Source organism: Symphalangus syndactylus, chromosome 21 (assembly GCF_028878055.3).
Source record: "Symphalangus syndactylus isolate Jambi chromosome 21, NHGRI_mSymSyn1-v2.1_pri, whole genome shotgun sequence".
NCBI classification, from domain to species: Eukaryota; Metazoa; Chordata; class Mammalia; order Primates; family Hylobatidae; genus Symphalangus; species Symphalangus syndactylus.
The window spans coordinates 64386820-64458908 of record NC_072443.2 but is presented as its reverse complement, the minus strand read 5'-3'; the positions used below and the strand labels follow the sequence as shown (position 1 = coordinate 64458908).

General features: G+C 40.0%; 1 long non-coding RNA gene across 1 annotated transcript; it reads left to right on the top strand.

Moving 5' to 3' along the window:
• The first annotated feature begins 34530 nt into the window (after positions 1-34530).
• LOC134735485 (uncharacterized) lies at positions 34531-39536 on the top strand. The gene is made up of 2 exons (XR_010118658.1): positions 34531-34646; positions 38428-39536. It is a non-coding gene; the product is annotated as an uncharacterized lncRNA (long non-coding RNA).
• Positions 39537-72089: the final 32553 nt, after the last annotated feature.

Here is a 72089-nt window from a genome sequence, read left to right as displayed (position 1 = left end):
TGGGGGATTATTTGGACATAGGTGCTATTGCCAAAAGAGATTAATCCATACTATGCCCACCTCCCACAGGCTCTACAACCATTCCAAAGAAAAACAGGTGAGGAGCTAAATGATTTTGCAAAAATCAGTGAATTTGGAATAAAAACAAATATTGTCTCTGTGGTAGGTAAGACTGGAGGATCAGACAGGAGGGCAAATATGTTGAATCTTTACTTAAAGGCCAACTACCTTGCTGCCTACTTTTTTTTTTTTAAGAGACAGATTTTGCTGTGTTTCCCAAGCTGGAGTGCAGTGGCTATTCACAAATGCAGTCATAGCACACTACAGCCTTGAAATCCTGGGATCAGTCCTCCTTCCTCAGCCCCCTGAATAGCTGGGACTACACCTACCTATTTTTGTGCTCTACACTTATCTATTTCCCTTAAGAGGTAAGGGTTAGTATTTAAGACTTGTCCCTTGAAGCAGGCCTCCCAGGAAACAAGTGGGCTTTCTGCAAAGTACCAATGAAACTGGCAATGGCCTAAATCTTAAGGACATTAATCCTGGTCAATGATGGCAAGTCTTGGATCCCGGTCCCCCAGTTATGCCAGATTCTCTAGCTATGAATGCTGATGTGGCAAATCCAGCTGACAGCTTGCTAGACTATACAGCTGCAACCACAAGAGTTGGACTCCAGCCTGCTAATTACTCCAGGGGAGAGGCTGGTGCTACCCCAAACATAAATGCTGAGTTAGCAGCGTGGAGCTAGAGCCAACTCATATTGCTGTTGTATCCTGGCTGATCTCTGAATATAGCAAGGAGGAGCTGATGCTTCCCTAATAATTCAACCTGAAAGCCCCAAAGCCCAAGGATGGGGATCTCTCTCAGAAATGTGACTTGCAGCCATGCCGAATTGCTGTGTACTACCCTAGAATGCGACGAACAAAAGAAAATCACACATCTGCTACTGCGTACGTTTGTAAGTTTGCCTCTAGGGCTGATATACATTCTGGCTGTATACATTCTGCCTATTTGTATATCAGCCCTCTAGGGCTGAGATAAATTCTGGCTCTACACATTCTGGCTATTTGCCCTGGTCCCCACAATACCTCATTGATAATATTTATGAAGGGAAGAATACTACTTCTTGATAACTTTTTGGAAGTTGACAAAATAGAAAAAGAAGTTTCAAATGTCTATATTTTTATGTACACATTTATGTATATTTACAACTTCTGATATTTCTTCTTTTTTCTCAGATTATATGAACCTCTGGACTCTGGAGTAAGCACGTAAATATATACATATATGTCTGTGTGTGTGTGTGTTTCTGTGTCTGTGTGTATTACTTATATTTACATTTCTAGGCATTTTGAGGTCCTGTAGTAAAGGCCTTGGTCATGTCTGCATAAAAGTCAGCATGGGATATCCTCAAAGCTACAAGGCTCCACCTATGTAGACACTACTGGGAGCAGGATGCCTGGGAGATGAAGCAGGGCAGCATAGATTTTTGTAGCAGTGGCAGCATCTACAAGGGGTGTCTTTGTGTCTCAGCGGATTGTTGCAAAAGAGTTCATAAATGTGCAGTTCCCTATCTTCCCCAACCCTTCAAAGATGGGAAAGATCTTCATTTAGATGTTCCATCCTACCCAGTTTTTTTACTGATCTGGGCAATACCAGGTCCCCTTAACACACGCGCGCACACACACACACACACACACACTTCCTGCAATATATTGTGCTGAAAATCAGCCTTGCTGTCATAGTTCCATTATCAGGAGAGTCTGGAGTAATGCCCAGCCTAGTCCATAATGAAAAATTCTGGCTCAGTGTCCTGATTAAAACCACATCATCCTTTCTTGTCTATAGCTCCGTTCTAAATTTCAGTCTAACCCAAGATGCTATCTAAGGTGGCTTGGAATGCAGGCCCACATGTTCCTTTCTGCTGTGAGTACAAGTACAACTGGCAGAGCTGGGATTCAAATTGAGCTCTCTCTGATTCTGAACCCCATGCTCTTTCCCATGAAGAGGTCTAGTTTTTTGTTTGTTTGTTTGTTTCTGTTTCTTTTTCACCTGTTAGGGGCTGTTATGGGTTGACTTGTGTTTCCTCCATCCTTCCTGAAAAATATATTTTGTAGCCCTAACCACTAGTACCCCAGAATGTGACCCTATTTGGAGATACAGTCTTTATAGAAGTAATAAAGTTAAAACAGGGTCGTTTGATGTGAGCTGTAATCCCATATGACTGGTGTCCTTATACAAAGAGGAAATATGAATACCAAGAAAGAGACACAGAGGAATCAGAGAAAAGATAGACACCTACGAGCCAAGGAGAAAGGCCTAGAACAGATCCTTCCCTCACAATCCTCAGAAGGAACCAAGCCTACCAACACCACCTTGATCTCGGACATTCAGCCTCCAAAACCGTGATGAAATCAGTGGTGCTTTGTTACGCCACTCCCAACAAACTAATACAGGAGAAATTCAGAGTTTTCAAACTGGAAGTGCATGTCCATGAACATTAGATTGCTGCAGCCATCCAACTGTACCGTGTACAGCTCCAGAGGGCAGCATTCCCAGGGTCATGTCATGGTGCATTCCTGTACTAGACGTCAGACACCACACAGCCTCACACAGTGTCCCTAACCAAGGTGACATAGATAGAGTCTCCTTCTGTGAGACATCTGTTACATATGTTACATATGTTAAACCTGTTGTAAATTGAGCTAAATTGCCCTCAAAGTAAAGATTATAAAAGAAGGATGTTAAGGGAGATACTGTTGGATTTGTTGCAGTCCATTTAAAAATAGATAACTTAAAGGCCATGGAATATGAGACTGTTTTCTAACACAAAATTATAAAAGTGGAGAACTAATATATGTTAACCTATCAGGAAACTCATCTGAGTATGAGCTGGGCAGATGTTTTGATTGTCTACGGAGGGCTGGACTTGCCACTTTTCTCCCACTCATCTGACAGGATCAGTTTTTCAGGTGATAAATTAGGAACAAGGTGAGAAGGAGGTGGCTCTAGACACCCTGGATTAGCACTGTTTTCTGTTCATGAGATTCAGATGGCCTGATAATTAAAGCTGTCTCCACAACAGAATGGCTTTCCTCATCTAGCATCCCTGGCACAGGGTAACTCAACTGAAGACTGGGTTCATTTATCCATTCAACTCCATAATAAATACTTATTGAGTATTAGGCAATGTCCTGGATATTGGAGGAATACAAAGAATAGTGCCAGTCATATCAATCTTGCTCTCAAAGAGTTTAGGTCCTAAAGAGAAATAAGGTAGATGCGTAGAAAATTCCAATATAGAATATAAAACTATGTGTCATAGAAAAAGTGCAGTTAAAATGCCACGGGAGTTCAGAGTAGTTTAGGAAGGAAGATATCGGGAGAGTGATGGCATTTAAGCTATATGAATGACATTAACAGATAGAGAAAATGGCATAAGCTAAGACAGAGAGCAGAAGTTGAGGGCTGACTGGAGTACAGGGCATGTTTTTGGGAGCTAGAAAATACAATTGGAAAGGTCTTCTATATCTTCTTTGGAGATGGTTTTAACCACTAGACCAGGAATGTAAGTTTTATTCTGAGGACCAATAGGAGCCACTCAAAGAAGATGACCTTACAGTGATGTTGACAGAGAAATTCCAAAGATAAGAAGTTACCCGGCAGGCAAGGTGGCTCACGCCTGTAATCCCAGCACTTTGGGAGGCTGACGCAGGCAGATCACAAGGTCAGGAGATTGAGACCATCCTGGCCAACATGGTGAAACCCCGTCTGTACTAAAAATACAAAAATTAGCCGGGCATGGTGGCGCATGCCTGTGGTCCCACCTACTCAGGAAGCTGAGGCAGGAGAATTGCTTGAATCCAGGAGGCGGAGGCTGCAGTGAGCCGAGATCACACCACTGCTCTCCAGCCTGGGTGACAGAGCAAGACTCTGTCTCAAAAAAAAAAAAAAAAAAAAAAAAAGAAGTTACCCTACCACCTACCAAGTGACTTCTGAAATCTCCCTCTCAGATCACTGAGTCTCTGGATTCATGCTGAAGAAGAAACAATAATCCCTTATCATAGATATGGACTACATCAGTTGAGATAGGGCTTGGAGGGTGGGGAAGCTATGAAATCTTTCTGAAAGAATGGCTATATTTTAGGGGATCACAGAGAATGCAAAGTTCAAGCAACAAAAGGGAATAGAAAATCCAAGCTATGTGGGGGGCTCTTCCCTTTCTCATGATCCCCCTGGGCAAGAAGCCAGTTCAGAGACATCATCAGCTTATTTTCTCATAAGCAACAATTTATCAGTAAGAAAGTGATATTTTTCCTCTTTGCCTGACTCCTTAACACATAATTGGTAGTACCTCCCATACCTGATTAACTCAGAACAAAACTGAAGAGAAAATAACTATTGTGAGCTGGAAGAAATAAACTAAACTCTAGGCATCTTTTACCTCATTGGATCCATTTACAGTGAACTTTAGCCAAGGGAAGCAATGATTTAGAGAGCAGCTAGAAAGGATTTGTAGAATCCACTGAACTGGAATTCAGCACACTGAGCTAATCCTGCAAAACTGTGATTATAAAATTACAAAGCTTGACCAAAGAAAGCTTCGTGCATTCTGTGGACTTGTACCTAAAATCACCCTTGGCCTGAAATATCCTTTTTCTCTTCTACAGGAATTGGCTAACTGTATTGCTCTATTTATGCCATCTTTGCAACTAAATACTATGATTAACTTGAAGTGTGGTTTCCAGAAATTTCTTATGAAGAAACAGATAAATATGGAAAGATGTATGCCGAAAGATGTTTACTGCAGCAATGCCTAAGATAAAGACTGAAAACAATATAAATATCCATCAGGAGACGATTGCTTAATTATTACACTAACACACTGGACTATCATCCAGCCAATAAGCAGAGTAAGTTAGATACTAACAAGATACTAACAATAAACACAGTAAGTTAGTACTAACAAGAAAAGATGTCCATCTGTTGCCCATGTGTCCATTAAATATTGCTAAGAAAAAGAAGTAGGATGCAAATAGTATGTATAATATGAACTAATTTTTAACTTTGTATGTACGTTTGAGAAAGAGAAAAGCGTAAAAATGGTGAATCAAATTAACAGTGATTTTCTATGGAAGACTGGGATTGTAGTGAATCTTTCATTTTCTCCCTATGCACTTCTGAATGGCTTGGATTTTGTTACAATGAGTATGTACTGTTTTTATCATTAGAAAAATGATATTCCTATTAAAAAAGGAAGATAAAGAGACTAATTCTTCATTATGTTTTCCAAGTTTTAATATTACTTGTATCAGAGATTATTTTAAGATCTTTTTAAACTACTCAGTGTAGTAGAAACAATACTGGACCTATAAGCCATCTTCAGTTGTGAGTTCCAGCTCTCTGTTTTTCCTATCTGAGCCTCAGCTGTCTTCATACATAAAATAAGTGGCTGTATTTACTGACTCACAAAGTCTCTACTAGTACTCACATTTCATAATTCTAACTGGAAATAAATACACCAGGCATTCAATCCTGTCTTATGCGATATGGCCTAAAATAAGGCCCACAAACTGCCATAATCCAAAGACAAGTGGACTCTTGGAAGAGCTGAATTACATAATAAAGTAAGTTTCTATCATAGATCCCCAAGTCACTAGCACATTCTAGTTCACTAAGCAAAGAATGTGAGGGAAAAGGGAATGAGTCTTTTTTATACACTTACTGTCAGAAGTTCTGTCAAAAATTCTACAATCATCTCCCGCCCAAACATACACAATTTACTAGACAGGAAACTGAGGCCACAGAGGCAAAGGAACTTGTACAAAATCTCACAGCTAATGAGTAGAAAATTCAGGATTACAAATATTTAATCATTTCTGGGCTGAGTGTAATGCTTCTTAGATCTTAGAGTTCAGGCTAAACATATGATAAGTTAAAAACAATGCTTTGACCATCCCCCACAGCCCTACACCCAATGAATTTCTTTATGATATCCTCCACAGCCCAATCCACACCTCTGAAACTGAAACACATTAAAAGGAAAAGATTTTTGAAGAAGGATAATTTCCATTTCCTTTTTCCACCCACATATATGCAGACACACTGATATAAAAAGGGACTTTAAAAAATTTGTGGAATCTTAAGCAAAATGAACAAAGTCAGAGGTGTCACATTACCCAACTTCAAACTATACCATAAGGCTACAATAACCAAAATGGCACAGTACTGGTACAAAAACAGACACATAGACCAATGGAACAGATAAGATAACCCAGAAATAATACTGCACACCTACAGCCATCTAATCTTTGACAAAGGCAACAAAAAAAAGCAATAGGGAAAGGACCCCCTATTCAATAAAAGGTGCTGGAATAAATGGCTAGCCATATGCAGAAGAATGAAACTGGACCCCTACCTTTCACCATATATAAAAATCAACTCAAGATGGATTAAAGATTTAAATGTAAGACCTAAAGATTTAAATAAAATAATCCTAGAGGAAAACCTAGGAAATACAATTTTGGACATCAGCTTTGGGAAAGAATTTGACTAAGTCCTCAAAGCAATTGTAATAAAAATGAAAATTAACAAGTGGGACCTAATTAAACTAAAGGGCTTCTACACAGCCAAAGAAACTATCAGAGTAAATAGACAACCTACAGAATGGGAGAAAACATTTCCATAATATGTATCTGACAAAGATCTAATATCCAGACTCTACAAGTAACTTAATTCAACAAGCAAAAAAATAATAATAATAACATCATTAAAAAGTGGGAAAAGGACATGAACAGACACATCTCAAAAGAAGACATACAAGTGGCCAAAAAACATATGAAAAAACGCTCAACATCACCAATTATCAAGAAATGCAAACTGAAACCACAAAGAGACACCATCTCACACCAGTCAGAATGGCTATTATTAAAAAATCATAAAACAACAGATGCTGGTGAGGCTGTGGAGAAAAGAGAATGCTTATACATTGTTGGTGGGAATGTAAATTACTTCAGCCACTGTGAAAAGCAGTTTGGAGGTTTATCAGAGAACTTAGAACAGAACTTAAAATTTAACACATTCAAACCAGCAATCCAATTACTGGCTACATATCCAAAAGAAAATAAATTGTTCTACCAAAAAGACACATGCATTTATATGTTCATCACAGCCCTATTCACAATAGCAAAGACATGGAATCAACCTAGGTTCCCATCAACAGTGGATCAGATAAAGCAATGGTCTCCAACCTTTTTGACACCAGGGACTAGTTTTGTGGAAGACAATTTTTCCCCAGATGGAGGTGGGGAGGGGAGGTGGGGAAATGGTTTCAGAATGAAACTGTTTTACCTCAGATCATCAGGCATTAGATTCTCATAAGGAACATGCAACCTAGGTCCTTCTCATGTGCAGTTCACAATCGGGTTTGCACTACTATGAGAATCTAATGCCATGGCTGATCTGACAGGAGGCAGAGCTCAGGTGGTAACGCTCACCTGCCCACCACTCACCTCATGCTGTGTGGCCCAGTTCCTAACAGCACATGGACTGGTACCAGTCTGTGGCCCAGGGGCTGGGGACCCCTTGGATACAGAAAACGTAGTACATATATATCATGAAATACTACACAGCCATGGCAAAGAATGAAATCATGTCCTCTGTAGCAACATGGATGCAGCTGGAGGCCATTATCCTAAGTGAATTAACAGAGGAACATAAAACCAAATACTGCATGTTCTCACTTATAAGTGGGAGCTAAACACTGGGTACTCATGGACATAAAAATGGCAACAATAGAAACTGGGAACTACTACATGGGGAAAGGAGGAAAGTGAGGAAAGGGGCAAAAAATTATGGGGTGCTATGGTCACTACCTGGGTGATGGGATCATTCAGACCTCAAACCTCAGCATCACATAATAAACCCATGTAACGAATCTAAAACCATTTTTCTGGAAAAATGGAATTAAAAGATAAATCATGCTGCTATAAAGACACATGCACACATATGTTTATTGCAGCACTATTCACAATAGCAAAGACTTGGAACCAACCCAAATGTCCAACAATGGTAGACTGGATTAAGAAAATGTGGCACATATACACCATGGAATACTATGCAGCCATAAAAAATGATGAGTTCATGTCCTTTGTAGGGACATGGATGAAAGTGGAAACCATCATTCTCAGCAAACTATCGCAAGGACAAAAAACCAAACACCGCTGTTCTCACTCATAGGTGGGAACTGAACAATGAGAACACATGGACACAGGAAGGGGAACATCACACTCCGGGGACTGTCATGGGGTGGGGGGAGGGGAGAGGGATAGCATTAGGAGATATACCTAATGCTAAATGATGAGTTAATGGGTGCAGCACACCAACACGGCACATGTATACATATGCAACAAACCTGCACATTATGCACATGTACCATAAAACTTAAAGTATAATAATAAAATTTAAAAAATAAAAATATAAACTTTATTTCTCTATACCATCACCATCAAATTCATGATATTTTTGTAAGTAATGATACTAGCCATTTAGCCATCCCTAAAGGACTGAGGGTCCTGGTAAGTTAACCACGTCTACACAGTCTTTCTACTTGTTAATAAAATGAATGTCTTTTAAAGGTTTCTTAAGATTAGAAAACAAAAAGAAGTCAGAAGAAGCCAAATCAGGACTGTAAGGTGGATACCTAATGAGTTCCCATCGAAACTCTTGCAAAATTGCCCTAGCTTGTTGAGAAGTATGAGCAGGAGTGTTGTTGTGGTGGAGAAGGTCTCTCTGGTGATGTTTTCCAAGGTGTTGTTGTGCTAAAACTTTGGCTAACTTTCTCAAAACACTCATAAGAAGAAGATGTTATCATTCTTTGGTCCTCCAGAAAGTCAACAAGCAAAATGCCTTGAACATCCAAAGAAACTATTGCCATGACCTCTGCTCTTGACAGTTCTGATTTTGCTTTGACTGGACCACTTCTACCTCTTTGTAGCCATTGTTTTGAATGTGCTTTATCTTCAGCATTGTTTCAGGAAAACCATGTTCCATTTTCTGTTATAATTCTTCAAATAAATGCTCCAGGATCTTGATCAAACTTGTTTGAAATTTCCATTGAAAGCTCTGCTCTTGTCTGCAGCTGATCTGAGCACAAAAGTTTGGCACCCATCCAGTAGAAAGCTTGTTCAACTTTAATTTTTCAATCAGAATGTGATTGAAACCACTATCTATGGTGTATACTACTGTTTGTGTTGTTAATCCTTGGTCCTCTTCAATGAGGGCATGAACAAGATGAATTTTTTTCTTGCAAGTTGATCGGGATGGCCTGCCACTGCAGGCTTCATCTTCAAAATCATCTTGTCTCTTCTTAAAACAAGTCATCCATTTGTGAACTGCTGATTTCTTTGGGGCACCATCCCCATAACCTTTTGGTAAAGCATCAATGATTTCACCCAAGCTTCATTATAAATTTGATGTTCGTGTTGCTCTGATAGGGCTCATTTCAAACTGATGTCTTATCTTTCTTATTGTCTCAAAGTAGGTTCTGTTCAGACATGTTATAATAAGTTAGTACAAATTTATTTTGATGCAAAAAAATTTTAAATCTATGCATAGTTTTTTCATAACACACATTTTCTATGAACTTGTGAAGAGCCCTCGTACACCTCTCACTTACTTCGTATAATTTACTTTAAAGCTGCAACCACACTCAAGGTGTGGATCACAGTTATCCTGGTCACCTGCAAGGAACAAAACAAAAAACGACTTTAAGATGGAAGATATACTAAAAATTAGGGCTGACTTAGAAGTGTAGAGCAGCTGTGTTTAATAAAAAATGATGAAACTAGGAAATAAAAGACCTAGGTTCAAGTTCTACCTCTGCTACTCAGTTGTGGTAGGACCTTGGTCAAGCTATTTAAGATTTCTAAGCCTAGTTTCCATATGTATAATTTAAGAACCATTCACTCATTCTCATGGTTTTTATGGTATAGAGGGAGAGTTAAGTATTAAATAATCATACAATAAATGAATGAGGATTTGAAGACAACTAATATGGTCCTTTCAGAGAATATAACAAAAGTACCTGATCTTCTTCATAGCAGGTGATGCTTCAACTTGGATTTGACAGATGAATAGTCATTAATTCACTGAAAGGAGGAAGGAGTTAAGAGGAAGTATATTTGAGGAAAAGGTACCACCATGTTCAAAGGCTCTGTAGTGGCAGGAAGCATAGCTGGTTTGACGAAATGAAAAGAAGGCCAGTAAAAATGGCCATTGAAAAGTTTAAAATATGGGAGTGAATGTTACAGGGTAGCTGTGAGATGATATGAAACAGGGCACAGAACATTTCTTTAAGTATTAAAGCACAAAATATATTAGGTGTTGATAGGATAAAAGTATACAAATCATCTAAAATAACTCTTCCCCAACACAAAGGCACTGTCAAAATATTAGCTGGTGTTGTTCAATGACTAGGGTACTCGGCTAATAAAGGCAGGAATGGAATAAAATAGCACCACAGTGACTTTTTTCAAGTTGAAAATCTTGCAGCAGAAAGAACAAAAGATACAGGTTCACCATGCATAAAAGAACCTGACTGTAGGGCAAACAAATGACAGAATTTGTCAGAAATCTCCACTGCAGAGCCACCAATGAATACAAACCCAGTTTGACACAGTACAGGTGAAATGCCAGAACAGAAGCCCCCAGGTTGTGATCAAATGCAGCTGCTTGGAAACAATTCAAAATACAAACAACGGACTTCCTGAGCTCCTGGGTCAACTTTCAACCACAGAAATTATAAGCTGACTTTGTCACAACAAAAATTTGTCCCACAAAATGGATATTTTCTTTTGAGCTTGCATGAAACTCAAAAAAAAGGTATCAATAGAATTGATAGGTCATTTGTCTCTCAAGAACACTGCTGGGGAAATTACTTATAAGACTTATAAATGAGGGTGATATAATGTCAGCTGTGATAAGGATATTAATTAAAAGAAAATTGACTGTTGACATTTCTGCAAGTTCAGACTATCAGATCAAACACAAACCCAAAGGAAGGGAGAAGGTCAAGGTGATATTCTATAAGCCAGAAAGTAGATTAAAAGTTTCTGGACAAGCTAAGATATATGAAATTACAGACCTGTGGGCTTTTATGCTTATAGAAAATCTAAACTAGAACCATCTACAACTTAAATGGAAAGGAATTTGTAGAAACAACGTACTAGATAGCAATCAGCATGATAATACAGAGCAGATCAATGTAAATTTCCTTTTTTGACAAAGTGAAAGACCACATAAACAAAGGAGAAAAGGGGTATGTAATCTATTGCAACCTTAGCAATCTTTTCAATTCTACCATGCAATACATAGTACCATATAAGATAAAAATCTAGATTTTTATAGTAATGAGATGACTGGAAAGTTATATGCAAAAAGTGGTTAACTAAACAGGATAATGTATACTACAATTTTAAATATATACAAAGCTATTTAAAAAATAATTGAATACTAATCAAAGATTTGGAAAGAGGAACTAGAAGCAATTTGAAAAACCAGAATGAAAAAGATGGACATACTATGTCACCTATAAATGAACACATTTCTGAATATCAAAAGTGTAACCCCAAATAGAGATAAATTATAGATTGGGGAAAACATTTTCGAATAATATGGTAGACATCATATTACTATCTTAAATATACAACAAGGTCACTAAGATACCAATGAGAACAGGGGTAAAGAATGATAAAGACGACAGAATTAAGGCCTGTTTTTTGTTTGTTTGTTTGTTGGGTTTTTGATACTTTAAATTCTAGGGTACATGTGCACAACGTGTAGGTTTGTTACATATGTATACATGTGCCATGTTGGTGTGCTGCACCCATTAACTCGTCATTTACATTAGGTATATCTCCTAATACTATCCCTCTCCCCTCCCCCCACCCCACGACAGTCCCCAGTGTGTGATGTTCTCCTTCCTTTGTCTAAGTGTTCTCATTGTTTAATTCCCACCTATGAGTGAGAACATGCGGTGTTTGGTTTTTTGTCCTTGCGATAGGACATGATAGTTTCCAGCTTCATCCATGTCCCTACAAAGGACAAGAATTCATCCTTTTTTATGGCTGTATAGTATTCCATGGTGTATATGTGCCACATTTTCTTAATCCAGTCTATCACTGATGGACATTTAGGTTGGTTCCAAGTGGACTTCATGTCTAAAACACCAAAAGCAATGTCAACAAAAGCCAAACTTGACAAATGGGATCTAATTAAACTAATGAGCTGCTTCTTCACAGCAAAAGAAACTACCATCGGAGTAAACAAGCAACCTACGGAATGGGAGAATATTTTTGAATCTACTTATCTGACAAAGGCTAATATCCAGAATCTACAAAGAACTTAAACAAATTTACAAGAAAAAAACAAACAACCCCATCAAAAAGTGGGCGAAGGATATGAACAGACACTTCTCAAAAGAAGACATTTATGCAGCCAACAGACACATGAAAAAATGCTCATCATCACTGGTCATCAGAGAAATGCAAATCAAAACCACAATGAGATACCATCTCACACCAGTTAGAATGGTGATCATTAAAAAGTCAAGAAACAACCGGTGCTGGAGAGGATGTGGAGAAATAGGAACACTTTTACACTGTTGGTTGGACTGTAAACTAGTTCAACCATTGTAGAAGACAGTGTGGTGATTCCTCAATGATCTAGAACTAGAAATACCATTTCACCCAGCCATCCCATACCCAAAAGATTATAAATCATGCTGCTATAAAGACACATGCACACATATGTTTATTGTGGCACTATTCACAATAGCAAAGACTTGGAAAGCCTGGTTTCTAATGAGATTTTGTTCAGGGTCATTGCTTTGATTCCTCTGTGTATTTGTTATCTCTTGTCATATGAAAAATACCTGAAAACTAAGTAGCTTAAAACATTAAACATTTATTATCTTACAGCTTAGCAGCTTAGTTGGCTGGGGCAGCAGTCATCTGAAGGCTTCACTGGGGGTGGAAGATCAGTTTCCATATGGTTCACATACATGGTTGTGGGCAGGAGGCTTCAGTCTCACCACATAAACCTCCCCATAGGCTGCCAGAACATCCTTACAACATGGAAGCTGATTTCCCCCAGGGTGAATGATCCAAGAAAGAGCAAGAGAAAGTCACACTATATTTTGTGACCTAGCCTCAGCAGTCACACTGCCATTTCCACAATATCCTACTGATTACACAAATTAGCCCCATCCAATGTGGGAAAGGACTAAACTAGGGCTTGAATGTCATAAGTCTAGCTACTGATTAATAATAGAAAATATAAATCTTTCTTTTTTCACTAAATATTTATTGAATATCTACAATGTGCCATTGGGAGTTCTACCCCAGTAAAAACCAATTCAAAATGGTAAACCTCACAGTCACAGAAATCTCAAGTAATAATATCATATTTCAACACTGGGCAACAGTGAGATCTAAGAAATGCAGCATTCAGGCTGCAGTCTTAACTCTTTATCCCTGAAACATCTATGGATCATTATGCCAATGGGAAGTTCATAACTTTATTTAATGGCCAGAAAACTGTTCATCTACGTCACAATACCTCAGCCCAACATCAGATCTTTCCCAAGCATGTCAACACAAATTTCCAAACAGAGATTGCAGCTCTCTAGCTAGGACCAACACAAGAATCATCAACCAATGCTTGAAAAGCTCAGATGTGAAGACTGTAGACATTTTCTAGATTGTTCCAAATTCATTTTATGTGCAAAAGATGATCGTCCTAGCCCACCACCCCTAGAGTGTGCATTTCACTTTGTCTACTACCCAATCAACACATAATTGATGGAATGCCTGTTAGATGTTAGGCAGTAGACTAGTTGTTGGGAAACATATTTTGTCTTCATGGGAGAAATAGACAGGGAAGCAAAAATAAATAAACTGAATAATATGGCTCATCATAAATGCCATAAAGCCAATAAGCAGAGGACTTGATAGTGAATGCTCAGAGAAGGGTGGCAGAAGTGGCCTGGGATGATTTTCTGAGATAATACTATAAGCTGAGACCTTGGGGAGCTAGTTATTTTATTTTATTTTATTTTATTTTATTTTTTTTGAGACGGAGTCTCGCGCTCTCACCCAGGCTGGAGTGCAGTGGCGCGATCTCGGCTCACTGCAAGCTCCGCCTCCCGGGTTCCCGCCATTCTCCCGCCTCAGCCTCTCCCGAGTAGCTGGGACTACAGGCGCCCACCAACACGCCCGGCTAATTTTTTTTGTATTTTTAGTAGAGACGGGGTTTCACCGTGGTCTCGATCTCCTGAGCTCGTGATCCGCCCGCCTCGGCCTCCCAAAGTGCTGGGATTACAAGTGTGAGCCACCGCGCCCAGCCTAGTTATTTTTAAAAGGCCAGAAAAAAGCACTCCAGGTCCAGCATTTCAGAGTGATAAGTGCCAAGGTATAAAAATGCCTGGTAAGAGCTGGGTCTGTTGGATGACAGTTTGGCTGAAACAGGAAGCAAGGAGAGCATCCCCCAAACTGAGGTAATAGAAATAAGAGGCAGAAGACAAACTGTTCAGGGACTTAAGACCTGTGGTAAGGAGTCTGGGTTTTATGCTGAGTGTGATAGGCAACCAGCAAATGTTTTTCATCAGGCAAGTGGCAAGATCAGATTTAAATTTGTAGTTTGTGGCATAGTCCATTAGACCTGTGGTTTGTGTGATAGCTGCCAGAGAGTACCAAGGGCAGTCAGGGCAAAGGAACCAAGCAGCTGATTTGGCCCATAGAAAGATAAGACCCTTGGCCTTATCTTCATTTGAAAAGTGCCATTTATATTGGGCACTGAAACTAATGCAGTTATTGCTACTGATGGTTAGTTTGTCCTCATTTGCTGAAAGGGAAAGGTCTTCTCTTCATGACTCATCCACAAATCCTGCTGATCCTCCTAATTAAAAAGTTTTCAAACAAGTTGATACATTAGTTATTAAGAGCCCAGACACACCAGGCATAAATCCTTCCCGCCATCCATATGTATGCCAGGACTTCACTGTTGCATCTTTCACCATTAAGAGGGATATCCTTCAATATAATTTTCATGACACCATCTGCCATGTTCTTCTCTCAATTTTCTTTGGTGGGGTGACTACTCAGTGATTATGAATGTCCTATCTGGCATCTTTTAAAAATAAAACTCTATCAGAGATCTCAAGGGGGAAAACAAGTAATAAAAACATATCCGGCCAGGAACAGTAGCTCACGCCTGTAATCCCAGCACTTTGGCAGGTCAAGGTAGGCAGATCACCTGAGGTCGGGAGTTCAAGGCCAGCCTGGCCAACACCGTGAAACCCTGTCTCTACTAAAAATACAAAAAAATTGGCCGGGCCTGGTGGTGGGCTCCTGTAATCCCAGCTACTTGGTAAGCTGAAGCAGGAGAACAGCTTGAACCCTGGAGGCGGAGGTTGCAGTGAGCTGAGATTGCGTGACTGCACTCCAGCCTGGGCGACAGAGTGAGACTCTGTCTCACAAAACAAACAAACAAATATCCAATGGCAAGTGCTGTGGACCACAGACCTAGGAATGCATTGCAGTTTAGCCTTTTTTACACCAAAAACAATGCAACTAAGAATGAAGGTAAAATGAATTTATAGCCATCTTAGTTTTCAGCAAATTAATTCTTGCATTCTTTTAAAACATTGCACCTTTTCATCAGTATAATTGGTTATGTGTTGTAAACTATTAAAGGTGGAAAGAGCAATTCTTAAAATTAAACTGTCTCTCCATTCACCTTAACCTTATGTATCCAAGACCTTTAAAGTTCCACCTCCTCTGAGATGACTTCTCTAATGAATCCAACCACATGGTTTATTCACATTATGTGACATTATATGTGGCCTCTGGCATGAAGCCATTAGCAAATAAGCATGTATCTAATTTGTTTTTTTATATATCTCCACCAAAAATAAGTAAATAAATAAACAGAGACAAGGACTTAGGTGCAAGGAGTTTATTTTGGAGATACCCCCAGGAAGCAGCAGTTAGGGAATGCGGAGATTGAAACAAAGAGGTAGGAAGAAACCGTAAGAGATGCTGGTAACCACCATGGGCAAGTGGTGCTCAATGCAGCTGGGGACTAATTCTTGTGACAGGTAGGATGTACCTAAGAATTTCCTTCTAAGGGACAGGAGGTTAAGGAATCTATCCTATTTTCTACTGGTTGAAGTTTGCCTCTGGAGCATTAATTTTCCAAAGTTCTGTGCTACCCAAAATGCAGATCAAGCCAGCTCCTGGGCCTTTGGAAAAAGCCTTGAGGCAGAAGTGCAGAGGGGTGGGAAGTGCTTAAAGTGGGATGAGGTCATTTTGCATGGGAACTGTCCAGCACAGCTATAGTGGAAATTAGTGGTGGATCAAGAGATTGTAGCAGAGGGCACAAAAAGTATCTATTTCAGCATAAAAATTATGTTGTTAATTAAAAATAAAATTTTGTTTAAAATGATATTTTTAACAATATCACTGAAGATATAAACGCTCATTTCTCTTAGTGTCATAGAGACTCACTGATCAGCTGACTCAGTCTGAGAATGCCCAAGTATTAAATGAGCACTTGTTGAACACTAGCTGAGGAGTATGAAGCAACGCACAAGTTAAAGCTAAGATGCCCAACTCTCAAGGAGCTTGCAATCTTACAGGGATTATCAACATTCACAAACAAACTAACACATAACTGGTAGTTCTGACTATAAAGGCAGAAAAAGTGAGAGATAGCATCATGTAGCAGTTAAAAGCTTCCACTCTGGAGTCAGAGAGACCTAGGTTTAAAATTAATCTAGGATTTGCAGTGTGATCTTGGACAAGGGTCTTAATCTCTGTGTCATAATTTCTTCATCTGATGGTTAGAAAAATAACAGTATCTGCTTCATGGAGTTGTCGTGAGATGTAAATGCATGTAAAGCACTAATCACAGCACCTGGCACATAAATATTCATTAAATGTCGGTTGTTTTGTGAAAATTAAAGAGAAACATAATAGTAGAATGGGACTTAAAGAAGAGAAGTACCTCCTTGTCAGACTCTTTCTCTTTCTTAAATATGAATTTTCTATAGCCTCTGGCCCCTGTTCTAGTACCATTTTACCTTTTTTAAAAGTTTCATTTTCTAAAAATGAACTACTTATATTAAGATTGGGAAGCAAGTATTAAAAGATGTGGAAATATAGCACAAAATGAATGAGCTTTGGAGCAACACCAACCAATTTTAAATCCATGTATCTTGCCACTGAATGACCTTGGGTAAATCTCTTAAGCACACTGCCATTTAGTTTTCTCATCTACAAAATGGGAGGAATATAACCTGTCACCGTGAAGAGTAAAGGAATGTCTCTGGAGGATTTCCAACACATTTTAAATCCTCAAAAGTATTGATTGCTATTACTCACTATTCATTCAGTAGACACTTACTAGGCACCTACTATGTAAAAGCACTGTACTAGGTTCTACAGAATAAAAAGACAGACATAAATAAGACATGGTTCCAACAGTCAAAAGTGTTACAGGTTAAACTTATTAATACATAAAAAAACCTAGACGTTTGAAATGACTTAAATAAGTTACCTGAATATCAAATGTTACTATCCTAATTTCAAAGACAGGAAAGGAGACAGGGAGGAAGAGAGGAGGGGGAGGGAGGTGGGGAAGGAGTAAACTAAGCTGGTTATCTCTGAGACAGAGTTTGCAGAAATACAAGATAATGAGATCTATTTAAACTCACATCTGCTACAGGATACTCAGAAGTCTACAATGTGGACTGAACTGAGAGAAGATTTCTCCCATGAGGCTAAGAACGTATAAGGCCAACTCTACCCACCCTGAACCTGCAACATATAACAATGCTGCTCTATCCCAAACTTTTAATCCATGTGAAACCAGGATGAAATGACCGTCAATGATAGCCTGGAAGGGAAATGAGTTTGAGTAGAGACCAGAAAAATTAATACGGTGATGGTGAGATCATTCCACTGGCTGGAATGCATGGAAGGCCTCATCTCTTTCCTAAGTCACTGTCTTACCAAACAAGAACGGGGGGATTCCAAAAAGAGCAGGATCTAAGCTAGCAACCCAAGTTTATTAAATTCAAGAATGGCTCTCAAGATGAGCATGGTCTTCACAAGTATATACTTCTCCTTGGCTCAACAAGCATCCTTTCCTCACACTTGCAGGATACTTTATAGTTCACAAAGCACTTTAATGACATTTAATGTCCATCATCTCACTTAACTCTCAGGACAGCCCTTTGTGTTTAGTTTCCACTTTGTAGATGAACAAACTGAAACTTGGGAAGCTTAAGCAACCAGTTTGAGGTCCCATACCAAGATGCAGAGGAGCCTGGACTGAAACTCAAGTCCTCTGGTTCCATTTCCAGGGCATTTTCCACACTTGTGTACAGCCTCTGAGAAAAGGGAAGGTTGCATCAATGAAATTGGAAGGCAGTGATTGGAAGCCATTTTCCTCTGACTCAGAGACCTGAGGCATCTCTGTCAAATAAAAACTCCCAACTAAAAAACTGGTGGTAAGCCGGGCATAGTGGCACAAGCCTGTAGTCCCAGCCACTCAGGAAGCTGAGGGAGGAGGATCATTTGAGACCAGGAGTTCAAGGCCAGCCTAGGCAACCTAGCGAGATGCCATTTCTAAAGAAACACACACACACACACACACACACACGAAAAAATTGGTGTCTCTGAATCTGTGCTATCCCTCCAGATCCTCAGATGTGAAATCCTTAAATCCTTTATGAACATGGAGCCTACTCCATGAAGAGCACCATTAGATTGAAGATAGTAAAATTCATTCGAAACTAATTGGTGAGTAATGAAGTTGCTAAGGTTTATGAGCCTTGCACCAACACTAATAGAGGTACAGTGTCAACAATAAAATTGTAATCACTGACAAAACTAGCCTTCGTGCAGAAAAAGGAAGCCTTTTCCCTTGGCCTGTAGGCAATAGCATTAGACAATTTTTGGAGTGACAACATCACTTCCTCCTGCATAGTTTTTAAAGAGTGACCACAAGGAACAGCTTCACCCTTAGAAATAACTTTTGATTATTTGATAATGGAAAGGAAAAAAAGTGTACAACTCTCCTCTAGTTAAATTTCAAGCATTTAGAGAAGTGGATATGTCTATATCACAACATATCCTCAAAAACAGCCATGGCCATACACAAGAGAATAATACAGTGCCCCTCTGTATTCCTGTCTTCACAGGCAGTTGTTTGCTACCAAAGAGGGGTTCCAGAAGAAAATGTGATTTGCGGCAGAAAAGACTGGCCCCCCACCCCCCAACACGTCTATAAGAATATGTTAACCTCCTGAGCAACTCCCAGAGAGCTGAATGGATAAATCCATTGAGTACTCAGTAAAATCTACCTCAAAACAATTATTCTGGTTTTTGCTTAGTTAGTATTTGTTCTTCCTAATTGTATTAAGAGAACAGTTGTTTCCGGAGGTCAGTCCTGGAGAATGCCAGCAAGCCCTGGGATCTCTATTGGCTGGGATCTTCATGTTGGCTCTGATGCTACACTGAGCAACAAAGTTACCATAGGTCACACACAGCTATTGAGCACTGAAATAGGGCCAGTCCAAGTGGCACAGACTGTGCGCAGACAAAGTGACTCCATATTACATGTTAATAGCTATGTTGACTTATTAACCTCAGTCCCAGGAATGCTTTCTGATTCCCACTCTATTTACTGTCCTCAATGTGAGAACATGTACTTGCTGTAAATCCCGCCTTTACATCAAAGCAACCTTGATGTTATTGCACAAATTATAGGCTATGACGCACATGGCATTCTTGCCTTTTCTGGAGGGCTGTCTTTAATTGGCTATGGAGCACATATGCCCTTTCTATGTGGTATATAAGCTCCTGGTCTGAGGAGTAATGGTGTGGAGATCTACCTGTCTTGCTGCCACCCAAGACCATGTGGCAAGTTCCCCAGTAAATCACCCTTTACTAGCAAACTGGATTTGTCTGCCTCATTCTTTGGTTTCTCAGTTCCTTCTTTGCTTCGGGGTCACTTTGCATATGTGGCCTTTTCACAGAACAGACTGTACATGTCAAATACACATCAGATTTTGAAGACTTAGAATAAAAATAATAACATTGGTAATTTCTATATTGATTCCATGTAAAAATGATAGTAGTTTGGAGGGATTGTTTTAGTAAAATAGATTACTAAATATATATTGTTAAAAATAATTTCACCTGTTTTTTTACCCTAAATAACATATGTACTAGAAAATGTAAAATTACAAATGTAGTTCACATGTTTGAATTACATTATATTTTTATAGGGCTCTAATGCTCTGGAGGACACATCCTTATTCTCCAAGATCTCTATCAAGCCATTTAGGTAGGTTTAATAGAAGAGGTATAAACGCCATGTTTTAATGACCCTGAATTTGGGTAAGTTAGAAAGTGCTTACTTGCTGCCCAAGGTTCTTTGAAAGTAGAAAGATGCAAAACAGCGTGTTTGTTTGCCTAGTTGCTTTGGGCAGTTTGATCTTTCATTGTCTCTGGCAGGAGCAGTGTCTGTTTAACTGATCTATAGGGATTCAGCGTTGCGTGATGGGGCATGTGGGTGTTTAACTGTAACACTTGAGAAGAATGCTTACAGCTCAGCTGTTAGAATCTCGTGCTAAGGAATCTAAGGTTAAGGGTTGAATCCCCAGCCAGACACACTTAGCTCAGCCTTTTTTGTGGACCAGGCATGCACTCCCCACCTGGGCTTGCTTTCTTGCAAATGTTCATTCTTGGTTACAATAGGGGCCAGTGAAATAATGGTGCTGTACACTTATCAAATCCATCATCACCACTACAAAAAGCAGCTCAGCTTCATCCTTTAGGGGAACAGCATCACCTGTACCACCTTTTCATATAAAGGAAAGCATATTATTTTCCTGTGTTAAAAAAGGTTTTTTTTTAAAGCTACACCTGTTACAAGTTTCAAAACCCAAGCGAAGGCAAAAACATAAAAGGTATTGTATTTGTTCCCTCATTTGCTTCCAGAAAAACCATTCTCAAGCTATGAAGGTCCAGATTTGGGTAAGCTAAATCCTGCCCATCTAGGAGATTTAGAAGATCATAGAGAAACACATGTATGCTTCTTATTTTTCATAAACTTACTATTAAGAAACTCAGGATATTAGATTCTTGCATGACTTGTATCCCTCAAATTTCCAAGAGGCATTGGCTAGCAGTGCTGTGTAACAGAAGCCAGAGTCCAGAGATTCAGGCCACAGGCTGACTCTGCACCAATGGCTGTGTGGAATGGGACAATTCATCTCCCTCTCTGGTTCTGTGTGTCCCCCTCTGTAAGAGTTTGTACTTACATTTAGTCTAATTCTATAATTTCAAAGCACCCTAGTTGACCACCTTGAAAGGCCAAATCAGACATTCCTGTTTCTCAAATCTACTTTTTTTGTTGGTTTGTTGCTCTTCAAGAGCAATAGAGGTGATGCCTCAGAATTTGGCCGACCTTCATTTTAAACAGCTGTGCCAGGCAGCTTTGGAATGGGCTCCTGTCTCCAGTGGCTTTTGCACCTGCAATCTGGCTGGCTCGAGCTTTCTGTTTCCCGCCTGCCCTGGCAGCAGGCTAGGAGCAAGAGCAGTTGCCTATGATGTTCTCTGAGCCTCCTGTCCCAGGCGACTGAGCCAGGAGATACCTAAGGGGCTTGTCAACACATAATGCTGTCTCTCCTTCTCCTTGGCTCCAAACACTGTTCTGGGTATTGCCTCGCTGGGCCTGGCTAAAGCTCTGCCTTCTGAAGTGAAGGTTGACCTTTTATTAAATACTAACCCTACAAGAAAAGTAGAAAAAACTAGTCGCATTGTAACTTGCCAAGATTAACACATCCATAGAATTGGGACAGGAGATAACACCGAATGTGTACTACAGACTAGATATTGTTAAGTAGTATATTTCTAATTTAATTTTTAATCTTTATAATAAGCCTATGTAATAATAGGCCCTATGATTATTGCCAATTTACAGATGTGGAAACTGAGGGTTAGAGAAATAAGGTAACTTTCCCATAGACTCATAGCTATTAAGCGACAGAGGTAGGATTTAGAGATAGGTAGATCCACTTGAGTCCAGAGCTTACAGAGGTACCTACCTTACCATCAGGATGGCTTTTTGGAATTCATTTCGATAAAAAAAAAATCAAGTTGGATATGACGTACTTGATCATTTCTTCTGCCTGAGATGACTTACACATCTAAAAGAGCTGTACATTAGTTCATGTTATTGAAAAGCAGCTATCAAGACAGGCTAGATGTCACTATTTCTGAGCCTCCTTCTACTCCTCTTGTTTTTTTCCTTTTTTAGGAGGGAAAGACTGGCAGAAAGAGAAATATACACACCTCAGAGGGGAGCAGACAATTCACATATTTCTACAGTTTAACTTTCAGTGCCAGTAAGTGTCAGGTAGTAGAGCTTCAGGTATGCCCCAAAAGTCTCCTTGCAAGGGACTGAGAAACCTGGGACATTTCTGCATTTATGCTCATCCACCTATTTTTATCCTCTAAATTCATTTGATATCTGCTCTTCCTTTCAAAGGTAATTCAGATCACACCATAGCACCACGGACCATAAATCATTCTGAACAGAACTCTGTTTCTGGGGCACATCAATGTTTATTGAAGGGATCATGCTTTAGAAACTAACCACCAATGTATATTTCAGTAATCTACTCCAATACTTACAATGTGACATAAAGAACAATCTTCAGCCTTCACCAGTTCCTCAACACCACCACATTTTGCTCAGCTTTCCAGAACTGCCTTTGGAATCTCATCTTATAGGAGGGAGCTTATATGCAGCAGAAAAGATAATGAGCAATCATGTTTAACAGAAACTCATCTAGGAAAACAGCTAAAGAAAGAGGATGAAGCTTATTAATAAGCCCCAATTCTCAGCTTTGATTGCGTTAGATATATCAAGTTCACTGGAACCTTACTAGGTATCCTAGTCTCAGCCACTGTATTTCTCAGGTCTGGGACATACCTCTGAGCCTCTCCCCTATGCTGATGTTGATTTATCAGGTAGTGCCTGCCAACAGCCTACGGCTCATGCTAAAAATAATTGAGGGTTGCTCAATTATTTCTAGAGAGGCAGCTGGTGTAGTGGAAAGAGCACTGACTGATAATAATAGCTATTGTTTACTCACTGCATGCAAGACATTTTACATGCATTATCTCCATTCTGCTGATAACCTAAGGAAATAGGTATGATTACCCCCACTTTTTACCTGAGTCAACTAAAGATTAGAGAATATCCATGATTTACTCAAGGTCACACATTTATTGTCCAACAGAGCCATGATGTGAACTGAACTCTCTCTCTGATTCCATATAATTCTGATGTATCATTACTGCCTCCAAATAGAAGGCAGAAAACTTGGTCAGAGTCCTAGAATTACCACCTGGGTGGCCTATAACAAACCTTAATTTCACTCTGGATCTTAATTAGCTCAGCTACAGAATGGAAATAATGCTATTGAGTCTTCGGTGAGGATGCCGTCCTAAGAGTCAAATAGCCTGGGTTAAAACCTAGTCCCATGCTTACTAGATGCATGACCTTGAAGAAGTAAATTAGCTTTACCTTTAACATGGAAATAATAGCAATACCTACCCCAATAGATATTGAGTAGATTAAACAAATTAAAACATGCAGAATGTATTAGTCAGGGTTCTCTAGAGGGACAGAGCTAATGGAATATATATATATATATATATATATATACACACACACATATATACACACACATATATGTACATATATACACATATATATACATATATACACATATATACACATATACACATATATATACACATATATATACATATATACACATATATATACTTATATATATACACATATATATAGAGAGAGAGAGAGGAGTGTGTATGTGTATATGTATACATACACACATACATACACACACACACATACACTCCCATATATATATATATAGAGAGAGAGAGAGAGAGACAGAGAGAGAGAGAGAGGAGTTTATTATTAACTGACATGATCACAAGGTCCCACAATAGGCCGTCTGCACACTGAGGAGCAAGGAGAGCCAGTCCAACCTCCAAAACTGAAGAGTTTGGAGTCCAATGTTCGAGGGCAGGAAGCCTCCAACAAGAGAGAAAGATGTAGGCTGAGAGGCTAGGCCAGTCTATCTTTTCACATTTTTCTGCCTGTTCATATTCTAGCTGTACTGGCAGCTGATTAGATTGTGCCCACCCAAATTAAGGATAGTTCTGCCTTCCCCAGCCCAGTGACGACTCAAATGTTAATCTCCTTTGGCAACACCCTTACAGACACACCCAGTATCAATACTTTGTATCCTTCAATTCAATCGAGTTGACACTCAGTATTAACCATCACAAGAGTATATGACATTGGCACATGGTAAGTATTCTTCTTCATCTTCATCATCACCATCTAATTATAATCATGTGATTTTTTTTTCCTGTCTTATTTCACAAGATGTTTTTGAGGATTGAACAAAAAAACTTTAAAACTATACACACTTATAGAGACATAAGGAAATAATATTATCCAAAAGGCCCATGCTATGAGACTAATAATAACTGTTGGGACAAAGTTCTAGGCTCCCACTTAAACCTGAGGAGTCAGAAGATTTATCTACTTCAGGTTAAATAATATAAAAGTTCTCTGCACTAATATATGAATATACCTTGCTTTTATATATGAAAAAAACAGAGTGTATTAGCCTGTTTTCACGCTACTGATAAAGACATACCCAAGACTGGGTAATTTATAAAGAAAAAGAGGTTTAATGGACTCACAGTTCCACATGTCTGGGAGGCCTCACAATCATGGCAAAAGAGCAAGGAAGAACAAAGGGACATCTTACATGGAGGCCAGCAAAGACAGAATGAAAGCCAAGCGAAAAGGGTTTCCCCCTATAAAACCATCAGACCTCATGAGACTTATTCACCACCACAAGAACAGTGTGGGGGAACTCACCCCCCATGATTCAATTACCTCCCACCGGGTCCCTCCCACAACATGTGGGGATTATGGGAGCTACAATTCAAGACGAGATTTGGGTAGGGACACAGAGAAACCAAATCACAGAGCCACCAGGTGATAGTCTGCAAACTCCTTGTTTTAAAATGATTTTCTCCTTTGCCTGGCCTAGAGGTATGGTGGCTCTATTATCATAGCATCCAGCTGGACATAGGAGAGCAGCCTGAATGCCAAGATGTCTGGTATCAGATACTTCAGTTAAAGGCAAAGTATGGAAATTACTAAGAGCAGGAAAAAAAAGATACAAATATTTTCATCTGATAAGAGATTACAGTGATCACAGAGTGTAGTGGTTTGGCATCAGGCTGCCAAGAGTGAAATCCCAACAAGTTTGCTTATCGGTGTCTCAGTTTCCTTGTCTGTAAGGTCCGCCTGTTAATAGTGTCTACCTACAGGGTCACTAAGTAAGGTATTTATAACAGGGTAAGTATTAAATAGGTAGTAGATGTGACCCTACGAGGTATTCTATATATTTGCTGAGACAAATTCTTTTTCCCAATAATGTTTCCTCCAACTTCCTGTGAAAGTTTCGGCGGTCAGAAAGTTAGAATGAGAAAGGTCTGAAATTGAGAGAAAGTTGCAAAATGAGCAATAAGATGGTGTTCATGCCCTACGTCAAAAAGACTTGGTCAGAAACATACATCTTTGAGACAGACTTGAGAGCTCTTGTTTGGCTCTCTGACTTTCTGTGGAAAATTAAATCTCCCAAGTTGTTAAATCCAAGCCAGTCTTTTTCTCCTTTTTAGTTTTCCAAGGTCATAAACACAGAAAAGGGGTTCCTGGCCCTGGTACTAGAGCTCATCTTACAAGCCCAATGTAGTATAGTACTAAACTAAGCATATTCTATAAGCAAAGTCCCTAGATTTGTTTCCTGGCTTCACCACTTACCATCAGTTGGACCCTAGGCAAGTTATTTAACCTCACTAGGACTCTCTTTTATCATCTGTAAAATGGGAACAATGAAATAGAGACAATGAGAAAATTCAGTGAGACAATGAATATGTGATAGGCAGAACAATGTCCCCTTCCCCCAAAAAAGTCCACGTCCTAATTCCCAGAACCTGTAAACACGTCATATTACATAGCAAAAGGGATGCTGAAAGTGAAATTAAGGTTTCAGATCTTTAAATAGGGAGATTGTCCTGGATTATCTGGGTAGACACAATCTAACCACATGGGCCCTTAAAAGTGGAAAAAGCAGCAGAAAAGTCAGAGAAGTGGCCAGAGAGTTCCAAAGCATGAGAGAAGGATTCAACCCACACTTGTTGGCTCTGAAGATTGAGGAAGGAGGCCACAGGTCAAGGAAAGTGGGTGGCCTCTAGAAGCTAGAAACAGTACTCAGTTGACAGTCAGCAAGGAAACAGGGACTTCAGACCTGTAACAGCAAATAACTGAATTCTGCCAACAACTTGAATTAGCAGGAGTCAGATTCTCCCCTAGAGCCTCCAGAAAGGAATGCAGTCCTCATAACACCTGGGTTTAATCCAACAAGACCTGTGTTGGACTTCTGACCTACTGAACTATGAGGTAGATTTTTGTTGTGTTAAGCTCTAAGGTTGTGGTAATTTGTTATGGCAGCAAAGGAATTGTGGTACAGAATGTCAAGTACTTAGAATGTCCCCAGCACACAGAGTAAAATCTAATTCAAATCCAGCAATTTGATGATGGCAATGTTGATGAGGAAGAGGGGAATGACAATGAATTTTTAGGTTACCTCTGAAATTATGAATATTAAGCCTGCCTATAAACACAATATTAAGATTTTTAGGTCCTCCTGTGGATCCGATAGCCTATTAAATGTTTTCTATTTAGTAAATTATTTTATCTAAGCCTCAAAACTATTCTGTGAAATGGGTACAATTATACCTATTTTCATGAGGAATTGGAGCTCAGAAAAGTTCATTTATCTTATGCTGAGTTTTGCTCTGAGTGATTTTGTGTTGTGCAGAAGCTACCAAGGACATAAGACAATCCTAAGTGGAGGGAAATTTCATAATGTCCCCAAAGACAAAAATACAGCACAACGAGTTATTTCTTTAATGAGCATAGATACTTGGGCAACACTTTCTTTCCATCAATGCCTAAAGCGATGGTTGGAGCTCTTTGAAATAAAGTTAAACGGGGAGAGGTGCACAGAAGCACAAGAACTTGCAATTGTTTAAGGGACAGAAAAGAATTGTGCTGTCTGAGCAAGACAATCCTAGCCATGTGCCTGCTAAGAGCTCACAGCATGTGAGCTTTAAATAAGGAAACCAACTCCAAATCCTCAGCAGCCCCAGAAATATGAAATGGATTTCAGGTGGACGGAGACAGAGTTTAGAAATGGGATCAAATGTGCAGTCTCTTTTGACCAAAGTCTTAAAGGATGATTTGATTCTTTTCCCAAGCAGAATGCAATTTTAGGTCACTCGTTACATCCCAAAAGAAATCCATAAAAGTATTACTCAACAGGTGAATACCACAGGAATTTCTAGTTCAAATTTTAGACCACTCCAAGTATAGTCAGGCAACCACGGCCTCAAAATTACTTGTGTTGCCTGAAAGAAATACAGCTTCCTGTCCCTCTCCCAAAAGCAAAGAATTTGCAATAGCCCAGAATCTGCATTTCTAACAGTTCCTTTGGTGATTCTCTTGCAAATTCAAGTTTGAGAAACCCTTTGTAGAGACTTACGTGGGTATCCAGAGGTAAGTCAGGAGGCATCAGCAAATATTCTATGGCAGGCTCCATGAGAAGTACTGAGATAAAAATTCTTGCCCTGGCTCCAGGATTTCACAGGCAATTGATGAATTACAATACAGGACAGACAGACATAAGTAATACATAGAGGTAGGTATAAGCAGACTGCTCTGGGCACACAGAAACAGAGCAATTAATTCTAGCCAGGGCTCTCCCTCCAGGATTTTAGGAAAAGGTATCAGTCAGACTAAACTTGACAATGAGATCAGCAGATTACGGTGTACGATTGGGGAATAGTAAGTTGGTTCCAAAAGCAGAAGGAAGGTCCAGACCAAGTTCAGCAAAGGCACAAAAGCATGTCCAGGGCTATGCTATGGTGGAAGAGAGGTCCTGAAAGGCTGTGAGTAAAGAAGTCAGAAAATCAGTCCAGCTGGAGGACAACAAAGGCACTGATGGCCATAATAAAGTGGGGGACATTTTGAGTTTTTAAAGAAATGGTATGAGTTAGTCTACGGTTTCAAAATGAAATAGGCTATGTATTATTTTCCTGTCACTCCCGTAAGAAATTATCACAAAATGAATGGCTTAAAACAACAAGAATGTACTGTCTCACAGATCTGGAGCCTGGAAGTCTGAAATCAAGTGTCGGTAAGGCTAGATTCCACCTAAAAGCTAGAGTGGAGAATCTTTCTTTGCCTCTTCCATCTACTGGTAGCTCCAGGCCATCGTTGGCTTGTGGCTCTATCACTTCTATCTCTGCCTCTGCGTTCACGTGAGCTTCTCATGTTCTCCCTGTTATCATCCTCTTTTGTCTCTTATGACAGCATCTGTGATTGGATTAAGATCCCAACCAGATCATTCAAAATGATCTCATATTTAGGTGCTTAATTTAATTACACCTGAAAAAAACCTTTTTTCCAAATAAGATCATATTCACAGAAGGTTAGGACAAGGACATATTTTAGAGAGGCCAAAATTCAACCTACTATAGGCTTCCATTAGGCAGTATGATAGAGAGACAGAGAGCAGTTTTTGAAGACAGACCTACCTTGGTTTGTAAAATCAATTCTGCTACTTATTGGGCATAGAACAAATGTGCACAATGGTGATAATAAATATTTTGTAGAGTTGTTGTGAGGATTCGAATAATGTCTATATCCTTCTAGGATAGTAGGTGTCTGGTGTATAATGGGGTCTCAATAAATTACAGTAATATTAGTGACATGAAGTACTGGTGCTTTGTGAGATATGTTAAGAGACATTGCAGTTTAGAGGGTGAGTGGACAAGGTTGAGAAATGAATGCTTTGGGTGCAGTTCTTAGCCTATGTGACCAATGGCCTATGTGACCTGAGGAAAATGACTTTGTCTGCTGGAGTTTTTTCAATCTGATATTTGTGAAAGGAAATTTATAATATTTACTACATCAGTAGATTGCTGTTAGTGTTTAAAAAAAATGAATGTATTTAGCTCCCACTAGAATATGAGAAAACAAAACAAAACCAAGTAATGAATGTAAAACATTTATCCCATCAATAACTATCTTAGCACAAAGTAATTGAGCTACTCAGTGATTATGAGGATGAGACAAAAGATCACGTGTATGAGAAAGTAGTCACTCACACATGGAGACCTCGTGTTTAGAATGTAAACAAAGTACTTTTGTGTGAAATGGCTCATTTAGAGCTCCTATAAACTGTTATCTTATTTTGAGGCTCTGCCTTGGGCAAGAACTCTGCCCTTCCAGATGTTCAGGGAGAGACCACCTCCCTGGATCACATTTCTTATCAAATTAAGTACTGCTGAAAATTTTCTGTTGACTTTTGGAGGGCAGAGGCCACAAAGGAAAAATGAAGGCTCTTCAGGGAAGAAGACCTGCATGAGGGTTCTGTAACTCTTCCCATAGGCCTGAGTGAAGGCAGCTGCAGGAGGAGTTTTCTCACTTCTCACTTCCATTTCCTTCCTTGCTATGATCCTCAGAAATGAATCCATTAAAAAAACAAATAAATAAATAAAACAGAGCTGGTCAGCCAAGAAAGCTCAGTCCAGAGAAGCTACACAGAGCCCCATTGTGGGGAGAAACTAACATGATAATCTATTCTGGTGCTGAATGTTCTGTCTCTACCTCAACAAAGTAGAGGGGCTTTGCTTTAAATTTTTTTTTCTAATTTTAAAACAAGACAGCAAATTAATTGTTAGTGTCCAGGCAAAGCAGATCTGCTGAGGTCTGTGAGGCAAAAAAAAAGAGACCATGGTGAAATCACAAGGAGAATCATACAGAACTAGGTGGAGATACTGAGGGAACCAATATACTGTTCTGAACACTTTGGGGGCTTCAGAGTATGAAGATGACCAGGTTCCAAGATATACACACAGCTTAAAAGTTTCAAGGAGACACAAATCAGAAAGGTGTATCACCACAGGAGGAGAAACAAATAAATTCAAGCATTCCCAAACTAGAATACACCACAGAAATATTCTAAGACTAAGATCTAGACAAATACATTGAGAGAAGAATGATCTTTTGGCATGAGTGACACAGAATAAGGAAATAATATGGATAGACCACATTTATTTTTAATGAAGAAAGTAACATAGCAAAGATAAAATTGAAACTAAGTTTCTAAATAATCCCTTATCTGGTCCCTTCCTTCCCATTCTGACATCGCCACCTCCTTCCTTCAACTTCTATAGTAAGTTCTAACTGGTCTCCTTATCCACCTCCACTTTTAACCCATTCTTTTCACATCTACCATTTTAACATTCTTCCCAAAAAACATAAATGGCCAATACATCGGAATACAATTTCACACATGCCAATATAACAAGAGATGAAGGAAAGCTAATGGTAGAGGGAGGAATAGTGTGTTTTTTAGTTCTATCAGATTCTTTTTTATACTGGCTTTTTCATCTGTCAGCTCCTGTATCATTTTATTGTGATGCTTAGTTTCCTTTGACTGGGTTTTGCTGTTCTCCTGAATCTTGATATCTTCATTCCTATCTATATTCTCAATTCTATTTCTGTCATTACAGACAACTCAGCTGGTTAAGAATCCTTGTTAGAGAACTGGTGCAATCATTTAGAGGACATAGACACTCGGGTCATTTGGGTTGCCAGAGTTCTTATGTTGATTCTTTCTCATCTCTACAGTGTGTGTTCCTTTAACTGTGATATAGATTGAATATGGTCAGTAGACTTCTTTTCCGGATGTGTTCACAGGGCCGAGGCTTTGTGCAGGGTCTTTATTTGTAACTGACATCTTGCCTTAGGTTTCACAGTGGGCGGGTGATGTTAGTGAGGTATTTTGGTATTGAAGCTTTGGAGTATGATCCAATAGGTGGCACTTAGATGTAGTGGTCAGTTGGCAGGTTCTTGCTCACTCGCCGTGTTCCCGGTCAATGCTCTGAAAGTGTGGGTTCCTCTCCCACTTAAGCGCTGGCTGTAGATCGTGGCTTGGCACTCCTAGGCTGCCCACCACCGCTGCGGAGTGATCTTCAGGTTTGTATTTCCTCACCAACTTGGAGGCAGCAGAGGAAGAGCCCTTATCCTGGGCTGATGGTCTTTCACTTGTCTCCTGGGGGCTCCACCCCAGAGAGATGCAGGTCAGCAATCGCTCAGTGCAATCAGCCCAGGATAAGGGGTCTGTGCTGTGGGCCCAAGCCAGGGGTTCCCTGCCTGGTGATGGGGTGGAGCCTGTGGGAGAATGACTGGCCTCCTCCCCATAGGTCGACTGCAGCTTGTTAGAGGTGTGAATAAGACACTTAGAGTCTTTGCTCCTTCATTAGACTGAGGGTAGCAGGGATAGTACCACTATAGAGGCAGTAGCAGAGTGGCTTTCAGTTGCTCCTGGGGGATCCCCCTCTGATAAATGTGGACTCCCAGTTGTTACCCAGAGTGTTCAACCACTGGGGTGGGGCAGCTGCACTGTTGGTGTGAGCGTGGGGCTCCACTTGTTGGGGAGCAAAAGGCGAAGGGCTCACTAGGAAGAGAGACTAGTGTCCTCTCCATATGGTGACAGTGGCATGCTGTAAGCTCACGTATACCCCTCAGGCTCTTTGTTTCTTCCCCAGACTGAGGGCAGCAGGAATAGAACCACTGCTGTGGCAGTGGAAGAGAGGCAGTCAGATGGCTCTGGGAGCCTCTCCCCAGGGAAACTCCAGACCACTACCACTGGGTATGCTCAGGATAGCTAAGTTTTACCAGGAAAATGCAAATCAAAAGAGTTCAGGGATTGTGATATTAACATCAGACAATGCTTAATTCAAGAAAAAAGCAATAAAGAGCATAAACAGATTAATTTACTAATTCACAATTAAGACAGCAACTTAACCATTTATAAACAAAATAGCATATCATAATATTTACATTTTGTTTGAAAAGAGAACTACCTAAATGCAACAGTAATGGCAAACATTAAAGCACTCCCCCCTTAATTTTTTATAGTTCAAGTAGGAAAAAAAATACAGAGAATTGAAATACAGAAAATACATTCAATTTAAAATATATCATAATCCATATCCTAAAAATGGATCTATAATTTCCTTCAAGCATGCATGAAACAGCTATGCAAATTAACCATATATTAAAAGGTGAAGAAAGCTCAATATTCTAAAAACAATAGGTCATAATGACTATAGTTAATTTTAATGTTCTGTATGGTCAGGTATGGTGACTCATACCCAAAATCTCAGCACTTTTGGAGGCTGAGGCAGGAGGATCACTTGAGGCCAGGAGTTTGAGACCAGCCTGTGCAATATAGTGAGACCTAGTTTCTACAAAAAAATTTTCAAATTCACTGGACATGGTGGCATCTACCTATAATTTCAGCTACTCGGGAGCCTGAGATAGGAGGATCACATGAGCCCAGGAGTTAAGGCTGCAATGAGCCACGATCACACCATAGCACTCCAACCTGGGCAACAGAGACCTGTCTCAAGAAAAAAAATGTTTTGTATACTTGAAAATTTGCTAAAAGAGTAGATCTGAAGTATTTTTACCACACACACAAAAGAGAGATAACTACATAAGGTGATAGATATGTTGAATAGCTTAATTTTGGTAACATTTCACAATCTGTAAATATATCAAAACATCATTTTGTACTCCTTAAATATATACAATTTTAATTTGTCAATTATACTTCAATAAAGCTTGGGAAAATAAATAAAACAACAGGTCAAATTATGTATCTCAGAATGGGGATAAGTTCTTCCCTAGGTTCCTTATAACCTACTTTTCTAGGCCTATTGCTACTAACTCATTAATTTTACAACATACTATGGTCACTCTTCATAATTTATTCTTCCCCATGTCCCCCTACTATAGTGACCAGGAACCCAGCAGGCCTCTAACAACCCTTCCTCCAGCCCTTAGCATTTTAATCAATGATTTAGATGAAGAGATAGGGGATATATTTATTGAACATGCAGTTGAAACAATAGCAACTATATGAACAAAATCAACATCCAAAATACTCATAACAATCAAGCCAGTCTAAATAGAAGGAAGTTTAACAGACATATAAATATAAGATTGGGTATAAAACCTAAAGAAGTGAAGAATGTCTGAGATTTGATTTAGCAGCAGTATGTCATGTAAAACTGACAAATTGTAATCTGGTTTTAGTAGACAGTGCGCTTAATACAGTTCAACAGTGTGCAATGTTGATGCTGAAATGGGCTAATTGTGTATTACTAGACGTGGAGCAACTAGAACCAGAGAGGCAATCCCTTCCAATTTCAGTTTGGGGTGTGAAACATTTTTATTGAACTTTTTATGGACTGAGTGGGCTAACTCAGAGGGCACTGAGTTCCCCATGACCAAAAGTGTTCAAGCAAAGCCAGAACTATGTGAGTAGACTCATTTATTCAGAGTTTTCAGGAGTAACCTCAGGTTAGGTGCCTTTGTGGTCTGAAGTTTATGGCAGTTCCCAAAGAGTGCCTCCCTCCTGGGATATTCAGATTCAATCAATGCAACCATTCTTTTTTGTTTTTGCTTTTGTTTTTTTGAGACAGAATCTCACTCTATAGCCCAGGCTGGAATGCAGTGGTGCGATCTCAGCTCGCCGCAACCTCCGCCTCCAGGGTTCAAGCAATTCTCCTGCCTCAGCCTCTGAGTAGCTGGGACTACAGGCACACACCACCATGCCCAGCTAATTTTTGTACTTTTACTAGAGATAGGCTTTCACCATGTTGGCCAGGCTGGTCTTGAACTCCTGACTTCAAGTGATCTGCCCTCCTCAGCCTCCCAAAGTGCTGAAATTACAGGCATGAGCCACAGCTCCTAGCCAACCATTCTTTATGATGATATATCAGGTGACTTACTTTTTATTTCCCTTTCACGTTCACCTGACACAATAACTACTTTTGTAGACAACACCCTTCAGAGAGCTTCAGCACTCCAATCCTGCTCAGGCGGAGACTTACTGAGTAAGAAGGAAGTGCCATATAAAAGCAGCAGATAGTAAAATTCCCCTAATACAGCAGGATCTGATTGTCCCAGATAGCTGGCATATCTACAGACCAGACACAAGTTGGGGGGAAGAAAATTTGCCCCCATTAGTAGCATTTTTATGCGTAGGTGACATTCTACAGGTAAGTTACAAGAGGGCAAAAAAAAAAAAAAAAACACATCTTGTAAGGCACAGGCATACACATAAGGTAACACCAGTTTGTTGCTGTGTGCTACCTGCATGAGCTATACCTCTTTTTGCCTTTTTCACAGAGAGAAATAGAAGTGGCTGGTTATGAAAATGGGCAGCACAGCCTTTTCCCTCCCTGTAGTATCTTCCCAGATAAGAAAGCAGGCCTGAATCCTGGGTGCTGTCCTTCCACACCACATGAAAGGTACTGTCTCAGGCTCCTCATTTGAACTTTTATGCTTTACAAAGATGATAATAGTCCCTCAAAACCACCTACAATGCTGAATTAAATAGCATTCAAAGTATACTAGGAGAAAATTACAGTCAAGTTTGAGTCAACAGATCTCTTAACCTGGTAACTTTTAGGAAACCACTTAATTTCTCCAACTCAGTCATCTTCCCTATAAAATGGGAATAATAAAACCTATCTTGACTACTCTAAAGACTAGTATTGAGAAGCAAATGAGGTAAGACACATGAGGAAGATTTAGAAATTATAAAATTCAACATAAATACAAATTAATAAGGTACATCTATTATGTCACTTGATCTTTATAACATGACAATTGTCCAAATCAAAATGGAGTCACTAAAGTTTTTGTTTGTTTGTTTGTTTTAAAAAAAACCCTAATAGAGCCAGAGAAGTCCATGAAGAGAGGATTCTCATGTTTGTATACCTGATAAGAAACACTAACACAATGACTGCAAAAAACACAACCTTGTACAAAGACCATTAAAAATTTACACAAAAGAATACTTCTGCAAGGATATCGGCCCAGCAATTGCCTGTCCAGTCTCAGACTGGTGTCACTCTTGTTATTTATCTTTGTAACCAAGGATAATTATTTCAAAACAATTATGTAATTCTCCTCATTTTTTCCTTTAAAAATCTTTTCTTTCTTTTACCTCCCCAAGTACTCACATGGGCACAGCATTCTCATTGCAGTGCATTCTCATGCACTATTCCCAAATAAATATTTTTTTCTTTTAGAAAGCCTCTCTCTGTTTGTTATTTAGGCTGACAATAACAACCCCAGGAAATGGGTAAGTTATTATCCCTATTTATTGATGGGTTGGGGGGAGAAACAGAAAAGGATCAGGCTATTTGCTTAAAGTCTCTCAGCAAGTTGGCTCCCAAGGCAAGTCCAGTGCCCTTGCGTCCCATCACCTCCTAGACCCTCCACCAGTGCTGGTTATTCTCTCTGCTGTTTCCCCAAAATCATTCACTGCCCTTCTCCACATCACAGGAGTTCCTGTCTCCTCTGACTTCAGGTTGGACTGGCTAATATAAAGACCAAAAGGTGGCAGGAGAGTGGAGTTGGGCATTCGTTCCCTGGCTCTCCCCCTGCCTCAGCACTGTGGCTCTGACAATGACTGGATCCCTCTACAACTTCAACTTTTATCTAGAGCCTCCTTCCACAGTGGTAGGTCATGGCACCCCATGAACACTGGATCCCCATGCTCACCCCATGCTCTTCAGGCCTGGGCAGTACAACAGCTTCCTGCTATTGCCAAAACCTGGCACCTCATCCTCTCTTCCTAGGTGCCTCAGCCCTGCCCACACATCTCTAAATTGTACTTTTAAATTGTATATCTTTAAATTGTACCTTTATTCAATTATCTGTAAAATTCCAGTTGAGCATGTCTTCTATTTCTGCTGAGAAAACCAAGAAACTCCTCCTTTTCAAACTATTTGTTCACAGGCTGCCAAAAACTTTTACCACCTGTCCCCAATTCCTCTCTCAGCCCTCTCCTCACTTTACCCAGACTCCTTCCACAGGAAGCCATAAGTCACCCCCCATTCCTCTCCAGACACGAATTTACCATGGGTCTGGACCTGCCCTTTACCAGTTCTCTATTAACTTAAAAGCTGCTAAGTCCTCTCCCTGGCTCCTATTTCCCCATCCTCTCTTCTTCGTCCATCTCACACTTTATTTCTCCATAGGAAAGAATTTGAACTATCGATCTGTATGCTGTATAATTTGGATTGAGAAACACAGCATGAAAAAACTCTTCGAATACCTTCAGGGAAACATACTCTATTCAAATTGTGTTTCTTTCAACTCTAAATTTGTAAACTATTCTTTTTTTTTTAAGGTAGTTCTGCCTAAAAGGGTTAAAAAAATTGACTACGCTATCAATTTTGCCCTCAAGTTTAGACCAACTATTTCTATACTGGCAATAAAATCAAGTCCATTTCTTTCAGGCTAGATCACAATTATTACTAGGCACATGGGCTGCTAACTGTCTCCGAGGCTGCAATAATTCAGTGGCCCAACACTCTTTCAAATTTATAGCAGAAAGAGGCACAATAGTCATTTTGGCCTCTAGGGTGCCTTCTCACTAAAGACCATGAGCCCAGAGGTTACACATAACCTATAATAATAGTTTTGTCTTCCTAGGGTGTAATTGGAGAAAAGAAAATAAATAAAAATGCCCTTGCCTTCTTATGTTAGAATGCATAATCAAAAGCACCCAAGAGCTGACATTCAGTTCAGGATTTCTGAGACCCTTCCTCCTTTCCTTGCTGTGAAAAATAATGATCTGTTGTTCTCTGTCATTCAAACCATGGGCCCAAGAAGCCAGCATCTCTCTCCTCACTGGCCTCTTGCTCTCTAAATGTACTGCCTATCACCACTTTCCAAACCACATTAGTCATGAAGTGCTGACAACAGTTACTAACAAATTGAAATAGTTGCCCAAAATGATGACTGTACAGGCCTACAGAATTGGTATTTTTACTGCAGTAAAAGGGTATGAGTATGAGGCTTCATAAGTAATTTTATGGCATTTTGGCTACTGATCACAGGTACAAATTATCCATGCTTAGTTAAAGAAAGATGAAAGTTCAGCTTTCTATAATTAAACCAATAACTTGTTCAGCCTCAGGCTGGAAATAAACGTTAGGGATTTGTGTCTCGCAATCCTGCATGAAGAATTAAGCAAACTCTACTATCACTGACTTACTTAAAATCAAGGCCTTATCCATATTGGAAATTATTCATGATGAGACTTTTAGACCAGGAAAAAATAAGTCATTCTCACACTCTTTTGGCTGCCTTGCAGGCAATAACTTTCTTCACTATTATGTTTGGAATATTGCAACATTTAGATCATTCTTCTTAAGTCAATCCAGAAATTTTCTTTAGATTCTGCTAAGAATATTATATGAAATTTAAGGACTGGAAAAAATACTTAAAGAGATATTTTAACATGATAAATAAAGTCCAACAACCAGCTCTGCAACTTCCTACCCTCTGCTTCTATTTCCTTACCTAAAAATGGGCTGTGATGATTAGTTTTATTTGTCAGTTTAGCTAGGCTGCAGTCCTCATTTATTCAACCAAACACTAATCTAAGTGTTTCTGCAAAGGTATTTTGTAGATGTGATTATAGTCCACAGTCAGTTAATTTTAAGTACAGGAGATTATCCTAGGTAATCTGGGTGGGTCTAGTTCAATCCATTGAAAGTCCTTAAGAGCAGAACTGAGGCTTCCATGAGAAAGAAGAAGTTCTGCCTGTGCCTTCAGATCATGCCAAGGAGTTCTAACCTCCCCCTCCTAACAGCATGCCTTACAGATTTTGAAATTACCTAGCAGCCCTCAGTTGTATAAACCAATTCCTTCCAATAATTCCGTGTCCAACCATCCACCCATCCATCCATCCAACTATCCACCCATCCAACCATCCACCCATCCATCCATCCATCCATCCATCCATCCATCCATTTATCCATCCATCCATCCATCTTTCTGCTTCTGTTTCTCTTGTTATACCTTGACTGATACATGAGGATAAGAATGCCTATTCTGCAGCAGTGCTATAAGAATAAGATGAGATTGTATACAATAAAAATTATTTTAACACAAAATAAATGTAAGGATGTGTATGTAGAATTACTATTTGATGTGACTAACTCAAATGGAGCTAACAACTCCTTATAATCACTGCACTTTCCTAACAGGCCCTGTGATTTTGTTTTCCAGATTCTGCACATCTGTTACATTCTAAGGCTGCTTTACAACACTACCAAACCCAGCTGTTTACAGTTTGGAAGACTGAGAGAATCATACCCAAAGCCACAAACATCCAAATGTGGTTCTCTTCAGAAGAAACTAATAATGAACTTGAGACAGAGTCTGCAGGGATAGGTATCAGAAATCAAGTCTAAAGTATATAAGGTCTGTGTTCAAACAGGAGCCTGGACACGACTGAGATAAAGAATGATTCCAGAGCTGGGCACACTGGCTCGTGACTATAATCCCAGTGACTCAGGAGGCTGAGGCAAGAGGATTGCTTGAGGCCAAGAGTCTGAGGCTGCAGTGAGCTATGATCGCACCACTACTGTCCAGCCTCGGGGACACAGCAAGAGCTTGTCTCTTAAAAAAGAAAAAAAAAAGATTGAGTCCAGAGTTAGAACTGCAAGATAAAAAGAAGTTAACTGAACTCAGGGGGAGAAAGGAGGGGAACCTACTCCAAATTCTAGCTCAGGTCTTACCTGAATGTGGGCTCGCTCAGCTCCCAAGTGGCTGAGTGAGGTCATGACTGAGAAGAAAGGACCCCTGGCCCAAGTTGTGAGTTGAATGACTCTGAGGTTGAGAAGCTTTCATACCTAAGAATCAGGTGGCCAGTGGTGCACTGTGGGAGAGATGATCACCAAACTCTTTTCTTCTCTTTCAGGTCACACACCTAGATTACCTGCCCCAGTCTCCCTTGCAGTTAGATCTAGCTGTGAGGTTGAGTTTTGGCCAGTGGGATAAAGATGGAAGTTTCCACTGGCCTAATCCATAAATTCTTCCGCAACTCTTCCCACTTTTAATCTTATGTCCCCATGTCGTCTCTTCTCCCAGCCTTCTTCGTCTCAATAAATGTCACTAGCACATATCCAGTCGTTCAAGGAAAAACACAATGGAGAAAACCATCCTCAACGACTCATTCCCTTTGCCTCACTCTTTCCCAGCATCCTGCAAAATCTGGCTCCAAATATAGCTCCAGTTTGTCCACTTCTCCCCTCTTCTCCAGTCTATTACCTTGGTTTACTCCATCACCATCTCTCAATTAGACTATTGAAATACAATCCTACCTGGAATTTAAACTCTTAACTGTCTCTCTGTTTCTATTCTTATCCTCCAACAGCCTATTCTGTATACCATGGCAGAATGATCTTTCAAATCATTAATCCAGTTTTGTCACTCCACTGCTTGAAACTTTCCAGGAGGCTTCTCTTCCTTCATAATTAAATAAAATTTGAACCCTGAATGTGGCCTAAACCCTACACATTTTGCCTCACCAACCTCTGTCACTGCATCTCTTACCACTATCACCCTAGCTCACTGGGATTTGTGCCACACCAAACTTCCAACATGCCAAACATATTTCTGCCTTACGAACTTTGAACTTGCTACTCCTTTTCACTCCCAGAACACTCCTGCCCCAGATCTTTGCTGGTGCCTTTATATATTTCAAGTCTCAGTTTAAATATCACCTCTTCCAAGAGACATCGTCTGACTACCATATATCAAATATCCCCTAAGCTCATTATTCTTTGTCATTGTACTCTGTTTTACTTTTGGAATTATTTGTTTTCTTGCGTGCTGTCAATCTCCCTCACGGAATGTTTAGCTTCATAAGAGCAGGGACCTTAACTACCTTATTTATTTCACTGCTATATCCCCAACAGTATAATCTTGGTCATCTCATTCCCCTTTCTAACCCTTATGTTCTCCATTTTTAAGATGATGACTTGGGATTCGGTGCTTACAGGGGACTAGCTCTGACATTCTTTGCATCCACAGTTCCAAGGAGGCTTTAGAGCTCAATACTTTCCAGCCAGTGACATTTCTAAATGCATTTTCCAAATGAAGTCAATGCCCTCAGGCAGCCCAGTGGGGAGGTCATGGAGAGCCAGTGAGAAGGAAGTCTGGTGAGTTGGATTACATAGTTCCTTTGCTACACCATTCCAGCCATACTGAGGAGATGCACCTCATTAGGTACTAAATGTTTAGTGACTGTCACTATTAATTGGTGGGGATTAATACTCAAAGGAGACAGTAAATCTCATGCTGTACTCAATGACATCAGCCCCTTGCAGTCAGACAGTGCATCAGGAGTTTGAATCTAAAGCACTACAAAAAAAGAAACAGAGACTATCCCTTCTCTGCTTATAAGAGTAAATATTGGTTGCCAACTACATGGAGCATCTCCTCAGTTGCCAGGATCTGTATTAAATATCTTACATTCTTTTATCATTTGATCTTTACCTTGATCCTATGGCATAGTTCCAATATTATCCTCATTTTATGGATGGGGAAACTTCTAAATAGAGAGAAGAAGCATCTTGCCCAAGGTCACAGAGCTAATAATGATGGATCCTTTGATTGGGGTCTGTTTCATTCAGAAGCCTATGATCTTAGCTACTAAGTAATATTCCATTTCCTATAATTATCATCTCATCATATGATTACAATTATTTTTTTATTCAAACCTTTTCCATTCTTCAAGTCTGGACTCAAATGCTACTTTTTTTCACAAAGCTTTCTCTAACTCCCAGAAAGACCCATACTCGCCATCACCATTCTCTGCATTGGTCATATAGAATCAATCACATAGGGGAAGGAGACTCAGTAACATTGAATAGCATATACGGTATGCAGGCACTGTCACAATCAAAAGCTTATGTTAGTCTTACAACTACCCTGAGAAAAATACATTCATATCTGTTTTGAAAGGTAAAATGCCTTGAGCAGAATCTTACGGCTCAAAGTGGCAGAACCAGAATTTAAACCCAGGTCTGCTTGATTGCGGAGCCCAAGGCATTTCCACAAACTTACTATGAGCTCTTCACTATGCCCTTGGACTAAATAATTCCCCCTGTTATAAGTCCTCATAGCACCACGTGCTTCTTTATAGCCCCCACCCCAATTATAATTTCATCTCTGTTCGTGTGATTAATTTTAATTTCCTTTTTTAGGCCCTAACTCCATGTACAAATGACCATATCTCTTTTTGCTCTATAAAATCCCCAGCACTTGACAAATATAGTAGTCATGGACCTTATACAAGTATATTTGAATAAATGCACAAACCATGTACATTTCATTGCATACATTTAATACATAAATAGAGCCCTTCCCTGCTAGATTCTAATTTCTCTGAGGCAGGTTACCAACCTAATTTATTTCCGGATCCCTCATGATGTTCTGCACTTCATAGGAACTCAATAAACATTTACAGCATAAATTTTGCTTATCAATCTGTCTGTACCATTTGAAACTCTGTAACATCCAAGGCCTCTAAGTAGGCCTTGGATTTAATTATAGAATAAGATGACCACAGAAGAGTTTTCTAACCTAACAGATACAGATTTGAAAGCCATGGGGAGCATGAAACCTATGTCACAAAAGTGTATCAGTCAAAATAAGTTAAGCTATGCTGCTATGATAAACACAGCAGCTTAAAGGAAATGTTTGTTTCTCACTTGCACTACATAGACATTGCAGGCTGTCTGAGGTCATTGTTCTACATCATCCTAACTCCAGGACCTAAGCTAACAGAGCATTTCTGGTTGCCGTGGCAGAAGGAAAATGGGGCAAAGGCATATAATTCAATAGCTCTCACAGCTTTTACTGGAGGTAATGCTGTATCACTTCTTCTCATATTTCACTGGCTATGTCTACCTTCAAGGAAGTGATGAAATGCCCTCTTACTCCACAGCAGGGAGGTCACGCCAAAATATTTGCTGGATGGCACTAATGACCACCACCACAACAGACTGCATAGGAAAAACACTGAGAAATTGAAATGGGAGAATTCCCTGACACCCCTTGCTGAACGTGCGACAGGGGTGTGGCTCATCTGTTCGGTCACCACTGCTCCTCAAACCCCTTATGTGAGGGTGAGCATGCAGACAGGTAGGTTCAGGAGCCAGAGAAAGCACCCCTGGGCTCCAGCCCTAGGGCAGCATTCAAGGTTGAGAGCTTGCAACTCCCAAAGCCCAAATGGGCTGTGTTACAGTGTACTCTTTTAGCCTTGCCATTCGCGCACAGATTATGTGTTAACCAGCTCAGTGGATTACCTGCCTTTTCACAATGGCAGAGGGCCAGTGTGACAGCTTTCTGTACCCAAGCTCTCGTCCAGCATCCCAGAAGAGTCAGGTCACATACAGACTTGAAGGATGAATGCGGGGGTATTATTGAGTGGTGGAAATTGCTCTCAATGGGACAAATGGGGAGCTGGAAGGGGGATGCAATGGGAAGATTATCTTCCCCTGAAGTTTGGCCATTCAGTAGCCAATCTCCTCTCTGACCATCCCCAGGCCAAACTCCTCTCAGCATTCAGATGGCCCTTCTCTTCTCTTTCCCATGCCATTTTGCCACTTGTCTACCCTTCTCCTTGTCTGCTTCTGGAGCCTGCAGTCTGGGGTTTACATGGGTACAGGATAGGGACTGTGGTGAGCCAAAAGGCAGCTTTTGGGCATGAAAACAGGAAAGCCTGTCCCCATTTAGGGGCACGAGTATCCTGGCTTGATGGTGGGTCACTTGCCAGGGAACCACCCTCTTCTACCCAGTATTTCCCTATTTCCTATCCATTCTAAATGATCCATTTAGAATCTGACCTACTTTCTGAAAACAAAATACATCTCCAAGGCAATCTATTGTTATAAAATCACTGAAATTGCTAGAGTCTTTCCCTAGACTTTTGAGCAGTTGCTTTCTGGGTCTCAGTGTCCTTATCTGTAAAATGGGAATAAAAATAGAATTTCAGAGCTGCTTTGAAAATTGTAATGATGGCCAGGTGCAGTGGCTCATGCCTGTAATCCCAGCATTTTGGGAGGCTGAAGCGGGTGGATTGTTTGAGTCCAGGAGTTCAAGACCAGCCTGGGCAATATGGCAAGACCCCGTCTCCACTAAAAATACAAAAAATTAGCCAGGTGTGTTGGCACACACCAGCTACCCAGGAGGCTAAGGTGGGAGAATCACCTGAACCTGGGAGGTAGAGGCTGCAGTGAGCTGAGATCGTGCCACCGCACTCCACTTCAGCCTGGGCAACCAGAGTGAAAACTTGTCTCAAAAAAAAAAAAAAAGAAAAACAAAAAGGTAATGATGTACATGAAAGCACTCATCATAGGGCCTGGCACAAACAGTTGATCACTAAATATTAGCCTTCTAAGAAACATAATCTTCAAATCCAAGTATGGGCTTTAGAAATGTAAGAAAATTTAATTCCTCCAGATATATTAATAAGTGAGAGAAAACTATGCACTCACCCTCTAAACTTGACAGTTTTATTCTGCTGATATTGTTGATTGTCTACCGCTAACATGACTTGCTGCACACAACTACCCACATATCCCTGCAATGCGAGTACTCAAGTAATTTGAACAGGGCTCAATATACCACATTCCAAGGCAAAAAAAAAGGGTAGAGAAAGGAAAGCAATGGAAGAAAGCTCCTAAAACAACTGGAAACTACATGTTCCTCTCAGGCAGAACCAACCACCCCATCCAATAGGCTATACAAGTTACCACAATTTTTCTACCCTTCTGCTTTATTTCCTATCTCCACATCCCTCCTGAGCATAGGGCTTGGTGTAGGATCACAGTTTTGTACATTCCTATGTTCTTTTCTTTGTGACTAAGTCAGAGGACAAAGAGCCCTGAGCAAGTGGTTTTGTCCAGTGATGCACAGCCTTCCTGCTCCCCTACTGTCCACACTCACTCAAGTGTGCGATCCAAGGAGCTGTAAAGGAAAAATATCCCCAAATTAAATATTATTATATTCCCACTCCTACTTATGCCTCCATACAAATGTTCTCAGGCAAGGGGAGAAGCACATGTTAAAGCTGCAATGTTTCTAAATAGACGTACCATGTAAACACCTAAGAGAGAGAAGGCTCCCATTTTTTTCCTCCCTCCTACCCTCTTTGACAGTCCTCAAGGGCAAGTCTCAATTCCAGGACACTAGCCATGCCTGTTAGCAGAGGGGCTATTAGGCAATAAAATATCACCACTTGCATGTTCACTTCTGTCTTCTCTCCTTTTCATGCCACTGGATCATAAGAATGTGGACTGGTTTGCACATTGGAAAAGACCTGGCTCTCTGATCAGTTTGCTTTTCTTCCTTCTTTTCTACCCCTGCAGCCTAAGTGGTAAACTGGTCTGAGTAAGGTCAGTACTGCACTTTAGATTATGAGTGACATAAACCAAGAAACTATCAACTAACAACCATATGGCACTTTCATTCTCAAAATGGTTTTTGTTCTCTGTCTTACTCTATTTTCATAGCAACCTGTACTTGTTTCCTAAGGCTGCCATATCACCATGCCAAAGCTGGTTGGCTTAAAACAACAGAAATTTATTGTCTCACAGCTCTGGAGGCTAACAAGTCCAAGATTAAGGCACCAGAAAATCTGGTGTCTGGTGAGAGCCTGTTTCCCTGTTTCCTGGGTTATAGATGGTACCTTCTCACTGTGTCTCCACAAGATGGATGGGGCAAGGCAGCTCTCTTTGGTCTCTTTTATAAGAGCATTAATCCCATTCATAAGGGCTCCACTGCCATGATGTAATCACCTTACAAAGGCCTTCCAGTATCATCACTTTAGGGGTAGGAACTCAACATATAAATTTGGCAAGGACACAAATATTCAAGCACAGCAAAAAGTTTATATGTATTTATCTGTCCCTTCCTAGAACTGACCAAAGACTAGAGCTTGGGGCTAGCATACTGCTCTGGACATACATGCTTTCCCCTCCCATCTCATGGATCCCAGAGAAACTGCAGCTCCTGCATGCTTCCAGTGGAACTACTCTAACAACAAACAGCTACTGGAGAAGCAATGTTGCCCTCTCAAATGCAATATTCCTGGACAATGTGCTAATAAGTTAAGTTTAAGAAAACTACTACTTACCCATCCACTATTTTCTTTGAATTTTTTGTCTACTGTTTTTTTCCACATAATCTGCTTCTCGTGATACCCTCAAGAGATAGGCAGAACAATTATTACAGGTATACCTTGGACATATTGTTTGTTTGGTTTGGTTCCAAACCACAATAAAGTGAGTCATACAAATTTTTTGGTTTCCCAGAGTTGGGTACTTGCTCTAGGTTAGGCTTTGGCTTAAAGAAATGTTGTATGTAGTTTAATGTTCCATCCAGACCACTCAAACATTCCCCATATCAGCAATAAGACTGTTTGCTCTCTTACCATTCATGTATTCACTAGAACGGCACTTTTAATTTCCTTCAAGAATTTTTCCTTTGCATTCACAGCTTGTCTAACTGCTTGGCACAAGAGCTCTAGTTTTTGGTCCATCTCAGCTTTTACATACCTTCCTCACTAAGCTTAATCATTTCTAGCTTTTGATTCAAAGTGAGGGACACATGATTCTTCCTTTCACTTGAACAGTTAGAGGGCATTGCAGGGTTATTAATGGGCCTAATTTCAATATTGTTGTGTCTCAGGGAAGAGGGAGGATCAAGGAGGGGTAGAGAGATGGAGGAACAGCCTGTCGGTGGAGAAGCCAGAACACACACAAGATTTATTGATTGTTTGCCGTCTTTTATGGACATGGTTCATGGCACCCCAAAACAATTACAATAGTAACATCAAAGATCAATGAACACAGATCACTGTAACAGATATAATAATAACGAAAAAGTCTTAAATATTGTGAAAATTTTTCACCTGTGAAACAGACACAAAGTGAGCACATGCTGTTGGATAAATGGCACCAATAGCCTTGCTTGACGCAAGGTTGCCACGAACCTTCAGTTTGTAAAAAATGCAAATCTGTGAAAAACAATAAAGTAAAGCACAATTTTTAAAAATAAGAATCAAAAAAGCTAAGAGGAATTCACAAATGTGCAAAACAATTTAGAAGGTGGTCCAGAATCCCAGAATCTTTTCTCCCCCTAAAGAACCTTCACTGCCCTCCCAACTGTGACATGGCCTTTGAAATCAGGGAGAATAGGGTCATAAGGTTTTTGAAGTGGAAGGAAATTAATCTTATTAAGTAGTACAGAAGGGAGAGTAGAAAACAAACAATTCCCAGGACACATAATAAAACATTGGACAACTGTCACTACCTTGAGGTGATCAGTGTTGGTGAATATTTTCACCTTTCCAAGCAAGAGAAATGTGAAATATGGATAAACTTAGAAAATGAAAAACATAACACCTATGAAGTCCTTCCAACAAAAAGTAAAGTTTTATTATAATTACTGGCTCTGAAGTAATTTGGAAGCCCTACAATGACCTATTCTGTGGGTTAAAAACTGTCATCCTTCACAAAACTAGTCTCTACTAAGTCAATTTCTAAAACAATCAATAGTAACATACTCAAAAAAGAATGTCTGAGAAATAATAAGAGCCAATAAAACTAATCACGTCAGAGAAAACTCAAGCATGACCTTTCAAGCAATACCGTTTGTTGAGCTGACACTCTGCAAGACAAATAACTTTTAAATAAATGAACACAGGCCAACAGTGAGAAAAAGAACTGTATATGAGCACAATTTCAACACAAAGCTCTAGTATGGCTTTCAAAGCAATCATGCCTTCACCAGAAACAAAACAGCTTCAATTTAAAGAATTTATCACAGGAATGATAAAATCTTTTGAAATGTCAGCACTGATCTATAAATTATCAAAGGAAAAGAAAATTTAAAATAAAAATGAAAAACTTGCTGACAACAGCAAAAAAGCTACAAAAATCCACCACCTTGTCAAATTATCTTTCTTTTTTTGGCTCTCTGGCATCAGTCTCCCATCCTCTGAAACTCACCCAAATGCCGTAGCAAGCAGTTAAATATTTTATTCAGGTGTATGTTTATGTGCCTGTTTTAAAAGACATCTTTACCCACTACCCTCCATTTATCTGTCAAAGTCTTTTACCATCAAGAGAATGCCTATTCCCAGTACTATGTAATATTTATGAGATACTCACAGTGTGCTCAATGCAGATATCAACTGAAGGTCTGTCATCTCTATACTCAACCTTCTTGACCCAGAATCCCAGAGAAATTGATAAATAAACAACTACAGTAACAATATCAACAACAACAATATATTTTAACAGATATTGAGCTGTTGCTTTGCACCAGCACTGTGCTAAGGGCTCCACGTATAATCTTATTTCATATGCACAACAGATGTGCAATATAGGTGTTCTAAGTATCCCCATTTTACAATGAAGAAAATTGAGACTGAGAAATGTTAGGGAACATCCCCAAAACCACACAACCAATATACGCCCAGGGTCTTTCCTGACTCATGGGTCTTCCTGATTCAGATGCCTTACAAACAGCACTTAACCAACAGGCTGGATGACTTCACTAGTTCATCTCTTCTCAGTGCATGTCGTTGAAAGAGATACTGTAGTGGAGTATGTTTTCTTCATGCAGTGTGTTGTTGACACTCATCTGAATTAATGCATACAGGGAAAAGGTGTTGAGAACAGTTGAAAAGTACTATGGTACAAATGATGATATGGCATAAATACAATGAAATGGAAAAATGTGAAAAGGAAAAAAGCAGATTGTAAAACAATACAGACAAAAGTACAAAATAATGTTAGCTAGCCTTTATTAAGTGTTTACTATATCTCAGATATTTTCCAAGTTATTATCCTGTATTAATATATTGACTCTTTATAATAGCTCTATTTATTTACATATACCAGATATATTAGTTTTCTAGGGCTGTGGTAACAATTCTCACAAACTCAGCAGCTTAAACAACACAAATTTAGTATCTTTTAAATTTTTATTTTATTTTTTTATTTTATTTTTTTTAGAGACAGAGTCTCACTCTGTCACTCCAGTTTGGAGTGCAATAGAGTGATCACAGCTCGCTGTAACCTTGAACTCATGAACTCAACTGATCCTCTGGTCTCAGCCTCCTGAGTAACTGAGACTACAGATGCACACCACCATGCCCCACTAATTTTTACATTTTTTGTAGAGATGGGTCTTGCTATGTTGCCCAGTCTAGCCTCAAGTGATCCTCCTTGTCTTGGCCTCCCAAAGTGCAAGGATTACAAGTGTGAGCCATCACACCTGGCCTAAAAATTTGTATCTTACACTTAGTTCTATAGTTCAGAATTCTGAAACGGAGCTCACTGGGCTATAATCTAGGCATTGGTAAGGCCGTATTTCTTTCCAGAGGCTCTAAGGAACAATCTGTTTCTTTGGCCTTTCCAGCTTCTAGCCACATTCCTTGGCTCTTGACCATCTTCCTCTATCTTCAAAGCCAGCAATAACATGCCAAGACTTCCTCATGCTGCCATCTCTCTGATTCTGTCTTCCAATTCCCTCTTCCACTTTTAAAGACCCTTGTGATTACACTGGGCCCACCCAGATAATCCAAGATACTCTCCCTATTTTATGGTCAGCTGATTAGCAACCTTAATTCTATCTGCAACCTTAATTCTCCTTTGCTGTGTAACCTAACATATTTACAGGTTTGTAGGATTGGGATGTATACATCTTTAGGGGCCATTATTCTGTCTAGCAGAGTTGTCTTCTGATCCCAAAAGATTCACACATGTCCCAAGCCATTACACCAGGTAATTCTCATTGAATTTTCTCTATTAGAGCTCCTGCTATCAAAATACAGAAGCTAAAAACGTTCATACAGTATGAAATAAATCCCAAAATTAAATAATAAAATATTAACAATATTTATTGGTCAGACATGGTGGTTCATGCCTGTAACCTCAGTGCTTTGGGAGGTCTACACAGGAGGATCACTTGAGCCCAGGAGGTCAAGGCCAGCCTGGGCCACATAGCGAGACTTCATCTCTACAAAAAATTAAAAAATAGCCAGATGTGGTAGCATGCTAATTGGGAAGCTGAGGTGGGAGGATCACTTGAGCCTAAACTGTTCAAAGTTACAGTGAGCTATAATCACACCACTGCACTCCAGTGTGGGTGACAGAGTGAGACATTGTCTCTAAAAAAAGCAAAATCAATGTTTAGCTCTGGGTAGTAGAATTATGTGTGGTTTTTGTTTCTCTCTTACTATGTGATCCATAATTTTATTTATTTATTTATTTATTTTGAGACGGAGTCTTGCTCTATTGCCCAGGCTGGAGTGCAGTGGCGAAATCTTGGCTCACTGAAAGCTCTGCCTCCCAGGTTCATGCCATTCTCCTGCCTCAGCCTCCCGAGTAGCTGGGACTACAGGCACCCGCCACCATGCCCAGCTAATTTTATGTATTTTTAGTAGAGACAGGGTTTCACCATGTTAGCCAGGATGGTCTCATCTCCTGACATCGTGATCCATCTGCCTTGGCCTCCCAAAGTACTGGGATTACAGGCATGAGCCACCACGCCCAGCCGTGATCCATAATTTTTACAACAAGCATGAATAACTTCTGCAATGAGAAAAAGTTACTTTAAAAAATAAAATGTGTTGAAATGAGTGCCAATAAAAGAAGGTGCAGGATGACAGAGGGGCAACAAGGGTAGCACCACCAGCTGCACTCAGATGCGAAGGGAATTAAAAGCTGTCACTGAGAGGGAGTATACCAGATGGAGAAATGAGCAAGGAGTCTGATGGGCCAATCCAAACCAAAGAATGAAGTCAAGGGCTGGAGGCCAGTTGCTCTTGTCTCCTCCTTACCATCACTCACTGCATAAGGCATGAGTTGGGGATGGGCAGTTTGCTCATGATAAGGGACTCAGATTTGGCAAAAACCACAAAAGGAATCTAAGAAAAAGGAAGGACATGGGTAAATCGAAAACCAAACTCATAGACTTGTGTTGAATAAAAGAAAGAACACAGAGAAACAAGTTCAAGTCCCACCTTCACAATTTACAGCTGTGCCAACCTGGGCCAGTCTAGCTGCCTATCTGGTCTTTGGTTTCCATAACTTTAAAATAGAAATGAGAATAATGCCCTGTGCCTCCCAGAGTTGTTATGAATATTAAATTACATGGTATACTTAGAAAACTATAAAGAATCATCATGGGGAAGGAAGGAGGAACCTGTGGTCCAACAAGCAGCAGCTAAAATGTCTCAGCCAAATAAAGGTAGAAAGTTGCAGGTAGGTGCAAGGTAGGCTGGCATTTGAGTAGTTTATGGGGATAGATTATTTTTAACAACATAAACACGGAGGTTCCAGGAAGTTAATTAACTTGTCTCAAGTTAACAACAATAAATGGTAGAGTTGGAACCCTCTGGCTTCCAAGTCTGCTTTTTTCTCTGTCTCTAATATATGCCTTGTGAAACAAGAGATTCAAGGTGTTGAGAAAGTGGCAGAGCAGGGATTAGAGTCTAGATCTACCATCAAGTGTAAGTGAGTGTTCTCTCTATGCTGTACACTGTTGTAAGTACTTTGTACATAGTAACTTATTAAATCATCCCAGTATCCATAGAAGGAAATTGTCCCCATTTTTATAGATGAGAAAACTGATGCATCGAAAGATTCAATAAAACCCAAGATCACACAGATAGTAGATGAGCAAATCAAGATTTGAATCCAAGCAGTATAGCACCACAATCTGTATTCACAATCACAAAGCCATGTTGCTCGTGAGCAGGTATATACACATATATTCTGCCAGACTGCTCTGCAACTCCTTAAGCATTGTCTGCAAGCCCCCACATCCATTCTACAGGGTCACGTACAAAACAAATGCTCTTGAAAGATTTGTTAAGTTCAGAAATGGCCTTGGAATGCAGTAATATTCAGGGACATGATAAGGAATGAGGAGGAAAAAGCAGACATTCTGGGTGATGTACTAGATATGGAATACCAAAGGGACAACATAAGGAAGGTGCCTAGATTAAGGGACCAGGGACTGGCTGGATCCACACAGAAGGGGGCAGGAGCTCTGTTGAAAGATGGCTGGGAGAGGAAGAGGAAAATGAAGTAAAAGGAAAAGGGGAGGATAGGGAAATCATTTAGTAATCATATAGGAGATGAGTTCCTCAAGATAATATGTTGACATAGTATCTTTAATTATGCAAAACAAAATATAAAACTGAAGAAAAAATTACTGCTAGAAATAAAGTAGAACAGGCATGGTTCCTCAAAAGACATTCTGGGAGAAGAAAAGTTTTCAATGCATATGCAAAAATATACAAACAATAAAACACTCCATAATTCTAACCATTAACCCAATGCCCCATTTCCAAACAGTCAGGTTTAGTTAATAGCTTTTATAGTGAATTTAATTTTCAATTTGTGAGATGTCAATCTGGGAGGCTTTGTTGGAAACCAATGAGGTGAGATTACTCTAGCAATTACACCCAAATAATGGGTGACTGCATTCAACAAAGCTGTAGATTAAAAATGTGTTTCTTTTCATTAGAGAGAATGAACAGCACAGAAAAGAGGGCATTTGGGACAACATATTGGAAAAGGTGCTCACTCTAAATATATAGTGAGCTTTCATGGGACACATTTCTAGAATCCTATAGGAAAATCCCACCAATATACTTGTGTTTAAAAAAATAAAAAGGCAGCACTATTTAGCTTACTAAATTCAGCATAAGACTCGTAGATGGACAGATACTATCTGTCCCACGACTACTCAATGCAAGGTATACAGTCAGATGAGCACCTAACACAATTTGGCTTGCTGATTTTTCAAGAAAGCAGTGTACTTTATCTGTACAGCTGCCCATTTCAACTGTCCCTTCTATGCTCATAGGAGCAGGAAAAGAAGGCCCTTGGAAATTGCCAGTCTGGAATTAAAAACTTAAATCCTCCAGACAATCATTAACTTTTAAAGGACATCTAAAAGTGCAGCTCTGTGATAACCAACAAGATGATGGTGATAGTTCTGCCTATGACTGAATACACAAATCTCTTAAACCTCTACAGCTGCTCAACAAAACAAAGAAATAAACCTTGCATTTTGCAGAGAAACCATTCTATCATGTTATTCAACAAATTTGTATTCATCTCTGACTATGTTACTGTTACTGAGTATATGCAGTCACAATGGTGAGCAAAAATTAAAACAATTTTTGCCTTCATGGAGTTCACAGTATAGAGGGAAGACAAGCATTAACGCATAATCACACAAATAAATGTACAGCAAAAACAGTGATCCATGTTATGAATTTAAAAGGTGTCCCTGCGGAAAAAAAAACAACCTTGAGCTGAGATCTGAAAAGTAAATCAGAGGTGACCAGGGCAAGACAGGGGTGATGTGCTGGATAAGGAGAATAAGAATCTTCCTGGAAGAGGGGACCGTATATGCAAAGGTCCTGTAGCAAGAGGGACCACAATACAGTTAAGGAGCTGAAAGAAGGTGCAGGAAGCCTGAGGGGCTACGGATGAGCTGAGATGGGAGAGACAGGCATGGTCAAACCATGCCAAGTGGAGGATTTAGGTTATTATAAATGCAGAAGAAAGCCATCTGAAGCAGAGGCTGATAAAGAAGTTATGATATGAATCAGATTTACGTTTTGAAAAATCACTGTAGCTGCCCAGTGGTAAATAAATCAGTGGAGGCAAGCAATATGTCAGAACTAAAGTGATGGAGATTAGAGATTTCTGAACTTACATGACATCATATAAAAAGTATTTGGGCAGAGCAATGAATAGCAGCCTCTTAATCCATGGTTGGCCTGCCAGGGCACAGATTGGTTAAAAACACAGACTGCTGGTTTGGAATCCCAGGAATGCCACTGTGTGCCCTTGTACAATTTATATAATCTCTCTGCCTCAGTTTTCTCACTGTAAAATGAGAATAATAGTATAGGTTTCAAAATCTTCATGACCAAATATATTTTGAAATTCAGAATTTTTTGGACTTTTGAAAGGCATGAGATTATACTAAATATTCTGTAACACCCCCAGCAGAGTCTTGGGTAGGACCCCATATTCAAACACATTAATATTCAAACAGATTTTGAAGCAAGATGTATGATTATTAACACTATGTGGAATAAAGACCAATAAGTAGATTTATGTCAATCCAGATCAAGTTTTGCCATCAAATGAGTTTGCACCAACTTTCAAGAAAATTCTGTTTTTTCAGAATCTTTTGAAATTTAGAACTGCAAATGAGGGACTATGCATATGTAGTACCTTCCTCCTAGGGTTATTATGAGGAATAAATGAATCATTGTAAACCCTTGGGAAAGTGTTTGGCACATAGTAAACAGCTTTGTTAAGTAAATAAAGCTCTTATGTACCAAACTAGCTAGCTGCATGAACTTAGGAGTTCCTACTCTGTAAATGGAAGGATGATAAGATGACCTCTGACGTCCTTCCGGCTTTCAAGTTCCATAAGACTCCAAAGTGTCTTGAGGAATGTCTGTTTCCAATACTTTGTGGAAAAGCCAGGAGAGGACCCTGAATCTATTCCTAATCAGTGTTAAAAGAAAAACTTTGGGCAAATTAAATTTACCAGAGTTTAATTGAGCAAAGAATAATTTGAGAATTGGGCAGCCTCCTGATCCAGAATAGCTTCAGAGCAATGATGACACCAGACCAATTGTCCCATAGCACTGATGTTTATGGTTTCTTTTGAATAAACATAGAAATTGATCCTCCCAATCTTAAAAGTAGAGGAAGTTAGAATTGTCTTATTTGAGTTTCTTTCTCAGAAAACCAACCATCAGGCCTCCCAGATAGTATCGAGGAACTGAAACTTACCAGATACCACATCTGGACAATGAAACACCAGATCTCTCACCCATCATGATTGCCTAACTGACTCCCTGCTTCCTGTTGACCAATTCCTCTTCCTTACCCCTCATTAACTTACGTTTTCCTGCATGTAGTTACATTTCTTCCCTGCTATATAAACCCTTGATTTTGGTTGTCAGGGTGATGAATTTGAGACTGATCTCCCATCTCCTCAGCTCCAGCAACCCATTAAAGCCTTCTTCTCTGGTAATACTCATTGTCTCAGTGATCGGCTTTCTATGCAGGGAGCAGCAAGAACCAGACCAAACTGCTGGCATTTTCGTAATAATGGGGTGGTGGGGGACACATAAGTGAGGTACAGAAACAGTTGGACTGGGTACAGCTTGGCATTTGTCTTATTAGAACATGGGTTGAACAGTTGGCAGCCTGTGACAGGCTAAAACTCTATGATTGGTACAAGAGTAGGTTATAGTCTGTTTACACATCTAGTTAGGTTACAGTGCACTGTGTAAGGAGAAACCTTTAGGCCAAACTTAAAGTATGTAAGGAGGCTGCTTTAGGCTACACTTAAATTAACAACAGGTAATGATGATGCTATAGCCATTTGATACCTGGTCCTCCCACCTCTTCTGTCCCACTGGTCAGTTCATTTACACTCAGACTCATTTCTGTATTTACCTCTCTTCTAATACCATCTCACCCTCACCCTCCTACACCTCAGCCTGAACAGCCTCCCCTTCCTCATAGCACGCTTACCACAGATTCAGTCATGCCCTAAGCTCCTAATCACTGATACAAATCACCAGACTCCCAGAAAAAACAAACTCCTGAGCCAATCCTTGCCTGGGAAATGGAAGCTGACAGCTATTCTCACTGTGCTTGCTTTCAAATGTGTTGGGAGTATGGTCAAACTGGGCATCAAACAGTCTAGCCATATGACTTCAAGAGAGTCAGAAACTTAACTGCTCAGAACCTTAGCTCCCTTATGTGCAACATCAGAATGATAATAATAGCAATAGAACCTTCTTCACACCGCTACTGTAAGGGTCACACTAGGTGTAACACAAGTAAAAGTTACCTTACAAAGTGCAGCATATTGTTATTATCAGCTGTTGCTGCCAGATGAGGTGTCAGAGTCCCAGCATCAGGAAGTGGTTGGTTCATGGGTCATAGGATAGTAAGAAGAATTTACCAACAATTGTATAGGTTTGAAGAAGAAAATTTTATTAGATAGAAAGAACACAGCAGAAGAATGAATGGGGTGCCTCAGCAAGACAGGAATGAGCACAATGTGGTGGATTTTTCCTTGGGAATATTTATGAATCTTAAAGTGGGTACTTAAGGTTAATTTGAACCATATTAGCCATGTAAGTCATGAAAAATGATTGCATTTGTAGGCGTTTTGGTACCTTGATGTCAGCAAGGGTTGCACAATGACTTTCAACATGTATGCATTCCAGAGATGTACAGCAATTCTAATTACTTATACATTTTTGGGAAAGAAACCTGCAACCAGATGCCTGCTTTAGATAACAGGGAAGTCTAATATTCTAAATTCCTCAAATAAGGAGTTTTGTCTCTGGATGGCCTGCTTAATGGCCACCAGATCTTTGCTTTCCTTGATTGCCTTATAATTGAAATTCTTTCTGGAAGGAAAGATGTCCTGATAATGAATAGTCCTCCCAGGAAAAGAAAAATCTGCATTTTCAATGCTTTATTAAAAAAGGAAACAAGCATTTATTGACATCTTTACATATGCCAGTGCGATCTGAGAGACTACACTTATATCAATTAAGACAGACACTACGGTTAAAGAAACCAGGTTACCTACCAGTAGAGGGTTCAGGGCCTGGCTGGCATGGTAAATTTCTAAATGCCCACACATAAACTGCCTAACAATAGGAGCTATCAGGCAGATTTACAACCCAGACCACTATAACTCTGAACACAGGACCAAGAGCCAGCCTTACAAACATTTTCTGATAAGCTACTGCAGAACTTAGACCAGTTTCAGCAGCTTATAGAGACTGCACACAAAATGTTTTTGTGTCCTATAGTTCTCTTTTTGATGTACAGAGCCAAATTTTAATGCTAAAACCCCACCCCAAAGTGAACATGGGATGTATGTTACACATACACTTACCCGTCAGGCATGCTCACAGCTCCCATCATAAACATGTGTAGCTTTTCCCCAAACCCACTGAATATGCATGATATAGACCCTGTGAAGCACAAAACCCAACCTGTCCTTTCCCTCTTCAAAGAGAGAGCACGTTCAGTCCACGCTGGAGACTTTCTCTTCCTGGTTTGCAAACTGATATCACCAATAAAAGTCTCCTTTCTACTATTTAGCCATCCTGGTGGTCTTTTGGAAGATACCAGGCACTATTCTAGATGTTTTTAGATGTATTACATTATTCAATCAGAAAACTTACTTTTGTGGACAATGTCATCATATCATATACCTTATTAAATTATTATATGTTTCTTGGTCTTTATTTCAAAACAAATTCAGTTTGAGGAAAGTCAGATTTATTAATCATAGATTGGTAGCTTAGAAATAATAACACCTTAAATCAGTACAGCACTTGACATTCTATAAAGGGCTTGGCCAGTCACTGCTGAGCTTGATTGTCCCAACAAGATACAATTATTAGCACTGCTTGACAGAGAAGGAAACTGAGGCTGAGATAATGGCCCTGTCAGAGGCATTTGAACCAGAGTGAACCATTTGAATAGGAGCTGGGTAAAATAAGGCTGAGACCTACTGAGCTGCATTCCCCAGAGGTTAGGCATTCTTAGTCATAGGATGAGATAGGAGGCTGGCACAAGATACAGATCACAAAGACCTTGCTGATAAAAGAAGATGCAGTAAAAAAGCTGGCCAAAACTCACCAAAACCAAGATGGCAATGAAGTGACCGCTGATTGTCCTCACTGCTCATTATATGCTAACTATAATGCATTAGCATGCTAAAAAACACTCTCACCAGTGCCATGACAGTTTACAAATGCCATGGAAACATCCAGAAGTTACCATATATGGTCTAAAAGGGGAAGAAACCCTCAGTTCTGGGTTTGCTTGCCCCTTTCCTGGAAAACTCATGAATAAGCCACCCCTTGTTTAGCATACAATCAAGAAACAACTATAAGTATACTGAGTTGAGCCACCCATACTCTGCCTATGGAGTAGGCATTCTTTTGTTTCTTTACTTCTCTAACAAACTTGCTTTCACTCTTCTCCATGGACTCACCCCAAATTCTTTCTTGCACAAGGTCCAAGAACCCTCTCTTGAGGTGTGGGTCAGGACCCCTTTTCAGTAACAGCCTGATAACAGGAGAATGGCATGAACCTGGGAGGCAGAGGTTACAGTGGGGAACTCAGGAATTGAACCCAGGTCTACAGAACACATGCTCTTAACCACTGTGCTCTAATCATTGTCTCTGCAGTCCTGAGAAGGAGTACGCTTCAGCCAGATTTTAATGAACGAGTGCTAAATTTCTGTGCTCAGATAATTTCTTCAAGCTATGTCATTTGGAAGGAAAATAAAACAGCATGGGACACAGCAAAAAGTGGTGAGTTTCATTAAACTGATGTAACAAATGGAAGCACAGAGGAAGAAACACTCTAATGGTCACTTGCAACATGTAAATAAAAAAGCAAGGTTTGCACCATGGTGCAGTTCTCCACCCTCCCTGGCAAGTCCTCCTAATAACTCTGATTTATGATATGTAAAGTTCTACAGCAGAAGGAAAATCAACTCCTGTTTACCTTGCCTCACCATTTCCCTTCCCATCTCAAAAGGTACTGTGCAAAGCCACTGTGCACACTTAATAGTTTCTTCCACATTTCAAGATGCTTTTTCTCACTGCTTTTTGCTTTTTTTCCTGCAATGAGACAGAGAAGCAATTACCTCTCCATCTGCTCATCTTGATACCTATGCTTCACTGGGCTAGAAAGAAGAGGAAATGAGAATGGGAAATCTAAAACCAAAGGCCTAGAGCTGAAGAAGATGTACAAAGTTTTTAATTCAATGAGATTTGCATGAAAACTTGCAGTTCAAGTTTCTATCCTACTCCATTTCTAAGAAAAACCTAATTGCATCTAAGGCAAGACAAACAGAACTGTATTTTTTAAAATAATACTTTTAAAGTTCAGAGAAACTAGTATAACTCTATCTTGCATTTCTACAGTGATTTACGCTTAACAAAGCATTCACATACATTATCTCACTTTTTTCTTAAAGCAGTGCTAATTCCTTAAGCAATCATTTGAACTTGGAATGTAAAAGGATTTGGCAGAAAAAAAATTATCATTTTGAGTGCCTACGGAGTGCTAGTCATTGTACTGAGTGATTTGCATTCATTATCTCCAATCCCTACAACAACCCAGCAAGGCAGGAACATCAGCCCTGGTCCCTGCAGAGTTTAAAGTCATCCAACAAGGATTGCTGCAGTAACCTGAGGCTAGCAACAGCTCTGAGAACTCAGAGAGGGTAGCAAATGGCAACACCAACTATGGCTTTCCATGGAATGAGGAACCAACCCTTGTGATATGACAGGGAAAAAATGAGGGGAATAGATACTCTTAACTCACTGCTCACCTGCTGTCTAATCTACTGCTTCTGCCTCCCTTCCTGCTCCATTGTCTAAACACAATTGGAACCAGAGGACAAGTGATCCCACTAATGAAACCCAATAGAATGAGCCTCCTGGGGCATAAATCAGGGTAGGGAATGGTGAAAAGCGAATCTGGAAGGGAAACAGAAGACATTCAGCACAGTCCATCCCTCCCCCAGCAACACTCCCCCAGGAACCCTCCCCCATCATTTACTGTTATTTTTAATTCAATTGCAAAAATGCCAAAACAGGATGAAATGATATCAATTCAGTCATCTTCCCAACAGGAACCCAAAACATGAGCAACCACCAAAAGATGGTTTTCATAAAACTATCTTTTTTCATAAAAACATGAGAGTAAAAGGTGAGGAGATAACTAGTTAACATAAAATATAACTGTTATATTTCTGAAACCAACCAAATTGTCTCATAGAATGATGTTTGTGGTTCTTGAATAAACATAGAAATTGGCCCTCCTGGTATTAAAGCTTGAAACTTACATTTGTCTTATCCGACAAATTTTCCTTTCTCAGGAAATCGACCCTCAGGCTTCCCAGATAGTATCAACGAAACTGAAACTCACCAGATCGGTGAGATGCCAGACCCCTTATTCCTCCTGATTGCTTCCTTACTCTTTCTTAATTTCTGTTTTCTAAATAGCTTCCTGCTATATACACCCCCAACCCCATTTTAGCTGGTGAGAAAGAACAGAGTTGAGGCTTGGCTCCCATCTTCCCGGCTGATGTCACCTGCAATATAACAAAGCCTCATCCCCTGGCAAAACTCATTGTTTCAATGATTGGCTTTCTGAGCAGTCAACGAAAGGACCTAGACCAAACACCTGGCATTTCCATAACAGTTCCTGTAGCTTCGCATGTGAGCATAAAACCTAAGTTGATAAGCGTAGCAGCCAGCCTTCTTCCACCACTATTCCTTGTTTGCCCTATCCTCTGCCCACTTCTCAACTGGATGGTGTTCCTTATTGAAAAACTAACCACAATCTTGATTTATGAAGGGCCTGAATTCATTAGGGGATAACCTCATTATCCCTTGGTAATCAGGACCAGTCACCTCACTGAATGCAGTGACCCCTTTTCTATACAATGGTCCAGCTACATGAGGAGCTCAAAATGGCCAGAGGCAGCTTCAGCTTCCAATTCACTAGGACCATGACTCCTTTAGAAGTAGTCTTTCTTTGGGCATTAGGATCTCCAGAACGTTAAGCAGAAGTACTTCCAATGGGTTATTTGATCTATCAGTAAGACAGGCCACTCCCATCTCCACACTTGGTTCCCATACCTGGGCATTTTGGCTATAAGGGATGACACTATATCCTAGCCATTGGTTTTGAGGCGTATATACCATATCATGAAGGAGAGCACTCCAAATTTGTAGAACGTTGCCTTCCTACCATCTTCATAACTGAGCCTTTGGCACGCCATCCCACTATTCTGTTAAGTAGCTGCTTCTAGGTGATGTTGCACATGATAATGCCAATGAATTCCATCAGGCTAAGTTGACTATGTCATACCTTTTGCAAGAAAAACTGACCCCAAGTCATAAGTAATATTGGGACAGATAAGGCATTCTGTATAGGAGGCAACTGAGCAAGCTCTGGGGCATCCCCAGCATGGGCAGCTCATCCACCTGGTTATGGAGAGCCTCATCCATTCTGGGTGTTCTCTATGGACATTAACACAGTACACAAATATCTGTGCTCAATCCAAAGAAATCCATTCATATACTTCTCTCCCAGAATTCTGATGTCCTGCAGGTGCCCAGCCCTACTCAAGAGAGTGGGGAGTTTCGGGTCCAAACTCAACCTGAAACCAATTGTCAAGCGAGCCCTTTGGGGTCATTCATAGGTCATCCCCCCAGAGCACAGAACAAGGTAGAGAGGATAAAGACTGTAACCAGAGGGCAAAGATATTCAGCTCTGTAGATATTATTGTCCCTTTTTTCAGATAAAGAAACTGAGTCCAAAAAGCAAAAATATTTTGCCTCAAGTCACATAGCTAGAAGAGGAAGCTGAGGTTCAAATCTTCCATTCTAAAACTTGTGTTCTTCCCTAGGCCATTAGCACCACATGGAGGAGGAGAAAGCCTCTCAGCTTCCTGTCAAGCAGAATTAGGTTCACGTGAGATGCAAACCAATTACCAGCGTAAAACATTTTCTTACATTGATAAGTGAAATCCAAAGTTCCCTCCTGTGGTCATTAAAATTAAATCTTAGAGATTATGATGAGCAAGGAATTCAAAGAGCTTTATTAGCTTCCTCAGTGGAATGTGTTCTTAAAGATGGCTTCACCCCCAATCCTGAGCCACCACAATCACAGCCTCCAGAAAGAGCAATCTGTCTAATAGCAATATAATGTGAGCCACATTATCAAAGTTTTAAAAATTTACATTTTAAATTTGAGCCACATTTTAAAAAGTAAAAAACAATGATAGTAATTTTAATAATATACTTTAACACAATATGTTCAAAATATTATTTCAACATGTAATCAATATAAAAATGTTTGTGGGGTTTTTTACATTCTTTATTTCATACTAAGTCTTCAAAATTCACTGTGTATTTTGTACTTACAGCACATCTCAATTCAAACTTGCCACATGTCAAATGTTCAATAGCTGCATATTGCTGATGCCTACACATTGAGCAGCATGGTTCTAGAGATGAGAAGGCCTTCCACCTGCTGGCTGTGTGTCTTCTCAACATCTCAGATGCCATATCCTGAAAACAGGGATCATAGTACTCTTGGGACTAAAATAAATAACGATAATAATAAGAAGAAGAAATAATAATAACATGAATAGGTAATATTTATTTATTTGTCATGTGACAGGCACGCTAAATTTTAGAGAACTTATAGCACTTAATTCTTATAACCAAATACAGTGAAAAATCGACACTTAAAATGATTAAGTATCTTGCCCCAGGTCACAACTAAGATAACAATTTGAGCACTGACAATCTGACTACCGGGCCTGAACCCTTTTATGAAAATAATAATAACAATAATAGCTACAAATGTTATATTTAAATACCCAGGAAGTTGATAGAATCAGCAAGGCCAACAGCAAGGCCTCAGCAGGGCCAACCTTGCATGATAAATGGAGCCATTATTATGACACTGTCCTCAAGAGCTTAGAATGTTGTAGAGAGAAAGAACACATAGGATGAGATAACTAGTCACAGAAGGCAGTTTATGGCATGTAACAGGCAAACAAAGGTGAGCTCTACACAAATCCTTGGGGGCAGTGATCTGTGTAGAGTCTTAGGGCCCTGCAAGGGAGAGATGAAATACAACAGCAAATGCAAGTAGGTCCCACTTCAAGGTCATGTGTGACTTGTGCAATCACTTAGGGCACTGTGCTCAGAAGAGTGCCACACTTGGTTAAATATTCAGCTATCATGGTCTTGAAATTCTCAATAATTTTATCACTGAACTTTTATTTTTTAAGTGAAGTCTGCTGGGACAATGGAGAATGCTCATGAGCAGAGGAGATACAGGTAACATGCAATCTATGTGTCCTCTTCTGTTTCTTGCTACCTATTTGCATACAGCATTCATGATGTCCCATGAGCACATGTGTGGGAGTTTACTGAGATTTAAAGGGAGTACAAGGTGAGTATGTTATGAATATAACTTGAGAACTAAGCTCTGATTTTTTATCTTGCCGAAATTCCTACCTAAGGGGTCTAGGGGGTCATGCTCTACAAACCATTAACTCTGATCAGATGGGTTTTATTCTATATATCATGACTTACTTTTCAATCTGACTCTGGAATACCATTATGAGATAAGGAAAAATATATAACCCCAAAATATATTTTCTTGCCATACTTTGAAATTGCCTTGAAAAGTCTCTTGTGGGAAAAATCCACATCCTATAGAGAATGCCCTTTCCCCTTTGTTTTCCTTACTTTCTTTCCAGATCCAGGAGATACTCAGCTAAGGGCCAGATACCCTTTTAGGTCTGACAAGAAACATACAACCTGCTCTCTCTCAAGTCTGCTATCTGAGAGATTCCTCTGCACAATAAAACTTAGTCTCCACAATCCTTTATCTCAACCTGAACATTCCTTTCCATTGATCCCAGGTCTTCAGATAAACTCAACCAATTGTGACCCAGAAAATGTTTAAATTTACTGATAGTCTGGGAGCTCCCACTTTGAGTTATCCCACCTTTCTGAACCCAACCAATGTATTTCTTAAACGTATTTGATTGATGTCTCGTGCCTCCCTAAAATATATAAAACCAAGCTGTACCCCGACCACCTTGGGCACATGTTCTCAGGACCTTCTGAGGGCTGTTTCACAGGCATGGTCACTCAAATTTGGCTCAGAATCAATCTCTTAAAATATTATACAGAATTTGACTGTTTTCATCAACAAACAAAGTAAGAGGACAGCACCCCGAGAAGCCACAATGTCTCTTTGAACCAGAAATTGCTTCAATCACAGCATGAAGTCATTCTTTCTAAGAAACACACCATTCTAAGAAACATGAACAACCAATGAAATTCATCATATCCTTTCTTAATTATGCTACTTTATTAACTAACTACTCATGCTGAAAACAGTGACATAGAAGAAAAGGGAAAGATAGGGCAACTCATATTTATTTTCCTTTTAGTCCTTTCTTTTTCTTCTTTTTTTTTTTTTTTTTGAGACAGTGTCTCGCTCTGTTGCCCAGGCTGGAGTGCAGTGGCACCATCTTGGCTCACTGCAAGCTCCACCTCCTGGGTTCACGCCATTCTCCTGCCTCAGCCTCCCGAGTAGCTGGGACTACAGGCGCCTGCTACCACACCTGGCTAATTTTTTGTATATTTAGTAGAGATGAGGTTTCACCATGTTGGCCAGGATGGTCTCGATCTCTTGACCTCATGATCCACCTGCCTCGGCCTCCCAAAGTGCTGGGATTACAGGCATGACCCACCTCGCCCAGCCTCCTTTCAGTACTTTCTTACTCAACAGTAAGCTTAAAGCAGAGACATTGGTAGACTGTGTGCATATCAAGGAGAAAAATAATAAGTTGATTTAGCTTTGTGTAGCATTTTCACTGTTCTGGTAAGAATAATACATATATATTTGTCTGTATATATGTAAGCTATGAAAAACAAGTTGAGTAATTTTGGTGATTCTACATACAAGTTAATTACTCTTTTACTTGCATTTAAAACTGGCATTAGGAGGTGCTTCCACGACGGCTGAATAGGAACAGCTCCAGTCTGCAGCTCCCAGAGAGATTGACACAGAAGACAGGTGATTTCTGCATTTCTAACTGAGGAACCTGGTTCATCTCATTGAGACTGGATGGACAGTGGGGGCAGCCCACGGAGGGCGAGCCAAAGCAGGGTGGGGTATCGCCTCACCCGAAGCACCAGGGGTTGGGGGATTTACCTTTCCTAGCCAAGAGAAGCCATGAGAGACTGTAATAGGAGGAACACTACACTCCTGCCCAAATACCGTGCCTTTCCCATGGTCTTCGCAACCAGCAGACCAGGAGATTCCCTATGGTGCCTGGCTCAGCAGGTCCCACGCCCACAGAGCCCAGCAAGCTAACATCCACTGGCTTGAAATTCTCACTGCTAGTGCAAGAGTCTGAGACAACCTGGGAAGCTGGAGCTTGATGTGGGGAGGGGCATCCACCATTGCTGAGGCTTGAGTAGGCGTTTTTATGCTCACAGTGTAAACAAAGCTGCCAGGAAGCTCAAACTGGGTGGAGCCCACCACAGCTCAGCAAGGCCAACTGCCTCTCTAGATTCCATCTCTGTGGGAAGGGCATATGTGAACAAAAGGCAGCAGCCTCTGTCAGAGACTTATAGAAAAACCCCTCGTCTCCCTGGGACAGAGCACCTGGGGGAAGCAGCAGCTGTGGGCAAAGCTTCTGCAGACTTAAACATCCCTGCCTGACAGCTCTGAAGAGAGCAGTGGTTCTCCCAGCATGGTGTTGGAGCTCTGATAATGAACAGACTGCCTTGTCAAGTGGGTCCCTGACCCCTGTGTACCTGACAGGGAGACACCTCCCAGTAGGGGCCAACAGACACCTCATACAGGAGAGCACTGCTTGGCATCTGGCAGGTGCCCCTCTGAGACAAAGTTTCCAGAGTAAGGATCAGGCAGCAATATTTGCTGTTCTGCAGCCTCCGCTAGTGATACCCAGGAAAACAGGGTCTGGTGTGGACCTCCAGGAAACTCCAACAGACCTGCAGCTAAGCGGCCTGACTGTTAGAAGGAAAACTAACAAATAGAAGGGGCATGACTGTTAGATGGAAAACTAACAAATAGAAAGGAATAGCATCAACATTAACAAAAAGGACATCCACACCAGAACCCCATCTGTAGGTCACCAACATCAAAGACCAAAAGTAGACAAAACCAAAAAGATGAGGAGAAACCAGAGCAGAAAGCCTGAAAATTCCAAAAACCAAAACGCCCCTTCTCCTCCTAAGGATCACAACTCCTCACCAGCAAGGGAGGAAAACTGGATGGAGAATGAGTTTGACAAGTTGACAGAAGTAGGCTTCAGAAGGTAGATAATAACAAACTTCTCCGAACTAAAGGAGCATGTTCTAACCCATCTCAAGGAAGCTAAAAACCTTGAAAACAGGTTAGAGGAATGGCTAACTACAATAACCAGTGTAGGGAAGAACATAAATGACCTGATGGAGCTGAAAAATACAGCACGAGAATTTCATGAAGCATACGGAAGCTTCACTAGATGATTTGATCAAGTGGAACAAAGGATATCAGTGATTGAAGGTCAAATTGATGAAATAAAGTAAGAAGACAAGATTAGAGAAAAAAAGAGTGAAAAGAAATGAACAAAGCCTCCAAGAAATATGGGACTATGTGAAAAGACCAAACCTACGTTTGACTGGTGTACCTGAAAGTGATGGGGAGAATGGAACCAAGTTAGAAAACAGTCTTCAAGATATTAGTCAGGAGAACTTCCCCAACATAGCAAGGGAGGCCAACATTCAAATTCAGGAAATATAGAGAACACCACAAAGATATTCCTTGAGAAGAGCAACCCAAAGACACAAAATCATCAGATTCACCAAGGTTGAAATGAAGGAAAAATGTTAACAGCAGCCAGAGAGAAAGGTTGGGTTACCCACAAAGGGCAGCCCATCAGACTAACAGCTGATCTCTCGGCAGAAACCCTACAAGTCAGAAGAGAGTGGGGGCCAATATTCAACATTCTTAAAGAAAAGAATTTTCAACCCAGAATTTCATATCCAGCCAAACTAAGATTCATCAGCAAAGGAGAAATAAGATCCTTTACAGACAAGCAAATGCTAAGAGATTTTGTCACCACCAGGCCTGCCTTAGAAGAGCTCCTGAAGGAAGCACTAAACATGGAAAAGAATAACTGGTACCAACCACTGCAAAAACATGCCAAATTGTAAAGACCGTCAACTCTATGAAGAAACTGCATCAACCAATGGGCAAAATAACCAGCTAGCATCATGATGACAGGATCAAATTCACACATAACAATATTAACCTTAAATGTAAATGGGCTAAATGCTCCAATTAAAAGACACAGACTGGCAAATTGGATAAAGAGTCAAGACCCATTGGTGTGCGGTATTCAGGAGACCCAACTCACATGCAAAGACACACATAGGCTCAAAATAAACGGATGGGGGAAGATCTACCAAGTAAATGGAAAGGAAAAACAAAAAGCAGGGGTTGCAATCCTAGTCTCTGATAAAACAGATTTTAAACCAACAAAGATCAAGAGAGACGAAGAAGGCCATTACATAATGGTAAAAGGATCAATTCAACAAGAAGAGCTAACTATCCTAAATATATATACACCCAATACAGGAGCACCCAGATTCATAAAGCAAGGTCTTAAAGACCTAAAAAGAGACTTAGACTCCTACACAATAATAATGGGAGACTGTAACAACCCACTGTCAATATTAGACAGATCAAGGAAACAGAAAATTAACAAGGATATCCAGGGCTTGAACTCAGCTCTGGACCATGAGGACCTAATAGACATCTACCGAACTCTCCACCCTAAGTTAACAGAATATACATTCTTCTCAGCACCACATCACACTTATTCTAAAATTGACCACATAATTGGAAGTAAAACACTCCTCAGCAAATGCAAAAGAACAGAAATCACAACAAACAGTCTCTCAGAGCACAGTGCAATCAAATTAGAACTCTGGATTAAGAAACTCACTCAAAACCGCTCAACTACATGGAAACTGAACAACCTGCTCCTGAATGACTACTGGATAAATAACAAAATGAAGGCAGAAATAAAGATATTCTTTGAAACCAATGAGAACAAAGACATAATGTACCAGAATCTCTGGGACACATTTAAAGCAGTGTGTAGAGGGAAATTTATAGCACTAAATGCCCACAAGAGAAAGCAGGAAAGATCTAAAATCAACACCATAACATCACAATTAGAAGAACTAGAGAAGCAAGAGCAAACAAATTCAAAAGCTAGCAGAAGGCAAGAAATAACGAAGCTCAGAGCAGGACTAAAGGAGACAGAGACACAAAAAAAACCCTTCAAAAAATCAATAAATACAGGAGCTGGTTTTTTGGAAAGATCAACAAAATAGATAAACCACTAGCAAGACTAATGAAGAAAAGAGAGAAGAATCAAATAGACCCAATAAAAAATGATAAAGGGGATATCACCACTGATCCCATGGAAATACAAACTACCATCAGAGAATAGTATAGACACCTCTATGCAAATAAATTAGAAAATCTAGAAGAAATTGATAAATTCCTGGACACAGACACCCACCCAAGACTAAACCAGGAAGAAACTGAATCTCTGAATAGACCAATGCCCTGAAATGCTCTGAAATTGAGGCAATAATTAATATCCTACCAACCAGAAAAAGTGCAGGACCAGATGGATTCAGAGTCAAATTCTACCAGAGGTACAAAGAGGAGCAGATACCATTCCTTCTGAAACCATTCCAATGAATAGAAAAAGAGGGAATCCTCCCTAACTCATTTTATGAGGCCAGCATCATCCTGATACCAAAGCCTGGCAGAGACACAACAACAAAAAAAAAGGGAATTTTAGACCAATATCCCTGATGAATATCAATAAAATACCGGCAAACTGAATCCAGCAGCACATCAAAAAGCTTGTCCACCACCAAGTCGGCTTCATCCCTGGGATGCAAGGCTGATTCAACATACATAAATCAATAAACGTAATCCATCACATAAACAGAACCAACGAGAAAAACCACATGATTATCTCAATAGATACAGAAGAGGCCTTGACAAAATTCAACAGCCCTTCATGCTAAAAACTCTCAATAAACTAGGTATTGATGGAACATATCTCAAAATAATAACAGCTGTTTATGATAAACCCACAGACAATATCATACTGAATGGGCAAAAACGGAAAGCATGCCCTTGGAAAACTGGTACAAGAGAAAGATGCCCTCTCTCACCACTCCTATTCAACATAGTATTAGAAGTTCTGGCCAGGGCAATTAGGCAAGAGAAAGAAAAAAAGGGTATTCAATTAGGAAAAGAGGAAGTCAAATTGTCACTGTTTGCAGACGACATGTTTATATATTTAGAAAACCCCATCATCTCAGCCCAAAATCTCCTTAAGCTGATGAGCAACTTCAGCAAAGTCTCAGGATACAAAATCAATGGGCAAAAATCACAGGCATTCCTACATACCAATAACAGACAAACAGAGACAAATCATGAGTGAATTCCCATTCACAGTTGCTACAAAGAGAATAAAATACCTAAGAATCCAACTTGCAAGGGATTTGAAGGACCTCTTCGAGGACAACTACAAACTGCCGCTCAATGAAATAAAAGAGGACACAAACAAATGGAAAAACATTCCATGCTCATGGATAGAAAGAATCAATATCGTGAAAATGGCCATACTGCCCAAAGTAATTTATAGATTCAATGCTATCCCCATCAAGCTACCAATGACTTTCTTCACAGAATTGGAAGTAGAGCTACTTTAAATTTCACATGGAACCAAAAAAGAGCCCACATTGCCAAGACAATCCTAAGCCAAAAGAACAAAGCTGGAGGCATCATGCTACCTGACTTCAAACTATACTACAAGGCTACAGTAACCAAAAAAGCATGGTACTGGTATCAAAACAGATATATAGACCAATGGAACAGAACAGAGGCCTCAGAAATAACACCACACATCTACAACCATCTATCTTTGACAAACCTGACAAAAACAAGCAATGGGGAAAGGATTCCCTATTTAATAAATGGTGCTGCTGGGAAAACTGGCTAGGCATATGTAGAAAGCTGAAACTGGATCCCTTCCTTACACCTTATACAAAAATTAACTGAAGATGGATTAAAAACTTAAATGTAAGACCTAAAACCAGAAAAACCCTAGAAGAAAACCTAGGCAATACCATTCAGGACATAGGCATGGGCAAAGACTTCATGAATACAATACCAAAAGCAATGGCAACAAACACCAAAATAGACAAGTTGGATCTAATTAAGTTTAAGAGCTTCTGCACAGCAAAAGAAACTACCATCAGAGTGAACAGGCAACCTACACAATGGGAGAAAATTTTTGCAATCTATCCATCTGACAAAGCACTAATATCCACAATCTACAAAGAACTTAAACAAATTTACAAGAAAAAAACAAACAACCCCATCAAAAAGCAGATGAAGGATATGAACAGACACTTCTCAAAAGAAGACATTGGCTGGGCACGGTGGCTCATGCCTGTAATCCCAGCACTTTGGGAGGCCAAGGTGGGCGGATCAGGAGTTCAGGAGATCGAGACCATCCTGGCTAACATGGTGAAACCCTGTCTCTACCTAACTTAAAATACAAAAAAATTAGCCAGGCATGGTGGCGGGTGCCTGTAGTCCCAGCTACTCGGGAGGCTGAGGCAGAAGAATGTTGTGAACCCGGGAGGCAGAGCTTGCAGTGAGCCGAGATCGCACCACTACACTCCAGCCTGGGCAACAGAGCAAGACTCCATCTCAAAAAAGAAAAAAAAGAAGACATTTATGCAGCCGACAGACATATGAAAAAATGCTCATCATCACTGGTAATTAGAGAAATGCAAATCAAAACCACAATGAGATACCACCTCACACCAGTTAGAATGGTGATCATTAAAAAGTCAGGAAAAAACAGATGCTAGAGAGGATGTGGAGAAATAGGAACACTTTTACACTGTGGGTGGGAGTGTAAATTAATTTAACCATTGTGGAAGACAGTGTGGCAATTCCTCAAGGATCTAGAACTAGAAATACCATTTGACTCAGCAATCCCATTACTGGGTATATACCTGAAGGATTATAAATCATGCTACTATAAAGACACATGCACACGTATGTTTATTGTGGCACTATTCACAACAGAAAAGACTTGGAACCAACCCAAACATCCATCAATAATAGACTGGATAAAGAAAATGTGGCACATATACACCATGGAATACTATGCAGCCATAAAAAAGAATGAGTTCATGTCCTTTGCAGGCACATGGATGAAGCTGGAAACCATCATTCTCAGGAAACTATCACAAGGACAGAAAACCAAACACTGCGTGTACTCACTCATAAGTGGGAGTTGAACAATGAGAACACATGGACACAGGGAGGGGAACATCACACACCAGGGCCTGTCATCGGGTTGGGGGCTGGGGGAGGGAGAGCATTAGGAGAAATACCTAATGTAAATGACGAGTTCCTGGATGCCGCAAACCAACACAGCACATGTATACCTATGTAACAAACCTGCAAGTTGTGGACATGCACCCCAGAACTTAAAGTATAAGAAAAAAAAAACTGGCATTAAACTATATAAGATGAATACTAAAATTCATGCTAATAATTTAAATTTAAATTTATTAACAATACTATATAGTAAGTAAAAAGACCATGCTAAGTCAAGAGAAAGAGACCATGGAAGAAAGAAAAAAGCTTGATATTTTAGTCCTTTTTGTGGCATTTTTCTTCCTGCTTTTAAACAAGAGGGCCCATATTTTCACTTTGCACTGGGACTCCCAAATTAAGTAGCCAGCCCTGTTGGTAAGAGTGCAGCTTCCCCTTTCCTATGCTAATAGCAGACATTACTGATTGCATATAGTACTGTTCCCCACTGAGCCGAAATATGACCTCAAAATCCTTTTGAAAACAGGGTTCAAAAGTGCAATCTGAGCAGGCATACAAGCTAAATCTATGGGCATCCCTCAAAATCAAACTATGCAGATGGAAATGGGGCTGGCTTTCCAGACAATGAAAATACTGGCTGGTGTGTTATCAGAGTAATGAGTAGGCCAAGCTTGCTAAACTGCAAGCTATCCACTACCGGTGAACCTATCATCCCAGTTCCAAATGTAAAACAACGTAACAAAAATCAGCTTGACAAACAAGATAATTAGACTTAACTTTGATCGTGTGTTTCATTAGTTATAGAAATGGCCCACAATTTAGAGTTCTTTCTAATTATATTAGAGTAGGGACCTCTAAAAAAATGTATAATGCAATAAATGGATCAATATTTATATGGTGCCAATTATATGCCAGGTGCTATTTTTAAATGATTCGCATATATTAACTCATTTAATCCATATAACAGGCCCAGTGTGGTAGCTCACACCTATAATCCCAGCACTTTGGGAGGCCACAGCAGGAGAATCACTTGAGGCCAAGAGTTCAAGTCCAGGAATTTGAGTCCATCCTGGGCAACACAGTGAGCACCCCATCTCTAAAAAAAAAAAATCAAAGTTTTAAAAATCCATACAACAACCTATGAAGTAGGTACTGTGGTTATCTCATTTTTATAGGTGAAAAACCTGGGACAGAGAGGGGTTTAGTAACTACCTCAAGGTGATCATCTAATCAATAACAGAGCCAGGTAGTGTGGATTTAGAGTTTATACTCTTAAAATCTCTTGAAGAAGTCCCTGCAGAAGGTGTCCATCACAGACATGGCAATGTTTTGCTAAAGATGTTTTCTCGGGAAGCTCTCGGGGTTTTCTCTGGGTTTTTTCCTCCTCCTATGTGACATTCTTTGTCATCCGTACCTCAGAGCAGTTCTACTGGAGTTACCTCACAGTCCCTGATGAGCAATTTCACCCATTTTAAGCCGTTCCCACACTAACCACGAATTCAAGATCAGCCCAAGAAGTAACAACATCCATGTCATCAGCTCAGCCAGCCAAAATACCCTGTATTCCAGCTTTTGTAAATATTATTAGCTAACACCTCGCTTCAATCCTTAAAACCACACACCAGAATCTTAGAGCTGGAAGAGTTTTTGGAAATCATCTAATCCAGGGATAATAAAAAGGTTTACCTCACATACCCATTTTGATCTGATCGATTGGTAGTGGATGCCTGGAATGACATGAGAAGGGTTTTGATACCATTT